This window comes from Vicugna pacos, chromosome X (assembly GCF_048564905.1).
Source record: "Vicugna pacos chromosome X, VicPac4, whole genome shotgun sequence".
Classification (NCBI taxonomy): domain Eukaryota; kingdom Metazoa; phylum Chordata; class Mammalia; order Artiodactyla; family Camelidae; genus Vicugna; species Vicugna pacos.
Genome location: NC_133023.1, coordinates 76,802,205 through 76,858,336, shown reverse-complemented (window position 1 = coordinate 76,858,336; position 56,132 = coordinate 76,802,205). Strand labels below are relative to the sequence as shown.

Here is a 56,132-nt window from a genome sequence, read left to right as displayed (position 1 = left end):
GAGTTGAAACAGCTCTTATAAGTTTTTTTTAAACAACTTTAGTGATATAGTGTATTAACATAAAATTCAGTGGTTTATATTATATTTACAGAGCTTAGGACACTTTTATCATCTTAAAAAGAAACCTCATACCTATTAACAGTCACTTCCCATTTTAGTCCTTTGTGGCCGCTCTAACAGAATACCATAAACTGGGTAGCATATAAACAACAAAAATTCATTTCTCACAGTTCTGGAGGCTGGGGAGTCCAAGATTAGGGTGCTGGCCGATTGAGTGTCTGGTGTGGGCCCACTTCTTGGTTCACAGACAGCCATCTTCTTGCTCTAACCTTACCTGATGAAAGGGTAAGGAAGCTCTCTGGGGTCTCTTTTATAAGGGCACTAACCCATTCATAAGGGAAAGTTTGTGTCCCCCACCCAAATTCTCAAAGGCCCCCAACTCCAAATATCATCACTTGGGAATTCAGCATATGAATTTGGTGAGGGGACACAAACTTTCAGTCTATAGTACTCCCCATTATTTCCACCCTATCCCCGCCAGCCCTAGACAAACACTTAACTACTTTCTGTCTTCATAGATTTGCCTGTTGTGAATATTTTCAAATAAATGGAACCACTCAATATGTGCTCTTTTGTGGCTGACTTATCTCACTTTGTATAGTGTTTTTGACTTTCATCCTACTATAATGTTTGGCTTCTTCATTCCTTTTTTTTTTTTTGCTAAACAGTATTCCATTATATGCATAAAACATACTAAATAGCATGCTTTGCTTCTTCATTCATCAGTAGGACATTTGGGTTGATTCCACTTTAGGGCTATTACGAATAATGCTGCTATGAACATTTGTGTACAAGTTTTTGTGAGGACGTTTTCATTTCTGTTGAGTATATGCTCAGGAGTGGAACTGCTCAGTCATACGGTATCTCTGTTTAAAATTTTGAGGAATTGCCAAAATGTATTCCAAAGTGACTACACCATTTATAGTCCAGTCAGCAATGAATGAGTTTCAATTTCTCTACATCCTCACTTATTGTGTCTTTTTTTATTATAGTCATCCTAATGAGTGTGAAGTGGTACCTCATTATGATTTTGATTTGAATTTATCTAACGATTAATGATGTTGAGTATCTTTTCATGTTCTTACTATCCATTCATATACCCTTCTGAGAAGTATAGCACAGGGAAATATATACAAGATCTTGTGGTAGCTCACAGCGAAAAAGAATGTGACAATGAATATATGTATGTTCATGTATAACTGAAAAATTGTGCTCTACACTGGAATTTGACACAACATTGTAAAATGACTAGAACTCAATAAAAAATGTTTAAAAAAAATAAAAACAAACAAACAAATTTACTTCTCACAATTCTGAAGGTTGAAAGTCCAAGATTAGGGTGCCAGCATGGGCCCTCTTCCTGGCTTGTAGTCGGCTACCTTCTTGCTGGATCCTCACATGGTAGAGAGAAAGATCGTATCTCTCTTGTCTCTTCCTATAAAGGCACCAATTCCATTTATGAGGGCTCCACCCTCATGACCTAATTATCTCCCAAAGGCTCCACCTCCAAACACCATCACATTGGGCGTTAGGGCTTCAATATATGAATTTTGAGGGAAACAAACATTCAGTCCATAGCATCCACCTTTATTAGAAACGGAATTTTTTACATGACAAAATAGAGGCGCTATACATTTAAAAACCTAATAATTTAAATGAAGTGAAACATAGTATCAATTAAGAAAAGATTTTAAAAATATAATACCAATTTCAGACAATAATTCTTCTATCTAGTAAACTATTTTGTGATATAAAATGTATATGTCATAAAAAGAATTTCTACCATGTTAATAAAAGTTACGTGAGGCACCATTGACTTATCTACTTTTCTTTCCAGATTGTCTCCAAGACCAGAGGGAAGAGAAGTTATGATAAAAAGGAAAATAAAATGTTAGACATCTAATAGCAATGTTAGCATTGAATATTAAGTCAGTATTTATGACATCAACAGTTCTACACAAATACTGGGTAAACAAAGTATTCTTTTTGTACAACTGAGATAATAAAGCACATTTTCAATTTATTTCCTTTTCTCTTGCACTGATGCAAAATTGCTATTCTTATATAAATCTTGTTTTTCCTTGCCAATGAAGATTCTTCAAAAAGAATTTCAAATAACTAGATTTGGCATATTTACATAGATATATATTTAATCTTAACTGAGTTAAACAACTGATCAACAGAAAAATATAGCCAAAAAGGTACCCAGGGAATCATTATTTAACAAAAAGATAAACTAAGTGGAAATTTTTTTTTTCTCCTGGAACATAAACTTAAGTTTAGAAAAGTTACTTCCATGATATGAAGATTGCCATTTTCTCTTTTCTAGCTGCACTAAGTGACCTCATCTAATATCATGGCTATTCAGTAACGACTTGCAAATCAATTTCATCAGTACCAAATTGTTCCCTGAACCCAACTTGGATATCCAACTGCCTACTCAACATCTCCAAACTAACATGACCAAAAAAGAATTCCTGATTCCACACTCCTCCAAGTCTGTTCCTCATCTCTACATTCCAGAATTCACCCAGTTGCTCAAAAATCTAGGTATCATCCTTTACTCCTCCCTTTCTCTGTCCTCATATCCAAGCTATCAGATGATCCTATCTTCTTCATCTTTAAAATAGAACCTGAATCCAGTATCTAACCACCTCCCCAGCATCTACCACAGGAGTTTAAGACTCTTGGCCTGGAACACTGTAATAACCTAACTGGTCTTCTGCTTTCACCCTTAATCCTCTTCAGTTTATCCTCCACACCACAGCCCCATACAAGTAAGTAAAATTATGTCACTCCTCTGCTCTCAACCCTTCTAATGGCTTCCCATTACATACCCACACCAGGTTATAAGGATCTTCATGAACTACTCTCTGGCTTTCTTCCCTATTTCATTTCTTACCATTCTGCTCCCTTAATTACTATGTCATAACCTTACTGGCTTCTGCTATTCCTCAAACATGCCAGGTAAGTTAACATTTTTAAGCCTTTCTACTTGCCTTTACCTTTCCCCAGAATGCCCTTTCCCCAGATGTTCACATGGTTCATACACTTAGGGCCTCTGCATGTCACCTTTTCAAATAGGCCTTCTCTAAACATCTTATCTAAAGTAGCAACTCTCTCAAAGATGTATCTTTTTTATGTATAATTTGGTGGAAGGCAGGGCCTGGTAATGAAGTCATTTTTCACTAGTGGGCTAAAGAATCTAGATCCTGAAAAGTAAAGCTAGCCACATTGAGGCTCTCCTGAGCCATGGATTTCTATCCATGAGCCAGTCTTAGCACTCCCTGAAGATGGCAGTCTGCTGGTGAAACAAGTATGGAAACTCAAGTTGAGCCACTTGGTCTCTCTACCACCGAGGAAGGAATTTAGTCCAGTATGCTCAGTTTGTTTCTGTCCCTATTTCTTGCTTTTTCTTCATAGCACCTGATACTATGTATTTGTTTACATGTGTATTATCTGTCTTCTCTAATGAAATGTAGTAAATTGCACAAAAGGAAGTACTGTATAAACAGCCCATGAAAGAATATCTGGCACACAGTAAGCTTAATAAATATGTATTAAATCAAAAATAAATGAATAAATAGGATTTCTAGTCTCAATACCATCCAATAATACAGTTTTGGGTTCTGTTTTGTTTTAAATGGAAAAAAAAAGAACCACAAGAATGTGCCCTTAAAAACAAATATATTCAGCTTGATTTCTCTCAAATGGTATGAATTTTATTAAAAGGAGGAGAGTTATTCAGTAGCACTGAAGCAAAATTTTACAGTCAATTTTCAGCAAGATATTCTAGCTATTATAAAATTTTTAAAAAGCTTCAGAATTATTCCTGAAAATAAAGCTGCAGTTAGTTTATTTGGACCTAAACACTTAAATATGGGATATATACATATACATATATGCATGCACACAAAATAGAGCAGTTTTATGAAATCAAACTGGTATAAACAGGAATGTCTTGATTATCCTACAATCCTTTCCCCTTCCTTCTCTCATCAAATTGTTACCAGTGAAGGCCCAGGAATTGACCAACTACTCAGAGCTAGCTTTTAGTCAGATATGTATCCTGTTAACTTGGTGTTGGTGTAGCTGTTCACAATAATAAAAATGGCAATATCCACAGAGGTTTCATGGAAGCAACAGAGTATTTTGCGTGAATAAGTCTGTGGCTTAACTGCCACTGTATAGTATTACCTGCTCTCTTCCATCAGTGCAGCTCATAGTCCACAAGAATATGAAAAATCTCACCACGTAACAGATATATCTCTTTATATATAATTTGGTGGAAGGCAAAGCCTGATGATAAAGTCATTTTTCACAAGCAGGCTAAAGAATCTAGATCCTGAAAAATAAAGTTAGCCACATTGAGGCTCTCCTGAGCCATGGATAGAAGGCCAGTTCAACCACTCTGAGGATGGCAGTGTGTTGGTGAAAAGAATAAGGAAACTCAATTGGAGCCACTTGGCCTCTCCAGCAACAAGGAAGGAATTTAGTCCCATATGCTCAGTTTGTTTCTGTCAACATTCATTTAATGTTGATCATGTGGTTTATGCTCTCTGCTCAGGGGACAGAAGAATGATGAATACTACTTTGTATGAAAAGTTTCAAGCCTTGGAACCCCTCTGAAAATAAATAGTCCAAATACCAGTTCCATTTCTTTCCCTGCAGGCACAAACAAGGGAAAATTACTTATCAAATACTTAATTAGCTTATTCCCTACCTCTTCTTCTTTGCCTAGGAAAAGTTTCTAGCATCTTGGATGCACATACCAAGAGCTAGCTTCAGTGGCCAGGTTCGTAACTGAAACTCAGTCACTAAATAACATTCAAACCAGGAAGTACCCAAAGTTTAAGGGCCAAATATTCCGTTTATTATATTGGCAAAAAAAATTAGCTGTTCAATTGAACAAGTCCTGTGAAATAGAAATGGGTCATCATTCCCATGCTCCAGGAATTTAACATCTAAAATAGACAACACAGGAGCAGATGTTATTATATCACTGCCTATATTAAATATGTGCACAGCAGAATTTCTACACTGAGACAACTGCATTTGGTTTTTTAGAGTGGACACACTATAGTCAGTCACACTTTGACTACAAGAAACTGTATTATAAAATAAGATGATGTACAGATACAAGAGCAAAAGTCCAACTCTGAACAGTTTCATCTATGTAGAGGGTAGGTACCAATAAAGTCACATCAAAGTCACTGGAATTAATTTAGAAGGCAAACACTTCACTTTGTCTAGGCAGCAGACTTAAGATTTAGGGAAAACTAAAAGTATAAATTCTTCTGATGAGATGAAGCTCTATGAAACCCCTGAACATGATGAAAATAAATTTACTTACCCGAATAGAGCTCATGTTTACTGTCCTTTCTTCTGGCCATTCCTTTAAAAACAAAAACAAAAAACAAAAAAAAAGGAAATGTAGAGAAATGGGGATGAAAACATTTGGTTAGCAAAAATTACCAGAAAATTAAGATGGCTCTTCACTGTCTGGTTTATTTGCTGCGTTCTATTCCTACCACCACTCTTGGCTTCCTTTTGAATAAACACTCACTATAATCTTCCATATTTCTCCCTAGAAGCACAATCAGAAGGAAAATAACATCATTGTGGATAAAGTGAGCACCATTTTGCTAATCTATGGCCTCATTTTTTTTATTCTGTATTCAGCCACCAGGGTGGAGATGGAAGGTGTTAGAGAAGGCTTTTTCTGAGGAATATGATTAGCCAAACTGAGTTTTGAAGGATGAGGAGGAAGTCTGGTGAGGCAGTCTGTGTACACAGTAGATTCTATGGAACTCTGTAATTCTTTATGAAAACTCAAAGGTAGGTGATCCCATTTATTCCCTGGCTTTAACTATCATCTACCGTACTTCACTGAAAAATCATCAATTCTAACAACATTTTTGATATATCATTGAGAAAAAAAAAACTCTGCTTATTAAACTACATATGATGCAATGAATTTTTAACACTTAGAATTTTTTATTTTATAATGATTGAAAGACTTTTAGATGTAGACAGATTTTGAGCATGTATCATTTTTATAAACATGAAATGGTAAATCTAAACAAAATTAAGTGGTTAAAATATTTTCTAAAATTTCACATTCAGAATCCAACTGTTCTAAATTACTTTTCTACTCAAGAGTTGTAGATATCTATGTTTTTTCACACAACATCATCCTCCATGCCACCGTGTTGATTATGCAGGCATTTCAAACTTAAGTAGATCAAAACTTCATTCTCAACTTGCCCTCCCGAAACACCAAAATAATCTCTCTAGTTCTTCCACCAGTATTCCTCTTGTTAATAAATGGAACCACCAGCAACACCCAGTTGCTCAATTCAAAAAACTCAAAAGTCGTTTCCTTTTTCTCATTCCAACTCCTCATCAAGCCATCAGGTTCTCTCTGTTCTAGCTCTGCAAGGTATCTCAAATCAGTCCACTTCTGTCCACCTTCACTACCACCACTTGTATACAAATCACTATCTATCTTATCTAGACCAAGAGTCTCCTAATTGGTAACCCTGCTTCCCCTCGGGCCTCCTCTTATAACTCTATCCTCCACTAGAAAGCCAAAGTGATCTCTATTAAACACCAACTCAGACCACACTACAACCCTGCTTAAAAATCTTTCAATTGTTTCCCACTGCACTCCTAACAGATCTGTAAGAGTGTCCCTGCATCTCTCCAACCTTATTTCATTCCATTCTCCCTCTTGTTCCTTTAGCTGTAAGCCATGCTGGCCTTCCTTTTTGCCTTGAACTGCTTGAGTATTCTTCCCACTGCCTGGAATACTCTTCTTCCAGCTATTCCTACACTGGCTTATTCTCATCTTTTAGAAGAAATCTCAGATCAACTGTCACCTTATCAAAAAGGCCTTCCTTGAACACCCATCCCTCACAACTCCCCAGTCACTCTCTCTCACCTCACCCCATTTATGCCCTTCATATCATTCCTCAAAGATTTAAGTCATCATGTCTACTTATTTCATTACTTGTTTTATTGTTTGTCCTCATTAGAATATAAAATCCATTTGGACAGAGATGGTATCTACCTTCTTAAGCACTGTATTTGCAGCATCGAAAGCACAGTGCACACCAAAATATTTGTTGAATGAATAAATAAAGAAACAACTAGTTATTAATTCAAAGGTAGTTTATGATAAGAAAACCTAGAGCTTCAGAATTTCCTGAAATGTAAGCTCTACAAATATCCAAACTCATTAAGTGACCTAAACTCTTTTGATACTGAGAACTGACTGGCCAAATTAAATTTACGAAATTATCTCAAAAAAATATGGCTAATTTGAAATATTTGCAATGTGATAATTCAGCAAAATAAAACTGTCAGAATTAAATCATGCTACCATGGTATCAGAGGTTATTTTTACCACCTCAAAGGTTTAATACTTAGTGAGCAGTTGGTGATGAGAGCTCAAAAGGCATTTTTTTTTAAAAGAAAAGACTGACATTAAAGTCTAGTATTTTAAGAATCATACAAAAACATCATCAATTACAAAATGGTAGTTTCACATTTTGCCAAATGTGTTCTGTGCTAGAATTAAACCTTCAAGAATCAACCTTCTTAAAATATTTTTAAATATCCTATTGAAAGAATATATCAATTCCTGATCCTCTAAAACAAGTTTGCTTACCTATGTCCAAGTTAATAATATTTATTACTTTAGAGACTGAGTCTTATAATTAAGACACATACACACACACCCTAGGAAAAAAAGAAGAATTGACCTATGAAAATCAGTTCTACTCTATGATTCACTACCTACTTTTTCAAGTAAGAATTTAATGCAATTATATTGACAGGGTATGGAAATTGGACACCTATTCATTGTTAATGTAAATTGGTATAACCTCCACTGGAAGCAATTTGACAATATCTAACAAAATTAAAAAGATATACCCTTTGAAAGCAAGTCTACCTGGAGCAATTTTATCCAACAGATACACTTGCATATGTGTGAAATGATATATATATATATATATATAGTTCAAACACATTCATTAGAGTATAATTTAATAATAAGATTAGAAATAACTCAGATGCTCAACTTATATGCTTAACTTGTACTACATCCATAAAATGTAACATTAAATAGACAACCAAAAGAATGAGACAGCCCTTTACGTTCAAACATGAAATAAAAGCCAAGATATTAGGTCAAAACAATCAAAAGGTAAAAAAGTATGTATAATGTATAGTGTTTAAAATATACAGTATGTCTCTGGAAGGACATTCAAGAAACAGAGAGTGGCTGCTCTATGATAAAAAGTGTCCACATGGAGCTCCACTTCCAGGATGAGACCACAAGGAGTTTTGTGGAACCACTCTCCAGCAAAATGGGCAAAAGTTGGCAAAAAATATTTTTACAAACCCAGCATTTAAAGTCTCTAGAAATTGTCCTAAAGGCATGTAGAAAATATAAAAATATTAATTAAAATATTAGAAGAGAAAAAGAGGAAGGAACATCAGAAAATCATGAATCAGAAAATGACTGCCTCTGAAATTCTATGTACTTTAAAAATGTAATTTTTACTCAGTTATTGAACTCAATCAGTATGTTTGTGAAGGCCTCCATACTAGTTTTTTCACCATCTGGTCCTTGAGTACATTTCAAAACATCATCTCCTACCACGCTATTTAAAAAAAATTTTAATGGAGTTACTGGGTATTGAACCCAAGACCCCGTGCATGCTAAGCATACACTCTACCACTGAGCTATATCTCCCCTCTGCCCCATAAAGTCTTGAGAAGACCCTCTTGTCTGCTTACTGATATCAACCCACTAAATCAGCAGTATTTGGCTTAAGACTCCAACTCTAATTATAATATTATCCAGCCTACATTCTCCATCTTGTTTAGAAGGATTCTAGAAGGCTTCCACTTCTCTGCACCCTTTTCTTACCTGGCACCACCTCTACACAAGTAGAACTGAACAAATAATCACTCCCCCATCTTTCTCACAACTGCACCTCTTCTCACTTTGCTTAACCGTATTGTAGTAGCATTCACAAGTCTGTCTCTACCACAAGTCCAAGCTCTTGGAGGGTAGAAACTTACTTAACTTTGAGCCCCCAGAGCCTAGCACAATGCCCCAAAGTTAGCTGATACTCAAAAAGAAATAACTAAACACGTCTTGCAATTCATATACACTAAATTTATGGCATTTCCTATTTCTGCCATCATAGTAGTCCTACAGAAAATCTAAAAATTGTTTAAATACTCTTACCTGTAGCAGAAAGGAAACAGTGTAACTCATAAAAGCAGGGTGATGGACTAAATTTAAACTGTTTTTATACTCTGCTACTGCAGCTTTTTCTAAGGCTTTAGCGTCAATATACAATCCTTTCTGGAAGGGTTTGGATGTCCACAGGCAACCAACCATGGCTGTCAAATAGTGATTAAATTCTTGATAGGTCTTGCTGCTGAAGCTGAACTCTGATTTTGTCTATTGGGAAAGAAAAAAAAATTGTCATTATCGCCTATTCTCCCTTTCCTATTTATTCCCAACAGATCATATATCTCTACACTCAATTTTTAAACAATGGTGATTTAACACAGATTCATCATCCATACCTTTGGTACCAACTCATTTTCCTTTGCAGCAGTCAAATTTTTACGATACCTAAAAGGGAGAACAGATAGAATAAACTTTTACCATTACATGCCTTTGATATGTAAATATAAACAAAAGCATACATTTCAAATGTAAATATATGCAGATATGCACATACACAGTTATCTAGCTGGTTAGTTAAGAGTTTTTTCCCCCTTTTATGGTACATTTTCCTCAAAGAATAAAAATTAACAGAGACTCAAATATTGAGTTGTACATTCAAGATATGCACTTGACTCTGTAAATTATATTTCAGTAAGAAAGAAAAAATAAAGGAAATGATTTTAATGTTTCACCATCAAAAAATTAATAGAGGCTCAGGGGGGTAGAGGGTGGGAAGGGATAGACTGGGATTTCAAAACTGTAGAATAGATAAACAAGATTACACTGTATAGCACAGGGAAATATACACAAAATGTTATGATAAATCACAGAGAAAAAAATGTGACAATGAGTGTGTATATGTCCATGAATGACTGAAAAATTGTGCTGAACACTGGAATTTGACACAACATTGTAAAATGATTATAAATCAATAAAAAATGTTAAAAAAAAATTAACAGAGGCTCAAAAGCAGTCACTGATACAGAATATATTTTCTTAATGTGGAAGAAAACGTGCAGTAGGAAGGATAAAGGAAAAAGTTAGAAATGTAATTTTTTCTTATCTGAGAACTATTCTAATTAGCTTTTAAACATTTCAACCCCGGTACAGTTCTACAAGTTATACCAAATCTACACTTATAGACTAAAAAGAGCAATTTCAGTCCATTAAATGAAAAAATTAGGAGGGATCAGGAAATAATGCTTACAATTTCATATAATTGACACTAGCTCCCCTTATCTCTCAGAAAACGTTTTTACCACAGAAGCTACGTAGACTTAAACCAATTGTCAGTAAATAACTAATTTTTCTTTGAAACATAGCAACAAGAATTAACAATGCTGAATGCAGCAGTACCATTGCACAAAAGATCCTTAACTATGATTTCTTTTAACCCATATACCCCACAATGACATTTAAAAAACAACACAGAACAGTCCCATATTGGAAGAAAGCCATGTTTCCTACTTCCATAGGCCTGTGCAGAAAATGGATAACAATTTTATTGTATTTAATATTTCACTATATTATATATAATACACTTATCATAGTATATTTATAAATTATAAATTATTGTAGAGCTGGAAAATAAAGATGGAATTATGATATACTAATTCATAAAATGGTAAAAAGGCTTTGTACCTGTCCAGAATGTAACAGAGCTGATTCAGGATACTGGGATCCAGGCTGAGGAGTGCAGGATAGAAGACCCCAGGAGGAAACAACACCACTAATGGAAGGTTATAATTTATATATGTGTCACACACCTTTTGGGAAGAATGATAACATCAGTATATAGATTATTCCTCAGAACCCCTCAATCAACTTCACCCAAAGAATCATCACTAGAAAATAAGCAATAATACAACATCAGGTTTAGGCCTGCCTGATTCATAAACAGAATAGGTAGCCACAGCCTGCTTAAAAATGCACCTCACTAAACAGCAACCTTACCACAGAGGATTATTCCTAGAAGGTCATTAGTAAAATCTTTTAATTTTTTCTGGGGAGAGACCTTAGAGTAGGGAGAAAGGGGAAGGGAGCATTTCTTTCTTCTTTAAGTCCCATTAATACTGATTTGTCACATTAGTTGGCTGTCAACCTGGAGAACAAAGGTGCATGCTTCTGGGCAAATGTAACACAAGACAACTAGGTACCAGTGAAGGGAGAAAGCCAGGAAAACTGAGATTAGTGGGGACTTCCTAGATAATAGTTCTATCTCGGTTGAATACTATAAAACAATAGAAGAGGACCAGAATCATAGGTACTGGGAATAATAAGGAAGTTGAAAGGTGGGGGTGGAGAGCTGAAGAAAAAGAAGGTATTTTTGGTTTTTACCAGGGGCTGGAGATGTACCACGGATGAGCAAAAAGTGATACTAGAGACAGACTTCTGTCTAGCGCCAGCATTATCCAGAGGAATGTCTATTAAAGTGGTACCTAGACTTTAAAAAAATCATGTTTTTTTCCCTTTGTTTTATGAATGTTGTTCAGGCAAGAATACACTCATTAACTTCATATATGTAGCTTATTTTAACTATGCTAATAAGGTCACAGCCCAATGTAATAGCTGTGCATAATAAAATTTAAACAGTAGTCCAGTAAAGTGAACAGCCATCACAAAAATCTGAATAGGAAAAATGGGATGCATACTACCTTCTCATAGAAATCCAAGATAAAGTGCAACAAGAAAGTACTGTTGCTTTCCAAGCGCATTGCAGTAGTGGACAGCCATCCTACATAGTGAATCAGTTCAGACACAGAGTTCATGGATCCACCTAAAGTTGTCTCCCTGAAATAAGAAATCATGGCATTCAGATCCGTATTAGTAAAAGTCCTCGCAGTTTCCAAGCTAAAACTGGATAATATATAGCAAAAAGTTGCTGGGAATTTCAGAAAATGGTAAGTGCTGCAATGTATAATTTACTTTTTTTTTAGAGCACAGTAATTTATCATAAAACTAACCCATCCCTCTAGGGAACCATTAAGATCAATTCATAGAACATCCTCAGCAACCACTGTACTAGTAAATACCTGAGAAATAAAGGATTAAACTTTCGACAGACTTTTGATAATATTAGCAATGTCCAGGGACCACAGCAGTCAGCAAATTAGTTTCTAAGTACACAAATCCAAACCCAGTTTTGTCTAAATTCCTGAACTAAACTGCTGTTAATATTTTCACTTTAATTTAACTGGAATTCAATTCAATTCTAGAACAGAATTAGTAACATTTTAGGCACCTTTCTTTCTTCCAGCAAAAACCAGATTTGGGTATTTTATATTCTTCCCAAATCAATGAACCATGTCTCTTTAAATCACACATGGGTATAATTGATTCAATCCATCCATCTACCCACCCCTGTCCTTTAATCCACTGTTTAGTGAATTAGGAAAAGACTTGGGAATTGTGATTTCATAGCTTTACCCTCTGATCAAGGGGGCCAACAGTGGTTATGCACAATGAAAAAGGAACAGTATATAGTCTCCGAGCTTGAAATGATGACTGTACCATTACCAGAGCAAGCACGGAAAGATTAAGAGACCATTCAAACAGGCAGGCATCCATACAGTCAGCCCGTCACTTGCAAACTTATACTTTATGATTTTTGACAGGACTTATATGCATCTGAAATAATTTGTACAATGGTAACTGTTCAGACAGCATCCTTTAGAAGTGTTTCTCCACAGGACACTGCTGGCATTTTGGATGAAACAATTCACTGTTCAGGCTGCCTCCTATTCCCCACCCACCATAGCACACTTAGCACCCCTGGCTCCTACCTACTAAAAGATGGTAGCACCCTCTTCCAATGCTCCCTGGAGAACTACTGCTGAGAATGGGTCCCCATCCTTCTCTCCTTGTGATCTACAACTACAATATACTCCCTCTTTGACAGTCATATGGTATATGTTCATATGATGGAAACTCATCTTTAAAATAGAAGGAAGTATTGAGAACTTAAGAGCCATCTTATACAATGATAAATAGTATTATGATGAGCAAAGTTACCTACAATTATGTCCATTTATTTAAGGATTTTAGAAAGCAGAACCCCTTTTTAAATGCCTCCCAAATTTATGACACTAATTAAAAAGTATCCTAAAAGAAAATACAGAAACTTTAAAAAGAAAATACAGAAACTGTAAAGCAACTGTATCAGGGTACCTAAAACTTACATGGCAAATTGGCCAAAGATTATAGATGCAAACATACTGTTCTTAACAGAATTGAAGTGTTTGAAGAGGTTGAGCATTCAACGGCATTTCTTTATGATAGCGGTCCTCAGACTTTAGCTTGCACCAAAATCATGGAAGTGCGTGTTAAAATACAGATTATTGGGCTCTACCTCCAGAGTTTATTTCAGTAGGTCTAGGGTATGGCCTGAGAATTTGTATCTCAGCAAGTTAGTTCTCCAGTGATGCTAACGCTGCTGGTTCAGGTATCACACTCTGAAGAGCAATACTTTACAAGATACTTTCACTACTCACTAATGTTCCATTTCCTTCTAAAAGTGATCAGATACACGATATATAGAAGCACTGAAATAATGAATAAGAAGAATTAAAAATTTCTCTGGCAACATCCAAGAAGCTTCTTCTGTTCTCCTACCAAAATAGGAAATCACTATAGGGATAAGAACATACAGAAAAATAGGTCTGGGCTAATCTAACCAAGCCAACCACTAGATATTTGCATCTGAAGATAAGGGATCCTTATCTTATAAAGTAAGATTGTAACTGATAATATGGGGAATTTGAACATTGATTAGATACTTGAAGATATTAAGAACTATTAATTTTTCAGGTGTTATACTAGTATCATTTTCAACAGCTGAAATGATGTCTGGGTTTTGCTTTAAAAATATCTAGTACAAAGGAAGAGGAAAGTGAGGGATATTATAGATGAAAAAAGTTAACCATGGGCAGCAACTGTTGAAGCTGGATGATGTGTACATAAGGGTAATAATCATACTATTTTCTCTACTTTTGATTATGTTTGCAATTTTCTATAGTATAAAGCTTTTTTAAATTAATGTTAAAAAAGAATATAGGAGAAGCCAAAGATTCGAGGTAGAAAGAGTCAAAACAACCTGATTAGGCAGTTCCTTGAAATTCAGTCTTTTAGTTTCACATTGAAGGCAAAGCACACATTTAACAATAATGAACATAATGGAAATTCAGGGCACTTTTTTTAAATCTCAAAGTGAAAATAAATTAATGTATACAAGCAAAATACATCAGAGAGACATAAAAAAAATCTGTACAGCAAAATTATAGGTTTTCCTAGTCATCATCAAAACTGACTTTACATACAAACAAGAATACATTTTATAAAGTAAACTAAACTGAATAGGAGCGAAAGTTGCCATTTCTAACATCAGCTCGCCAATGTTTTGCTATATTAACTCTAGCAAATTACTTAGAGGCTTAGCGGTTGCTTTCTGATTTATGTAAGAGAACTTGAAGAATAACCTTCCTCAGAGGATTGTGGAGAAAAAGAGCGAAGAGTAACAAAATCTTTTTAGAAAAGTATGACTAAGCATTTATATGAAGCAATTAGGTTTCATGACACACTATTAAACTCCATATGCAAACAGTTTTGTACAGATCAACTCTTGTGGAGGGTTATAAGATAACTCACAGAGGACTGTTCGTCACAGATTTCAAGTGGATGTCCATAGAAAGCCACAACAGCCAATTTTGCAGTAGTTCTTTCAGACACTGAAGAACACTACACTAAGAAAGCAAAACAAAAAATCATTCAGACACACCATAGCGTTGAGAATAGACTAAACCAGAGGTTTGGAGGTGGAAGGGCTGTGAAGATGACCTCATCCAATTCAGAACCTAATAGCTGCTGCTCCAAGAGACAGATTAATGCAAATACAAGTTTATTTTGCCATTTTCTCTACAAGACTGCTCTTAGCTCATCAGCAAGGAACAGACTCGTTTCTCTAAATTGTATTCATTTATAACATACATCATCAAATACAGCATCACCTACCCCTTACTGTCTCCCCTCAGAGATCCTTTTAACTTGCTACAGATATGAGCTTCCTACTCTTTTCACCTTGTCAAAATCTGCAATTTACTCCTTTTTTTTTTGTAAATCATATTTCTTCTTTTTTTAATTGAAGTAGTCAGTTTACAATGTTGTTTAATTTCTGGTGTACAGCATAGTGATTCAGTTATACATACATATATATATATATATATTTATGTATTTGTTTTCATATTCTTTTTCATTATAGGCTATTACAAGGTATGAATATAGTTCAACATAGGAACTTGTTGTTTTATCTATTTTACATATAGTAGTTAGTATCTGCAAATCCCGAACTCCCACTTTCCCCTCCACAACCCCAGTTTTCCCCTTGGTAACCATAAGTTTCTTTTCTATGTCTGTGAGTCTGTTTCTGTTTTGTAAATAAGTTCATTTGTGTCATTTTTTTTAGATTCCACATACAAGTGATATCATATAGTGTTTTTCTTTCTCTATCTGGCTTACTTCACTTTGTATGACAATATTAAGTCACACTAAGTCAGAATGGCTATCATTAAAAAGTTCACAAATGATAAATGCTAGAGAGGGTGTGGAGAAAAGGTAACCCTCTTACATGGTAGGAATGTAGTTTGGTGCAGCCATTATGGAAAACAGTATGGAGATTCCTCAAAAAACTAAAAACAGACTTACCCTATGATCCAGCAATCACACTCCTGGGTGTATAACCAGTGGAAACTCTAATTTGAAAAGATACATGCACTCTAATGTTTGTAGCTGCACTATTTACAATAGCCAAGACATGAAAGCAACCTAAATGTCCATCAACAGATCACTGGATAAAGAAGTTGTGGTGTATTTATACAATGGAATACTACTTAGCCATAAAAATGAATAAAATAATGTCATTCACAGCAACATGGATGGACCTGGAGATTGTTATACTAAGTGAAGTAAAAAACTGCAAAATGAAGTCCCTGAAAATGTGTTATGTGGGAGAAGTTGTGTGTACTGTCATGTGAGTTTTCCTATAAATGTGGCCAATGGTAAGTGACTTAAGGTGGGAAAAAAAAGTTATAAAAGAACATTACTTATATTGTCACTCTTTTGGAATAGGAATAACCATTCTACAAGAAAGTGGCTCTGAAACTTAGTCAGATAGAACTCCTCGGAAGCCACAGTGGTCTTTTTGGAGAACACCCCAAAACAGTAACACATTTTAATTTTATTATATAAAGTTAGAACACTTTTATTAGCAGAAAAATGACTATATTATAAATATATAGTATGAATGACACATGGAGTTTTGTTTGTTCTGGTCATTACTATATTCCCAGTGTCAAGACAGGCATCAAGCACATACTGGGTGCTCAATACATATTTGAGAAATGAGTAAGTGTACCTACAAAATTATCAACCACAACAGTGGTATACTTATTTCCCAGTTTGTTTTTTACTAACACTCATTTGCCATCTGTTCATTCACTTTGTCATCTACTCCAATTGGGAACAGTTCAGGAAAACTACATGTGACAAAATCTTAAAAACAAAATTCTACACATTAACTTTGACTTGAATGATGCAGTACCTCAAGTCCAGGTCCAAGCAAATCCTGTTAGAAAACTATTGCTGTAACATGGGTTTGAAATTGTGTGCCACTGGCCACAGACTAATACTTCCTATTGAATCTAAGCAAGACAATTGTTTTTTTACCTTGAAGTATATAGTTGATGTGAAGAAGAGCCGGGACAGATGGTCAAAAAGAAGTGGTTTCACCTCTAAAAGTTAAAAAAAAAGATTATTGAAAGTCCTTTTAATTAATATTACATTGAATTAAATGACTCCATATTTTCGTGATACATACCAGAGAAGCTACTAAAAGGAATCCAGCTCACAAGTTGAAGGAACTGTGACCGACAACAGAGGCCATCCCAGAGAGGAAGACTCTTATACAGGAATGCTTCACAGGAATAAAACCCCTCCTGTAACACAGGTGGATATTAAAACCTTGCGTGGAACTCTTCAGGCATAATTACTCTTGAAATAACCAGTTTATTTTGGGCTACAGTTGTTTCACTCTTAGACTAATTTTTTGTCATAATATAATTAAAAGCCTTGGGTTAGGTGCCAGACTTTCTCATAAAAGGGATCAAATGATTAATATTTGGATACATTAAAAACTTTATCAACATAGTTTTCAAGCACCATAAAACTTCACTGATTGGAAAGAAGGTAAAAAGTCAAGTTATGGAATATTTTTAAAGATGAGTGAAATTGTATTGTTTTGGAATACATACAGTCACTTGAACAGTCAATAAAGCGTATATAATGTTATTAATAAGGCTGGAATTTCATTAGGGGCCACAGACTAAATCCAAATTCTGGGCAGCTCCATCTGGAGAAGCCTGGGAGTCTAGGCTATTTATGTTTCTACCAAAGAGAGGATCCAGGGCTTTCCTTTTTTCCTTTATTGTCCTGAGCCTTAAATAGTGGCATGCACTGAGACTCTATTCTGGACCTTCTTTTCGTGACATGAATTCTCTGGACAATCTCATCTACAACATAGCTAAAACCACCACCTATATCATGAGGAGTCCTAAATTTCTGCATCTCTAATCCAAATCTCATTTCTGAGCTCTAGACTTTTTATCTAACTGCCTACTACTGGACCTCTAAGATATCCCACAAGCATCTTTTAAATCAAATATATCTTTCTTTCCTAGCCTGCTTTTCTTATATTTCCATCATCATTCTCTCAAGCAGGAAATCTAAAAAGTCAACCTAAATTCATCCTTTTATCTTCACCAACATTATCCACACCCAACTTCTAATTCAATGGTTTCACACCAAATGCTTAAGATTTATTCAACTAACATTTTTTGAGCATCTCTTTTGTACTAGGTACCAAGTTGAATCCCTGTACATGAAGAAAAGATGGACATGGTTTTCACCTGTCAGGAGCCCATAATGTGTGGAAAAACAGATGCTGAAAGTACCACGATACAGGTAAACAGAGAGCAAAAGGAGTACATAGAACAAACATCTAACCCAGTCTGAGCAAAGGCTTTTTCATGATGCTGATACCTGAGTTGCAGTGTAAAGAACAACTCTGGGTTACCCAGGCCAAATAATTAATTGGCTGGAACATATTAGACAATCAAAAAACATTTGTTGATTATAAGAACACAAGTAGTGACCCTATGAGATTTACCTTACCGGCTAATTCAATTAACTGAATGCATTAATCTTCAGTTTGTTCTCTTAAATTATAGAACTTTCTTTCTTATTTGCATAATTTGACAAATTCTTTCTTCAAATTCAACAGCACAAAGATCAACATCAATTCAACTTGGCTGTATTTATAATGAATTTTGAATTGAGCAAATACTGTTAACAAAAGATGTCAAGCACCAAAGAGAAGGTTTTCACTGGATATCTAAATAAATTAAGAAGTGGTGGAGTGTGTAGGGAGCAAGCAAAATCTTACTTGTAAGAAGCACTCTGCCCTGATGACAATGTCCAGGAAGTTGGTAAATTCTTTTCCATGTTCATAATTATTCACCTTGTACCAAATACATTCTGGAGCAAAAATATTAAACACAAGCCTCTGGTTGCACAACAATAAAAACTACACAAAACATAATCACCACAACTCTAAAGTGAAAAATTAATGACAAATATAAACAAGCCATCAGTTTCATCCATCCTAGCCAACTCACACTGTAGACTGTAACATATATATGGAGGTGACAGTGAGATGTTCCTCAAGAACTTGGTAATATAGGGGGAAAGCTTACAGTGAAAAAATAAACTGGTCAAAGTCACATATGATGAATGCGATTAGCATTATGCCACACAGTAATCCAAGAGACTATAAATGTATGCATTAAAAGTTTAAAAATGTCTAAAGGTAAATTAGGGTGAGCTGGGGGTAATCTAAGGGTGGTAGAACTTTAGTGAGTAGAAATCTAACAAACTGTACCTTATCCTATCTAAAGACTCTGAGTAGGAAAGGGAGAGTTAGTCTGGAACAGACTAAGACTGACCTTAAATACTTGAAAAGTCAAGATTTGTTTATCCAGGGAAGAAACAATCTGGTGAACGCAATACTATCTTTAGAGACATCCACCCCCTTGGAGGAATGAAATGATCAGACTTAACTGTGGCCTAGATGAAAAACTCCCTCACTGCCATTTCCTTCAGTTTCATAATTAAGAAACCTTCTAATGACTAATTTGGCTCCCATATATACTGATCGCAGAGAGGAGCTATTCTAGTTGGCAAATGGGAACATTTTGGTCACCAGAAAGAATTACTTCTATTATGAAATAAGTTGACATTCTGGCTTACACGATAGTCTCTGAGTTTGGTTCGCATTAATCTGATGATTCTAGGAGGTTAACAGCAAGTTTTTGAACATACAAAGATGAAGAGGCCTTGGACTGTGACAGTCATCAAAGTGGAGCCACCTAGTGAGTTTTCGTGGTCATCCAGCAGTGTTTCCTTAACAACTCACCTCCTTTATTAATCCCTCTTAAAATTACAACAATGGCAGCATTCAGGCTCTGAATACATGATTATCAGAAACATAATTACAGCATTTGAAGGCTCCTCCTGTCTAGAAGTTTGGCACCCTTTTAAAAGAAACCCATTGGTAAACTGTCTCGTTCCTTCTTCATTCATCCAACACTTTTAAGTATCAACTTTTACCTTCTTGTAATGTTTGACTCAACCAATGATAGAGCCTCAGTAAGACTGACTCATCTCTGACACAGTTAATATAGTGAAGTAGCAGAGAGTTGTTCAGCACTGCGCCCATCTGAGAAGGCAGCTGCGAAGACAGAACAATCGGTCAACTCTAGGTATATGAAAAGTAAGCCAGAGCAACAAGGCAATCATCAGATAGGAAATATATAACAAAAATAAAGTCCATGAAGATCAAACGGAAAATGTAAATAAGCCCATGGTCCAGTCACATACCTCTAAGCAATGGATGTTCTGTAAGAGCTGAGGGAAGCTTTTAAGTTGTTCCAGTGGAAATGATCCATTGCTACTGAAAAAATCAGAAAGATTCATCCCTTTTTTTCCACTTTCTTTACTGTAGTTACAGGAATTTAGCACTGGTATAACTGAGTGAGAATTCCATTTCTAAAAAAGAAAGGTAAAACAATCTTTCAATGGAGTAAACAGATTACAAACTATAAAGGTAAAAGCATCGTTAAGGTGGTTCAGTGAATGGAATCTGAATGTGGTGTGCAATAGAATCCTGGGTAATTAAAATGTATCTAAATATCTATAATCTCTTCCAATATCTGAATAGTTATTGCTTGAATTTAATGAAAGAAGGCTGTGCAAGTCATGTGGGGTTTTAGATACTTACTCTTTTTACAGGACAGACATTCCCTAACATCAGCTTTAGAGGTTCTGGAGCAAGTCCCTGATTCCTTTGCCTCATAGCAAGTAGAGCTGTCTTCCACAGATTCTCTGAATTCTTAAAATAAATCTATAAATTTGAATGTAAAGTACATGAGAGGAGGTATGCATAAGTCGGAGCAAAGCAAAATCTAAACCTCTTCAATAATTGAAAGTATATTAATTATGAAATATTTTGCACCCATGCAAATCCATTTAAAGTTTTTTTCTAATCAGGAATTTATTAAACACATCAAATGGAATCAAAACAAAGTGCCAATCCCTAAAACAAAACTTCCCAGAAACAGCACCACAATACTAGATCTTAAAACAGTATGCTATAAGCATTTCAGTTCAAATCTGTAAGTTAACTTACCCAAAATAACATATTTCAATCGCAATATGACTTATCACTCCTTAATCCCTTACCTTCTTCCTCACAGGCAAAGATACAGAAATCAAAGTAGGAACGAAGAATTTATACAGTGACAATAAAGCCTGGAGATGAGGCTGCATTCCCTGAAATAAAATAAGAGTTTTCAATTTTCAGTTCTGTGGCCAGTAAGAAAAAAGTAACAGTAAAATAAAAAGATTAAACATATATTCAGACCCTAATTTTATTATGTGAATTTTATTATTTATTAGCTAGAGGAAGATGCTATAGAAAATCAAGGAATAAAAACCCATTTAAATCAGCTATCATAAAGCAATCCTTGCCAACCTGTAACCTTCTCTTTTATGATCTTTTTCCCTAATTTACTTCTTCGTTGTATTTTCTCTGCCCTGCCTTAGGCATACCAGTCATATCTGCTAGCATGGCTTACTCCCACTGGTAGAACCCTCAGGACTCAAAGTTTATTCATTCCTGATTTAAACAGGAGGACAAAAAGAGAAGCCAAGAAGTCAGCAAAGGAAATATTAGTAATTTATCATCATAATTCCTCAAAAATTAACTAGGATATCTATCAGTTGGTAAGCAGAAGTCAAACAGCTTGATATAACTGAAACAAGTCTTCACATGACTTCAATGATAGAAGTCATTACTGCTAGATACCTGTGTTTGATCTATCTAGCTATCCAGAGAAAGCATACCACTAAAATTCCATGGAAGTAACCCAATTGTTTTATTATACCACAATTCTGTTGAATTAAATACTGTACAAAATAAGGAAGGTAGAAAATGGGGCTTAGAAATACAGTATTCTTATCTTATAATAGTTTCTTGAAATTAAATTTATTATAACAAAACCAAAATGACCCAGGCTATCTATGCTGAAATATCTTCTGATCTCTGTACTCACTATCAATTAGTATCAGAGTGTTTGCTTTGAGTTAGAATGTTTTTGACAGAGCAAATATTTAGGAGTGGTAAGACCTTTAGAACTTAATTGTCTAGTTAACTAAACCTATTTTGATTGTTAAAAATTTAACAGTCTCTTAAAAAAAAGAGAGAGAGACTTCCAGTTAAACATGGCATATTGAACACACATGTTTAATTCTGGGTCCTCCAAAAGCCCCCTCTAAAAAGTAAAGGAATGAAAAAAGGCATAAAGCAAGAGTTCAAAGAGAACCAGAGAGTAGACAATAGCAGATGTGAGGTCTCAACAAGATTTTGAAACCTGGAATGAAGATGGCAAACAGTAACCAACTTAGCAGAACAGAGAAAACGAAACCTAAGGCAGCAACAGAAAAAGCCTCAAAAGCAACAGATTCATACTTCAGAACTCCCAGAAAGGCTCAAGAATTTGAGGGATCAGATACCTCTCAAAAGTGGAGGTGCAAGAGGGCTAAAAACAGCACAATTGGTTGAAAGCCTATGTAAAAAGCAGTTAGAACCCAAATTCCTTCACTATTGGCAAACACCAGGGTTTTACTCTGAAGATGAAGCTGGACTCAGACAGCAGGCAGAACTGAGGGAGTGTACCAGAATTTTTCCGCAGCCCTTTCTACTGCTTCAGTCCAGAGCTTATAGTCCTGTGACAGTTAATTTTATGTGTTAACTTTGCTGGGCAGGGTGCCCAGATCAAGCATACAGAGTATTTCTGAGGGTGCTTTAGATGAGATTAACATGTAAATAGGTGAACTCTGAGTAAAGCAGACTGCCTGCCACAATGTGGGTAGGCCTCATTCAATCAGTTGAAGGCTCACAGAGAACAAAAAGACCAGTTTCCCCCAAGCAAGAGAGAATTCTTCACCAGACTGCTGACTGCCATTAGACTCAAAGTAGAACATCAGCTCACCTGGGTTTCCAGCCTGTAGGCCCACCCTGTAGATTCTGGACTTGCAAGTCTCTAAAATCATATGAGCCAATTCTTTATAAAAATCTCTTTACATACACACACACACAAACACACACACACACTTTCTAGTAGTTCTGTTCTCTGGAGAAGCCTGACTAATACAACCCCTAGGCAGGTAACAGGAGAATTCTTCTTTGGGAAAAGTGACACAGTCATCTGGGGTATTCCCCAGTGAAACAGCAAGCTCTTACAGTGAACCAGTCCTACTCATGTACACAAGTTTCTAATCACCATTTTAGTGTTTTACTATTAAATATGGGCAAACAAGGCTTACCAGGTATTTGAGAAAAGCCTCTACCATGAAATACCAAACAAACTAAATAAATGAACTCTGAGGAAACATAGACAAAGCGAGTAACAGGAAAAAAAGAAAAAGAAAAATCACAGCCCGAATCACACAGGTTCATGCCTGATAGTGGGAAAATCTCAGAAACTATCCTCACCAATCCTCAAAATGAGATCTAACTCCCCCGTACTTTTCCAAAGATTGCTCTCAATACAGCCTGGTGCATATAAGATAAAAATATGCCTGCTCCACTTCCCACCTTTCTGTGTTCTATGTCCTTCATGATCAGGAATTGTGGGGCATGCATGGGGACAGAAGGGATAAATGCCCTGTAAGTATCAGAAATTCATATATCCAATACATCTCACATGGGCTGATTACATACCTGTTACCATTTTACATGTTCGGTTACATGTGAGCATGGCTATGTCTTCTAGGTTTGATATTGTTGGATGTGAACAAATTCACCCAAATCCAGCTTATCAAAGTAATTTTATGAATGTATCTTTATAAATGGGCATTGACAATGGAATAATTTAGTAATGTACTATATAGAATGTTAATAATGGTGCCATATATTTAATGTCTGGGTTTAAAATTTTTAGACAATATACTAAGTCATTTTTTAACTTGAACATATACTTGTTTCAGTTAATACAAATCAACAAGATCCAATATTTATAGTAAAATTTTCTTATCCCAATGTTTTTCTAATTCCAATGTTGAAATGTTTTGCTGTTAACATGGAAAAATGTACATCTTTTTCAGAATTTCTATTAATGTGAAATAAAATTCAGTTTGGACAAAAACGTTATCATTAATATTCTCAGAGAGCTAAAAGAAGATACTGCATCCAAAGAGCCAAAACATGAAGCTCTTAAGAAAAATCACTGGACTGTACTAACAGGAAACCTCACATAGAGAAGCACAAATGTGCACATGTGTTTCTGTTTTTCATGAAATTTGAATGCCTCTACGTAGGTCATGCAGGCTTCAATAAATAGGCATAGTCACTACAACTTCCTATTGTTTTATACCCAAAGCTTCACAGATTTCTATTACCTGGCAGGTATAGTGGAAACAACAATGCAAGAGAGCTATAAGGCCAAGAGATAATTGTTTAAGAATGCTGGAATATGCTGGAGTTTAAGTATCCAGAAAAGAATGCTTTCCTAGATCACAGCCACAGAATAAATAAACTAGTCATCTTTCTTTAATAAAATAAAGTAGTCATTTGACTACTCCCTAATACTTATTTTCTAGCCATATCAGCCCAGTTCCATAAACAGTTTCTGCTATTTGATATCTATATGTCTTTGCTCATGCTGTTCCCTCTGCCAGGAGTGCCCTTCTCTTCCTTCTTGGCCTAGTTAAATTCTATTCATCATCACCAATCTGATTCTGATTTTTATTTTGCTCCCCAGATTATCTATTGAAGACAATGACTCATTCGATTTTATATCCCCAAAGCCCAGGTCAGTATCCAGCACATAGCACGCTGTCCAGTTTTAGGTCTTTTCAGTACTCACCATTTTGGCCTGAAGATCAAGCAGTTTTCTCACACGAAACGGTTTGACTAGAAAAGGTGAAGAAAAGAAGTACTAAGTCTGTGTGGTTCAGAATAAAACGAAACCTTGTTCATGTAGCTTCTTCTCACATCAAGAATATACGTACTCTGTTCAGTTAAGCCATTAAGCAGATGCTCTTAGATAAAAGTACTAAAAAGCAATTCCCACAAAACTCTGTCACAGAACTAATGCTAATGGTTAACTTTATAAAGGCCAATACAAATGCTAATTCCACAGAGTGAATGTAATACAACTGGAACGAAAATACTCACCATTCTCTTTTTTGGTAAGTAAATATAACAAGTGGCAGACATAAGGGCACTGTCAAAATATAAAAATTAAAAAAAAAATAAATGACACTACATCTTGAACAGAGCAACAATACATTTTCCTCAAATGTCAATCTTATACTGATTAAGAAAAAGGCTTCAAGACTCCACTGAACAATAGTTTTACAAAGCTTCTCTTTTTCATACTACACAATAGTGATAAAAAAATAGTTTCAACTGACATCCCATTATGCCATTTTTATATTTTTGGAATACAACAACACAGACAATTTGAAAAACAGAAAAAGATTCTTCTACCTAACAAAAATTCACGTACTCTTTCCAGTAGTCCGTGTTTATTAGGATACAAAATTAAAACTTTTATCCTGACTTCCCACTTAAAAGCATTTTTCCCATGTTATTTGGTCTTCAAAATGATCATCTTCAATGACTGATTTTAATATTCCAGTGAGTCGATATACCGTAATTTAATCAATCATTTAGCCCCCAGTTTGGCAAACAGCACACACTCAATAAATTCGTTACTGAAACTCCTCAATGATTGGTTTCCTTATATCACTTCATTTTGAGTACCCACTTGTTGAGGTTTTATCCTAGACTAGGGGTCAGCAAACTACAGTCCACCTGTTTTTGTAAATCAAGTTTTACTGAAACACAGCCACACTCACATTTATGTGTTGGTCATGGCCGCTTTCTCACTGCAACAGCAGAGCTGAGCAGTCGTGACAGAGACTGCATGGTCCACAAAGCCTAAAACATTTACTGTCTGGCCCTTTACAGGAAGTTTGCTGACACCTATTCTAGAAGAAAACAGGAGAATATCTTCATGACCAGAAGGTGACAGTTCTTTCTTTCATAAATAAAATGATAGCCATAAAACAAAATTTAAACACCCAGTAAGTTGGAACTCATGATATTAATAATATCTGTTTATCAGACAAGAAAATATTGCAGGGGTGGGTAAACAACAACCTACAGGTCAAATCCAGCTCACCACTGGTTATCATAAATAAAATTTTATTGGAACACAGCCATTCATTTATGTATTTGTTGTCTATAGCTGTTTTTGTACTACACCAGTAGAGTGAGTACTTTTGACAGAGACAGCATGGCACTCAAGCCTAAAAATTTACTACTTGGTCCTTTAAGAAAAAATTTCTTTAGACATTAGGAAATTGGAAAGGTAAATTATTTAATAGGACGAGAGAAAGCAACAAATGCAAAGATTTTCTTTAAACAAACTTGTTATTTTGGTAGTCACAACTCTAAGCTTTAAAATACAGCATTCCACATTGCCTCTCCTCTACCGAGAAATGGGTTGACAGGACCTACTGTATAGCACAGGGAACTATACTAAATATCTTGTAATAACCTATAATGAAAAAGAATATGAAAAAGATTATATGTGTGTGTGTGTGTATGTGTATAAAACTGAATCACTTTGCTGTATACCTGAAACTAAAATAAATTATAAATCATATTATACTTCAATAAAAATTAATTTTTAAAAAAGAAATGGTTGATAAAGACTAAACATTCTTGTAAGAAGCATGAATCTAGATGTAGGATCTTTTTTGTTTTTAAGGGAAGAATACATATTATGACCAAGTCTGCCATCTTCTACAAAATATAGTAACTTTCAGTTAAAAAAAACTTCAGTGCCTCACATCCCTAAGATAGGAACTATTAATAACACTATTTATCATGTTGAGTATGAAATGAGTGTCACACAATCCTTGCCCTAGGCCGCAGCATTATATCTGACATTCTCCTTTAATTATACCTAGAAAGGAAAAATTCATGTGCATCTAAGACTTTATAATTGCCTCTCTGGCAAATAGTTAACCACCACATCTCAGTTACTACAGTCAGCACCCACCAAACCTTATGAAAATGGTTTTAAAGGTTAAGCTCCCTGTTTCTTGATCTGGGTAATATTTATACAGATGTGTTCAGTTTATAAACATTAAGTGAGCTGATCACTTATAACACAGGCAATTTTCTGTACGTATACTTCAATAAATATTTTTAAAAAGAAAAAAAGAAAAGAAAAAGAAGTGGTCCTCCTTCCCCTTTGCCATGCTGAGCAAGAAACTCTCTAGTCACCATCATGAAAACTACTCAAGTATATTATAATTATTTGACAAACATTTATGAAGAGTTCCTATTCATTCACTCACTCAGAAACAAGTATTTATTAAGCAGTGGATAAAACAGACAAAAAGGTCTATTCTTACGAAGTTTACAATACTAAATACTTGGGTTTTAAAAGGCTCAGCCCCTGCCTGGAAGAAACCCTAAGTATATATATCCAAAAGAAGTGTAAGCAGGGCCTTGAACAGGCACTTGCATGCCAATGTTCATTGCACCATCACTCATGTTAGCTGAAAGGCAGAAACAACCCAAGAGTTCATCAACAGATGAATGGATAAACAAAATGTGGTATATACATACAATGGAATATTATTCAGCCATAAAAATGAGGTTCTGATACATGCTATAACATGGATGAACCTTGAAGAAATGCTAAGGGAAAGCAGCCAGACACAGAAGGACAAATACTGGATGATTCCACTTATACGAGGTACCTAGAATAGGCAAATTCATAGATTCAGAAAGTAGATTAGAAGTTCCCAGGTGCTGACAGGGAAGGAGGAATGGGGAGTTATTGCTTAGTGGGTAGAGAGTTTCTGTTTAGGGTAATTAAAAAGTTTTGAAAATAAATAGTAGTGATAGTTGTACAATACTGAATGCAATTAACGACAATGAATTGTATGCTGAAAATAGTTAAAATGGTAAATTTTCTGTTATGGAAAAAATACAACAGGTTAAAAAAATGAAGTACTGATACATGTACAACATGATGAATCTTAAAAACATGCTGAGTAAAAGAAGTCAGTCAAAAAAGACCCCATAGTGTATGATTCCATTTATGTGAAATGTCCAGAATAAGCAAATCTCTAAAGACAGAAAACAGATTAGGAGTTGCTTAGGAACCCCTAAATGGGAAAATGGGAGGTGATAGCTAAAGGGTATGAGGTTTCTGAGGTGATGAAAATGTTCTAAAATTGACTCTGCTTCATGGTTGCACAAATCTTTGAACATAATAAAAAATTGTGGATTATATACTTTAAGTGAGTACAGTATGTGAGTTCCATCTCAACAAGTCTATTTATAAAACATAACCAGAGAAAAGAAATGACAGATTACAATTAGACTAATTCAACGACAATGGAAAGGAGATGCCAGTGGAATAATATTGTCAATGTCCTGAGAGAATTTAACTGTCATCCTAGAGTTCCACAAACAGCAGAACCAATTTTTAAGAACAAGGGAATAGTAAAGACATTCTCAGGGAAAGACAAAGTTTACCATCAAGATTCTACTGAAAGAATATTCTGAAGGATAATACTTTTAGACAGAGGAAAATGATCTTGATTGAAGGTCTGAGATGCAAAAACAAATGATGAGCTAAGACACTGGCAAATATGTGGGCATATCTAAATAAACATCAACTATGAAGATAAGAGTAATGTCTACTGTATGTGTATGAGGAGGAAGATGGAGAAGAATGAGCCAGAACTAAAACCAGATAATAGCATATAATCTAGGAGGGGTGCAGTCAGCATTAAAGATTTCTAAGTTCCTTGTATCATTCAAGATGAAGGTAAAGATATTGGTTACCTTTAGACTTTAAGAAAAAACTTTAAAAATTAAATCAGAAAATTTTAAAGTTACTAATTCATTAAAAAAATAATAAACCCATTACATGATAAATGATATATTTTGTGAAAAATAACTATACTTTCCAAACAAAAGAAAAACAGTAAGAAGAATGACATTATTTTACATTTTACACTATATATGCATGTTAAAATAGGTACAATAACACCTAAAACAACACACACAAAATGTGTAATTTCCAACCAAGGATGGGTGAAAACCACAATCAATCCAAAATAAGAGAGATAAGAGAAGGAATCAGAAAAATGCAGATCATTTAGAAAGTTCAAAATAAGACATCTGCATTTTCTTCTACTGCATCAACAATCACTACAAAGGTAAATAAACTAATTTTCCAGGTAAAAGCAAAAAATCATCAAACAGGATTTTAAAATAAAATCTAGTCATATGCTATTTAAAACAGGCATCTAAGACATGAGGACAAAAGAAGATTTTTTAAAAAAACCAAAAGATGCAAACATACCAAGCAATATACTGCTAGCCAAAAGAAAGCCAGAGCTAGCAATGTCAATATCAAACAAAATGACTGAAACGAAAAGCATTTCTAAGAAAGGGTTTTACTCCATGATAAAGGTTTGATTCAGCAGGACAATATGAAAACTGTAATTGTGCAAACATACAGCCAAAATCGACAGAACTTTAAGGAAAAACTGACAAATCTGCCCTCATAGTGGGAGATTTTCAATGTACCTCACTCAGTAATTGATAGATGGGCAGTGACAACAACAACAAATCCATAAGGGTACAGAAAATTTCAATTCCAATAACCTTCATGCCCTCACTCTACTTCAACAACTCACTCCACTGTCACCCTGAATCTTATCATCACATTGAAGCATCCCCTCTTGAAATCGTAAACTCCAATGCTACAACTTCCTATCATTCCAGTTTTTAATCCCAATACATGTTTAGTTATGTAGTTGGAAAAGAAAGGAGTATCTTAATAGACTTTTCAGAAAATTGTGGATACTAGTCTTTGATACTTCACCAAAACTTGATACGTGGTAGTTTCTTAAGGGTTAGCTGCAATGTGGAATCTGAAATCTTATCAATGAACTCTTTGTACTCTACTCTGTTCCATTAAAATTCATTGATGTATCTTGCACTTTGAATGACTCTTTCACTGATGCATAATTTCATAGTTATCATACTTGGCCATTTGGAAATTAGTTGTACTGAGCCTCCAAACACTGACACATTTCATTACATAGTATCTAAAAATCACATTCATTAATATTGCTACCATTCTCATCAGGAAAGACATTAAGTAGTGGGCAGCTGTGAAGTTCACAGGGGCAGATACACATTTTCCAAATTTGTAATTTTCACTCAAAAGCTCAAATTTTATCACTGGTAACAAATAACGTCAGTTGTTTTCTTTGAAATGAATGTCTTGCTTTGTTCATTTTCAAGAAAACATCTGCCAAATACCCAAGTCTGAATCACTGTAGTTTATGTCAGTCATTCTTTGAAGTAAAAATGGTATTCCATGAAAAAAGCAGCTAGTTTAGCTCGCAACTCAATCACACAAGTGCTTTTCCTCAGGACAACTAATGTACTTTAGTAGGCATGAAGGGATTTATTTGTACTTCCCATTTCATCAAACAGAATATTCAAGACATATCTCAAAGGTTGAAGTTTAATAAAATTGGTGAATTAATTTTTACTGCTTCATTTGGGACATTATTAACTGAAGTTCGCATTGTCATTTTTTACTGCAGTGAAGAATACAACAATCACTAGGACAGTATGGCCCCACTGCCCTGATTTGTGCAAAGGCGCCAACAGTTTTATCCACCATCAGTGCAAATGTCAACACAGTATAAATAACTGATAATATCTTGATATTGCTATAAAAATCATTTCAACCTCTCAGATCTCCTGAAAGGTTCTCAGGGAGCCTCAAGGGGTCCACAAAGCATATTTGAGAATTGCTAGTCTAGGATGTCATCATATTATACCTGGATTAGCATGTTAGTCTCCTAACTAGTGTTCCTGACCCTAGCTTCCATCTTAATTCATAATGTTTGGCACTACTAGATACAACTCCCAACAGTGTTGCTTTCAAAATGTTCTGCCCAAAATTTTTCAGTGATTTCCCCACTGGATAAAAGTTCAAATTCCTTAGCAATCACATGTAAAGACCACGACAGTTTTTGCTCACCCAACTTTTTCAGCCTTACCACCTACCACTGCCTGACACCAATTTGCAGTTAAGTCAGTCTGATCTATTTAATGTCTCTTGAAATACAATTTATGCATTTCACAACTGTGCTTGAAATATTCCTGTCATATCAAGCATCAAATCACAAATCCTATTCAACCTTCAAGGCCCAGTTCAATGCCCACATACTTTATGATGCTTTTTCTAATCACTCTGGTTTACAGTGCTCTCTTCCTTCCTGGAAATATCACAGCAATTATTATCCTCACATTATCATATACCGTCTTTGATAATTTAACTTATGCAGTTATTTAACTGTGTGTTTCCTCCGACTGAATTATAAACCCCTTGGAATATGGAAACTCTCTGCTAAACTTTGAATCTTCTACATTGCCTAGTACAATGCAATGAACACAGTTAATCTTTAAAAATGAAATCAATGAATTCCCTTCTCAAAGGCAAGAGGAACTCAGATGAATGGTCCACATGGTCTATGAACTACTGATGGTCCTTGAAAGTCTTCCAGGTGGACAGTAGATTGATTTCTTAGAGTTATTAATGTTTTCAATGGGAATAATTTTGCTATTTAATCAAAATCAGTCCATTGGCATCTCATGAAAAGTAATCCTCTCCTTCTCATTAATTCTGATGAGGTTTTTGCAACGTTAATCAAGAAAATGTATAATAAGTGACCCAAAGGACCCTGTTGAAGTGGTTTAAAAGGGAAAAGATGGCAATCATTGCTCTAGATCAGCCAAGAGACTTCAATGTGGACTCAAATCTATCTGTAACATTTTACTTCCTTAAAAAAAGATATAAAGCAAATGTGGTAAAAAAATTTTTGTTAATCTGAGAGACAGGTGCAGGGGTGTTTGTTACGTTATTCTTTACACTTCTCTATATGTTTCATATAAATGTTCCATTTATATGGTAAGGAAAGTTGTGTGGCACTTTGAAGCGCATATGGTGCATCGATATACAAGTATGTACCATTTGATCGATTCATGATGCTGTCCAATTTTTACTCACCAATGCATCATCTTGCAATGAAGCAAAAAAGAAGCCATAGAGCAAGTTAATTTGCTCCTTGTGATCAATGAAGTCAAACATTGCAACCAGCCAACGATAAAAAAGTACCTATTGAGAGACAGAATGCTTATCTTTAGAGAAATATAGCAGCACAGAAGAGCTTAATTCCCCCATCAGAGCTGTTTTAGAAGCCTCTAGCACAAAGTAGGATAATAGATTTTATTTCTCAGTAAAAATTTCTATTTGAACAGAGTCCTTGCATCAAGCTATATTGTTCCAAAACTACAGGCTTTGCACAAAAGGCCACTGCCATTACTCTCTAAGTGGTTCTTCCTTGCCAGCCCTTAAGTGGTTCTGAAAGACTTATCATCAAAGTGTTTAAAAAGATTACCTTGGTGCTACCAGAACACTTGCCGACACAAAGCCAGGAGACCGCCTTAACCACAGAATCTTCTGATATTAGAGTTGCTGGAATCATACACTTGAATATCCGAGTGTTTACAGCACTCCCTAGAAAGCAGACAAACTCTAAATTAAATTACATTTTAGTACCTTGATCATTCCCTTACTATATTATTCACTCTCGGTCCCAAAAATTTGACTTCACACTGAAGGCAATAAAGTAATATTTGATCTCTCTTATCATCATTGTAAAACATAGTTTGAAACAAAAATGTACCTTTAACTTCTAATATAAACTATAAAGCAAATTCTTTGGCACTAATATTTTTTATTTAACAAGGGAGGATGAGTACAGGATTTCTTCCTAGGATAATGAAAATGTTTAGAAATTAGATAGTTGGTAATGGTTGCACAATTCTATGAATATGCTAAAAAAAATACCCTGAATTGTATACTTCAAAAAGGTGAATTTTATAGTATGTAAATTACACCTCAAAAAAGGCTTATTACTCCTAGGAAAATTTCAAGGACTTTTTTTTTAATGGCAGAATAGATTCTGATTTATTTAAAGTTACTGACAGACATCTTGCATGAGCTGCCTACATTTAAGAATAAATAGATATATTGGTATTCCCCATCCCCCTAAAAAAGTGCAAAGTATAGCAGAATGAAATAGCTATCCTTGCAAATGGCTAGTAGTAATATTATTCTCTACTGGTCCAATCTTTCTATCATATTCTCTGGCTTCCATGGTATTCTCCCACCTGTTAATAGAAGTGATGTTGCAAGTAGCTTTGTGTATACCCTATATCAATTTCTGCTTATTAAGGTTTCAAGAATTATGTGTATATACACACACACACATATATACAACCAATTTCTTTTTGTATTTAAACATTGTTTTATTTGCCTTAAACTGTGGTGATCATAACCATTCACTGAAAAAACACTGTTCTCAACCTCTCATGCAAGGAGAAGCCTCAAAAACATCTTGGATACATGTCTTTAACCACTGTTTTATATGTATTACAGCATGGTCATCACATCCATTCACTAAAACACTGTTCTCAAATTCCCCCACAAGTAGCATTTTAGAAACATCTTATACAGGTCTTTAAACACTGTCTTACACACATTACAACATGGTGATCACATCCATTTACCGAAACAACACTATTCGTAACTTCACGTGCAAATAGCATTCTCAGAAACATCTTATACACGTCTCTTCTTTTCCTAAAGGTATAGGCCTCTTGTTTTTGGTTTTGTTTCCTTGGTGACAAGAATCTATTTTACTTGTAAAGATATGTGATAACTAGTCATTTTCAGCACATGCACATAGAAACTTTGGTTCATAAGGTAGTCGGAATACAAGAAAGGCCCATTTTATAATCTTAGCAGATTGGTTTTATGAAGAGAATAGGAAAAATACACAGTTTTTTAACTGCAACTAATTCCAATCAACAATCTAATTCAAAGTCTGAAAGTCAAAACTAATAGCAAACTGATAAAAAATGTGTCCCCTTGACATACCAAATCTGCCGCTGAGTGCCACATTTAACAGAATGTCGATTCCTTCTGGAGCTAACCCATTCTTCCATGCCACATTTTCCACAGTTTTCAAGTGTCCTTCCAAGGTTTTATCTTTCCTCTGTGAAGTTTTAATGGGACCTAGGAAAAGGAACAATATTAAATAGTGAGACCTTGAAAATTCTTTCACTCCTCAGCCTCAACAGTTACAACTTGGGATACTCCAAAGCAATAGCTTTATGTAAAAAGAGGTCTTCCTAAAAACTCTTCAAAGCCTTTAAAACTCTAGAATTTTTCACCACAACAGCACCTTCGGTGAGGAAAACTGAATCATGCTCCGGCATCTCTGCTCTGAACAAACTAAAATCACTAAACTTAGACTGTAAGTTGTTTCGATAACTAGGGCAGTGGTTCCCTGCACATTGGAATCACCTAGGGAGCCTGTAAAAATATCCCGACACCCAGGATGCATCCCATACCAATACAATCAGAAAGTCTAAGACTGGATGCCAGGTACTAGTGGTTTTTAAAGATTCTCAAGTAATCCCAATGTGCAGAAGTTGGGAAACCACTCTGCCAAGACTATGCTTTGCTGTTGTATCCTTAGTACCTAGCATACTGATATGTAGTTACGTGCTCAATAAATGTCCATTAAATAAACAAAATCATGAAAGAGCAAAAATATGCTTTCCTTTAAAAATCCTTAAGGAAAAAAGTGTAAAATATTTTTACAGGAACAGGAGTTAGAGAAGGAAAACAATCCATCTTACCTTTCTCAAAGTATCGCACTGCAATCTGCAGAGCATCTTCAACTTGATTATCACCATGTTCAAAATCTTCCACCGCACTGTTTTTTCTGTGTTTAGGTACGCTCTTTGAGTCATTCAGGTCCTCTCTTACTTTCCAGGCCGAGAGTCTAGTCTGATAACTATTACTACATTGTGAAATCCTCCTTTGTACCTGAGCGTTCTTAACTTTCCTTTCAGGCGCCATTACTGCACACGTTCTACACAGAAGCAAGCGTCGAGTTACCATCAACCAGTCAAACCATCCCTTTTTACTCCACAAAGACAGGGATCACATCTGCCTGTAGTCCCCATATTTGGTACAGAGCACCTAGCATACAAGTACACAATAAAAAAACTGACAGTAATCCAGGCAACAAAACCCATAGGTTAACTTTCTCAGAAAGCCCTTGACCTAAATAGGAACAGAGAGAAACAACCCTCCAAGGTAACATTCATCAAATGAACTGGCTTTCTTGTTGGGGTCGGAGTCGGGGCACAGGGACAGAAAGAGTACAGGCAACATAACAAGTTCTCTTAAAATGGCTATATCACATAAGTGAGTCCAAAATTAATTCATCTCATGAACTCAATGTTACTTTCTCCACTTACTCGTATTTTTCTCCACCCTGCCTTGATTGTGCTTTTAATCTTTTATGCTGCCTGCCTTGTCAGTGCTAAGTTAAAACCACACAGTTCAAAAGACACACTGGTTGCCAACCTAAGGATTCTCAGAACAGAAACATCCCCAGCTAAATCACTTGTTCAATAAATAAATATTGAGCAGCATCCATATGCCAAGCACAGTTCTACTTACCAGGGATAAAATAATAAAACAGTCAAGGTCTCTGCTCGAATGAAACTTATGGGGGGTGCGGTGGAGAGGAACATGAAAGTCAATAAATTAGTAAATAACTAATACTGAACATAATATACAGTGATGTGATAGAAAAGGGATGGGGGTGAGAAGCTACTTTGGAGTAAGTGTTCAGAAAAAGCCTCTCTGATGTGACCTTTAAGCTGAGATTTCAATGCCAAAAAGAAACCAAGCATGTTAAGAGCTGGCGGAAGAGTATTTCATGGAGAGGAAAGATCAAGACATACTAAGATCTTAAAGCAAGAGCTCTGTATATTAAAGAAACAGCAACAACACCAGCAAGATGTGAGGAGGGGTAGTGGCATGAAAGAGGTAGAGAGCAGTGGAAGATTAAGTCAGAAAGGCAGCCAAGGACTACCATACTGGGAGCCAGAGGAGTTTGGATTTTAAATGTCACGGGCAACTACGGGGGAAGGGAGGAGTGTTAGAGAGGGCAGTGATACCATCCGATTTATGTTTTAAGACGGTTTTAGCTGTAGCGCGGAGAATAGAGTCTTAGGAGTCCAAGAGTGGAAACAGACAACAGAGCCTTGTAGAAGCCCAGAAAAGATATAACTGTAGTTTGAATTCAGCCTAAGATGTAAATGATGGGAGAGGTAAAAAATAACTGTAACTGTATTCGTGAAATGTTTTGGAGGTAGACTGGGCAAGGTCATAATAAAAGAACTGGATGTAGGGAAACGGAAAGAGAGGAAACCAGAATGGCTTCTAAGTTTTTTTACTTCAAACGGGAAAGCTAAGAGAATGATCGTAATTGACACTCAATCCCACCTCGCTAAAACAGATGCGGCCACAGCAGGAGAGCAATATGTATGTCAAACCCACTGGGTGGTTCCAGGTTCCGAGTTGTTTCCTTGGGGCCTAAAAAAGCAGGGCAGGCGAGCATCTTCTGACCCTTTCCGGTTGAACCGTCCCATCGCTCCCCAAGAAACCCCCTTTCACAGTCTCCCCCAGCAGTCAGCGAACTTGGCCGCGACGAGTGACTGACCCACTGGGCAGATTCCTGGTCTGAGGGGAAACCCTACACCTTCCAGGATAGTCTTGCTCAGAAGTCAGGACATTCCCTTCGGTCTCGGGGCCCCCATTTTACGCGGTGTTTAAAAGTACCTCACCTAAAACACTCCTCGGTCCCAAAGCCTCCGAAGTCCAAACATCGCCTCCAGGATTCAAACGCGCGGGCCCCGCCCCGCGCATGCGCTTCTGCGGCAACGCAGACGGCGGCGGGGAGGAGCGGCGCGCTCTGCTAAAGCCTGATTGGTTGGGTCACAACTCAATGGCGCGAGGCGGGTGCGCGCGCGCCGACGGTGACGCAAACCCTATTCCGCAGAGCCGCCGGCCCCACCCCCCCGGCCGGGTGACGCGCGGCGAGGGTGCAGTTGCTGTTGAAACCAGCTGATTGGCTGACGTCCCCACTGTTCTAATAATGTTGGCATTAGTCACTGTGCGTAAAACTGAACAATTAGCGACGCTATTCTTGAATTTAACAAGATCAATTACAATGATCCTTTTGCTCAGATTGTCCCCAAATGCCGCGACACTGAATCTGTACGGAAATATGAAACTGAAAAGTTCAGTAAAGTCGGCTTCTCCCATGTTGGGCGAGAATTAAGTTAAAGGTCTGAGATCTCTTGAAGCTGTCGCCACGAGGTGGGAGGAAAGGACGGCTGAATCTTCCCTCTTTACCGAGGATGGGCACGTATACCTTCCAGGTTTTGTTGGAAACGTGTGTCCGGAGCTAGATGTGACGTAGCTGGCCAGTCAGCACGTAGATTCCTAACTTTGAGGAATCTATGGACCTTAAAGAAACTGGCTAAAACAGCAACAAGGGCTTAGTCTGAGATCTGAACTTAGTCACTAGTTTGATCTCTTACTAGAGTAAGTACTGGAGAGGAAAGATAAAAATTTAAGGACTCTCACTGATTTTTTGAGGTTAAAGCATACCCATAAACTGTAGGCAAAACTTTGCAATCTTGGGGAGAGATGAAGAATCAGACTAAGTTAACGTATTTGGGAAAGACTGTAGCAGAAATGATTATTTACCACATCCCACATGGTTTTCAAAGTACTTTCAAGAACTCTTATTTAATCATGCATGAGAACTGAGTGTTCAATATTTTCTATGAGAGCTGCTCTTCCTTATTTAGTAAAACTGAAAATTTCTCGAGTCATTTTTTCATAGTTTTAATCCTTTCATAGGCTCAAATGTAAATTGGAAAGTATTTTAAGCTTTCAATCCCCTTCTTTTTTGTAAATGAATTGGGGCCCTGAGTGCTAAAATTAACTTGCTTAATGTGACAAGTCCGTGGTGCTAGAATTTGTACCATTTTGTGGATACATATACAGTGAGAGACGCTGGGTCATCTTTATTTAATATACCTGCAATTTTTTCTGAAGTCACTCTTCCACCTTCCCCTGGCATCACCTAAGGAAGCAGAACTCCTCAAGTCTGGAAATTGTATTGAGATCCTAATTCTGTGACTTTCTGTCTTAACGTGCTGACATCTCAGAAGTGTCCGGGAACTTAGATTGGAAAGTTGGTAACCTTATTAGTATATTAAGGTATTATACTTCCCCTTCTCTTTCTTCTCCTCCCTTATCCACTCAAAAATAAAGCAGTCTGACTCCCATGATAGGACCCTTTCTTTCCAGATTTTCATTATTTGTCCAGACCATTTCCTCCAAACTTCAAAAATTTTTATTTTGAAAGAATGAGAGAAATAAGACAGAGAGGTATCAATTAACAAGAACAATGACATTGAAGAAAACACAATAGTTTGTACTCCCCACACACACAACACCCCCACCCCTTTCCCCATCCCTGGCACAATAATATTAAAACCATCAAAGCACATCTAACAAGGAGAAGCAGCAGTATGTAATGAAGAAAGCAGAGTTTCATACTGCTCAATCCAACCAACCCGTATCAAATGTCCTTCCCCCAGCTAAACTCCACCTGCTGGAATGATAAAGAGGTGCTGAGGAGGCAACCTTGGGGGTAACTTGGATCTCAGCTTACACTAGCAAAGCTCAGTGAATATTCAATTGGTATAGTGAATCTGTTTGGCAAGGAAACACTGGATACAGCTCCTCTGTCAAATTTCAGATAATCTAAGAGAACGGCTCGAGTTTGAGATTCACAGACTTCTAACAGGACTAATCCCTGCTCCCTCAACTGCAACAATGGAGCAGCTGCCAAATCCTGGTTAGCTACTGAGAAGAGTAGAAGTGAGGCAGCTTTTGGCTTAAGAAAATCCCAAAAAGATATCTGGTAACAAGTTTACTGTTTCAGTTTCCAACTGGGAGTAAAGGAGTTTAGTAGGTTGGGCTCAGACAAAATCAAGGTGAAACTTCCAATTTTATCACTTGAAGAATTAGATTACCTATTGACTGCATATTTCCCTTATTTTAATTAAACTCAATATGGAATATGTAACATTTAAACAACTGTTAAAAGTAGAGACTAATTAATTCTCCATATAATTCAGTGTCTCAAATTGAAGGAACTTTTTTCCTAAAGTGGTAGGTTTAAGTTTTCAGCTTAATCTAGTGAGGGATTCCCCCATCCCATGGGAACACATAGTTTGCTTTATACCAGAAGTAGGATTCTCTTTATAGGAGGTATATTTTATTCTGCCTTCACTAGAATCAGTCTATAAAGGGAAGGATACCTATACAAGATTAGTTCAAGATTAGAGCCTTCTCCTTCGCACATACGTGCGTGCACAAACACACACACACACACACACAGTAAATAACATTTTCCCACACATAATCTCACAGTCACATGCTTGCTGGAGTCCATCTCACAAAGACACTTCAATAATTAGCCATATACAGGTACATGCAGCAAGATGTGAGAGTTGACCCAGAGTGATTAAAGGTGGTGCACATATGTCTATGTGGGGAGGTCACTTTAGGGTATAGATGTACACAAGCCAATTGGGCTATTAACTTGCAGATTATATTTGTCCCTTTCCCCAAGATAAAGAAATCAAATGAAAAACACACACTGACATCTTCCTGGGTGTCATGGAGGCAACTGCCTGGAAGGTCCACTTTTTGCATTTCCGCTTTCCTATGACAACTTCATTTTGCCCTGGGGGGCCTTCTCATATAAGGAGGGCTGCTCCTCGGGATTCCCCGCATTGCCAGTGTTCCCAGCATTCCCTGGAGGCGAGGATTTCTTCTCAGAGGACCGGTCTTCAGGCTTTCGGGCAATCAGCAAGCGGCAGGTGAGCAGGATTCCGAACACCAGGGCATGGGCGTAGCGTTTGAGAGGATCACCAACTAGCTGGTGGAAGAAGAGCACAGCCAACACCAGCAAGAGGAGGAAGAAGTTGGCCACATCTTTGGGACGCCCAGGCACAAGGGTCATGACAATGCCACAGGCCACCTCAAGAGCACCAATGCTTTTGCGGAGGAGAATGGAATTGATCCCCATTTTCTTCAGCAGAGGGAGGGCTCGGACATAGCTCTTGTAAGCACGTTTCTAGAGTGGAATACCATAAGGAAATCATTGCATTAACCATGATTTTAACATAGAAAACACAAGCAAGGTCCTTCTTCCCCACCATTCCCTTTCCACACCAGCCAAGGGTGTCCTATTTTTCTCCCATGTCCTCTAAATAAAAGCCTTGTAATTAAGGAAAAAAGCAAATTTAGCAATCTGCTGAGATTTAAACCTTAGTGATGGCACCAAAGGTAAGAGAATTTAGCTTTGTAGTTTAATTTTTTTCTGATAATAAATCATAAACATTAAGAATTTAAAAGAAAATTTACTGGACCCATAAAAACTGGTACGGATTAGCCACATCCACATTTTCTAGTGCCTATCTTGTTCGAACCCAGATGCATATGAATCCCAACAAAAACAAAACAAGGTGGTAAAGCCTTACTAATTTGGACTTCTCTAATTTGGAATTTGTAATATTTTGTAATAATTCAAAAATGAGCTGAGCTTGAGTTTATATTTGTGGAATCTGTAAAAATAAAAAAGTATGTGCAAAGCAAATAGAAAAATTGAAATGTATGCAAATATTAGCCCCTTGTATAGCTTTAAAATATAGTAAGGCAAAACTCATTCTCATGGCCATTGAGATAAATCCCTAGGCTTTGACAAAACACTACTTTGATTAAGTTCATTAATTAAGTTCAAGTTCATTAATTTTAATTCAATAAACTTTCATTGAACATTTATTATGGAGTTTGTGATGGAGATATAGAGATGAATAAGACGGGGTCAAGAAGCTCTTGATCTAGTGGGGTGGAACAGATGCGTAAACAATATTATAAAGCAGCGTGGCTGGTGGTATATAAAAGGATACTGTACAAGGTCTAATTGTAGCCCAAAGGCAGATATCACAGAACAGAGGAGGGAGGCACTGGATCTACTACAAACTAATAGAATTATATTGACCTTAGAGTAATAGATAATCATATTTTTCACTATTCGGATTGGCCCAATCCTCATTTTGTATTAAATTGATGAGATTTTTATCAAGTGTCTTACTCGGTTTGCCCAGTATTTTGTTTTCATTAAGTATCCATTAATTCATTCAATACTTATGAAGTGCCTCCTTCTGCTAGGCATTATACTAGGTACTCTGGATACAAATATCAATCATTCAAAGGCCCTGCTTCCTGAAGCTTGAGTTTATAAGAAGAAAAGTTATGGAAATACATTAAGTGCAGTAAGGTGTTATGGGCACTGTGTTAAATTATGTAATAGGTACAGTGGAGGCATACCCGAGTGGTCAAATCTCCTCAGATAGGGACTAAGAAAAGTGAGAGTGGACTCTTAAAAAAAGAGTAGGTGCTTGCAAGATCAATAAGGGAAGGGCATTGCAGGCAGAGGAAGCTGGATAAGGAGAAGCCGTGAAGCGCAAAATAGACTGGTGTATTTCAAACACTGCCCTGGTTCAGCACAGGTTGGGGAGGGAAGGGAGAGATGTGAGACAGAGGAGATAGATATGAATCAGATCATGGCACGTTGCATTGTGGAGCTGGACTTTATCCTATAAGCCAGCGGAGCAACATAAATTGCTTTTAAGGGAGGTTCCCTCCGGAAATAGTATGGAGGATGGACTGGGAGAGGTATGCCTGGAAACAAGGAGACCACGTGAGAGACCTGGACTAGAGTAATGACAGTAAGGATAGAGGGACAGGGACAGAGTCAAGGACACTTTGAATGCAAAATCAACAGAATTTGATGTCTTATTGGATATGGACACTGAGGGAAAGGGAGACGTCAAGAGTGCATCCGGAGGAAGAGGGGAGGGGAGGGAAGGAATGAGCAACTCAATTTGGGTTGAAGTATCTATAAGACATCTAAGTGGAGATGTCTGGTAGGCAGCTCAGTAATAGAGATCTGGGGTAAAGATACAGACTGGATAGTTATTAGTATGCACAGGTAGAATGTATACAGTGAGAAAAACTGTGTGACAGATTTAAAAAATGGCAGGAGGAAGAGAGTCAGAAAAATAGAAGCAAGTGCAGTCAGAAAAGTAGGAGGAAAACCAGGAGAGAGGGCATCATGAGGGCAAAGAATTTTAAGAAGAGTCAAAAACACCAGATGCAAGACAAGTATTATAGGAATCAGGCAGGAAGCCAACTTGACCCCTCAGGAGCATCTGGCGCTTAGAAAAGTGTTCACACACTCTAGGTTTAGAACAAATGTTAAGTCATTTCTCCAGTGAATGCACCTTTATTTCATGGACTAATTATCATGAGTGGGACAAGATAATCCTCTATGAGGACTGTTACACAAGGCTGTTGGTTTAGTGAAAAAAGCATGAGTTTGGATTCAAAGAGACTTGGCTTCAAATCCCCTCTCTGTCACTTTCTAGTTGGATGTCCACGGACAAATTATTTGCCCGCTCTGAGCCTCATTTTCCTGAGCAGGGCTGGGACTAAGGTGAGGTGAGTAAGGCTATCTCCCCTGAGTGCAAAACTTAAGAAAGCACCAAACCATTCATTGATTAAGGTAACTAATATCCACAACAAACAAAATATCACAACTTTAACAGAGCCAGGGTCCGACTCTGCACTTGCACGACCCTGCCTCACACCTCTTCCTAATCTTGGCCCTGTCACAGCCTGTCTTTATTTAAAATTTCACCTCTAGTCCCTGCCCTGTTCCTGAGCAAATAAGGAAATACAAAGCATTAGTTGTTCTTCCTCCCTCTTTCCATTTTAGGTTAAATCAGGGCTTTTCAGAGAAAAATTAGGAGAGAAGTTGTCCAGTAGGCAGAGTAAAACACTGGGCTGAACTGAGCAAGACCCACGTGGAGCAGAGCTGAGCTGAGGGTTAGGGCATCTGGGGGTTTCCCCTCACTATTAACATAGATGCTACCTGTCCACTCTCTCTCTCTGCACTCTGGTGATGGTAGCAGGGGGACATTAGGGAAAGAAATCTAGACCCAAGGGGTTTCCTTAACACTTTTAAGTTAGTATCATTTCTAATTAGCAACACAAAGCTCCCTAAGAGGCAGTTCCTATATCCTAAGTGTAACCTTCCTATATAATGAACACAGGAGGCAGGATGAGTTTCTTACAGTCACCTCAGGGCTAAGACTTCCAGACTTCCAGATGCTGCCTGAGAGGTTCTGAAAACATTACTTTTTTGGCACGGGCTAACCACCTATCATTCAAGAATAGATTCTTATCTATATTATGGTGGAATCTGTTGGCCAAATTCCAGGTCTTTAAATCAAGTTCCTACGACTTCAGTGATCATTTTTCTCTCCGTTTGGTGTAACTCCATACAACTTTTTCAGTTGTTCATCTAACCTCTTAAACTGCAGCTGTGAATATTTTTATGCAGCTGTTGCCTCTTTCTTTCCTTCTTTTCTCAAGAGGAAACTGCATGTGGATACGCCATTTCATCAAACCTTCAGCTCAAAGCGGAGTAGGTACAGATAGCATCTATTCTCCAGGACTCCAGACAGGGAATGTTTAATTTGTTAGAGACGGGACTAAGCTTAGATGGGGTCTTGACATTATAGGAAACCCTTCATTTTTCCTCCTGTGGAGTAGAATGGAGACATCAAAGTATCCTACTGTTGCCAGCCCCATCAATGCTTGGTCTGGGCCGCCTCAATTCTAACAATAGATGGGTCACATGTCTTGAATCTATAGTAATTAGATCTCTAAAGACTTTAATTGTTCTGACAGTAAGAATAAAGAGAGTTGACCTACTCACCCTCCCAAAAGGCCCTCAAAGTCACTTTGTTAGGCCTGTTTCCTTTTCATTGCCATGACCCAGACCCTGTAACCATAGTATCCTTATAGGGGAAGGAAGCAGGAGAAAGAAGGGTTTAGTCAAATTTTCAAATCCCTTTAATCAAAGGCTGTTATCTAGCAATATCCTTGGGCTAAGCTAAATTCCAAGTTTAGTTTTGCCCCTAAATTGCTTGAAGAAAATTATTAAGTATCTTATTACCTCAGTTTCCGCTTTTGTAAATTAAATGAGCATTTTGGAGATTTATTCAAAGAATCACAGCATCATAGCATCAATCAAGGGCCCTGCACACATATTTTATCATTAATGAGCCACACAATTAGAAATCCATATGTTTACCAGCCACAGTAACTATTTTAATGATAATAGCAATGAATCAAGCAGGTCCATTCTTATGCTATGAGAAATGATTCAGCCATGAGTCAAAAGCATATGGAGACTTTCTTTAGTCATACCTTTTTTTCTTTTTATCATTTACTCTTCACAACACCCCAAGGTCCATGATCTCATATGAATTACATTAAACTTGAACAGCTCACAACTGTCTAATAATATTCATCTTCTATTACAATTAATAATTGATCCAAGCCAGCTAATAGGACAAAATGGGAACAGAGGGCAAGTGGTGTGATCCACTTTAGTTCACTTATGCCAATTAGGTAAAATAAAAAATAATTTGGCCAATATACTGTATAATTCCATTTATATAAAGTTCAAAAACAGGCAAAACTAACCTATATTGTTGGAAGTCAGGATTTACCTTTAGGGAGGTATTAATGAGAAGGGGCCATGCGGGATGTTTCTAGGGTGCTGATCATATTCTGTTTTTTGATATGGGTGCTGGTTACATAGGAGGATTCTGAAAATTCCTGGAGCTACACACTTAGGTGCACATGTAAGTATGTATATTATACTTTAATTCAATTTACAGGGGGGAAAAAACTATACTAAAGCAGAAGAGGGCACTGACAAAAATATATTTTGGCTAAAAATCTCAGCCTGGTTATTATCTTAGACCATAAAGGCTACACAAGTGCTGCAAAAGTTACTGACTCAAGTATGATTTTCCTGAATCTCTGTAGGGAAAAAAAAAGCCACATGTGAATCATAAATCATTTCTTAAATGCAATAAAAAGCCATCACATGTTTAATTGCCAAAAATCCATGTGAATGAAAAATACTTTTTAAGCAGTTATACTTTCCACTGTCATATAATGCCCACCTAAAAAGGAAGCTGGCAAGCCTAGTCCTAATAACCAACCTGGATCCCTCTCAGATTGCATCTAAGGGCAGAAGTATTTGACTTCCAATGTCAGTCAAAAGTCACTCTGAAACAAGCGCAGCTGTTGGCCATTGAGGGGCTACAAGCTCCCTGGCATAAATTCCAGTGTAGTTTAGCTTGGGATGGCTTGCTGTGTGAATAAAGCAAAGTCACTTCACATTTCAGGGTCAGTTGTGCTTCTGAGGGAATAAACGTACTGTACCACCTCAGATAGCAGTCTAAGTCTAATGCTGTCTTATTATCTAGTTGGAAAGTAATTAATGGAAGTGATTGGAAGCATAAAAGATTACCTATGGACCTTAAATAAACTACACCAACCTATCTGTAGCATTTCCCCAGAGTTACACAAATGTGAGGGCATTTAGCTATAGATAAGCAAATCATTCAAATCAACAAACCTTCCTTGTGAGGGGATACAAAACAAAGAAGCAGCAGAGACTTGCCCTGTCTTCCTCAGGGCCAAAATCCCTTGGCTTCGATGTGACCGGATTTTTTGGTGTTTTCTTGCTATTCCATCTGTGGCCCTTTGTGCTTACAGGATGGAACCAGTACTACAAAGAGCTGAATACCAAATTTAGAGCAAGTCAACCATTCGCATGTGAAACTGCCTAGTAGCATTTGTAAGTGTTGTCTCCCAATTTCAAGTGAATTCATGAAGGCATTTAGTCAAGGGAGTGGTCAGTCATGTTGAATTCACGTGGGATTTAGAGTACTCTATAATGACACTTGCTAAATCGGGAGGAGGTATGGGGTGACACATACCAAATGAGCTATTCAAGAGAGGCATCTGGAAATTCTGCATGGGATCCACTATGCATTACCCAGCAGCAAGTGTGGAGTTTTCTCTATTAGCTGACTGCATAAAGGTCTGTTCACCAGGGGACAAGGAAATAGAATCTTGCTCTTCTAAATACCTGATTTCAATCCTTTAAACTGGCCATTCAAGTGAGTCAGGAAATCACTGCATAAAATAGAACCAATTATCATCACCACCCTGACCCAGAGCATTTCTTAAACACCTACCATATTCGAACACTGAACTAGATGTTTCCATATGTAATCTCAGTTAATAGTTACAACAACCTTCTGAGGTAGGTGTTATTATCCTCATTTTCCAGATTAGCAAACTGAGACACTAAGATCATCAGGACTTGAACCCAAACCTACATGATTCAAAGCCTGTACTCTTTCCACTAACCTTTCCTGGCTTCCCCAGTAGAGACAGGAAAGAAGTTCATAGTCATTTATCTGTTTGGTTTTTAGCAGCGATTCTCCATGGAGGGGATAACACCTAAGCATAACACTCATGGCTTTAGAACAAGAGAAACATAGCTGACAGAAAAGCCAAAAAAAAAATCTAAATTTGAAAAATTGGCTTCAAAGTAAAACTAAACCCCAAAATATAGGATTGGGGCAGTTGAACTGGTACCAAAAAAGAAGAATGAATGTGCCAGATATTTTCATGAATCAGTTGTAAGTCCCGACACCCAAAAAAGCAGCTATACCTATTAGTGACTCCTCTACCGGGGATTTTGACTCATGGCCTTGGTTTCTAATCTCTGCTCCAATAGCACCTTATCCTAGGATCTTGGATAAGTCACTAAACTTGCTCTGTTTCACTTTATTGATCAGTAAAATAAGAATAACTTTAAAAAAATAAATCTACCTCACAGAGATGCTTTAAAAAAATAATCATAAACAAGAGCAACAACAACACCTTGAGATTTTATATAAAAAGCCACTGCAGTCAATACATGACTAACTCCATCAATGCAGAGGAATCATTCCTCAATGGAAAACACAAAATCCCAGGTGATCATCCCAGTTGATCCATGGTTGGGGTCCTGAGGCGCTACAACCCCCTTCTAAGAGGCAAGAAATAGCTTCTGAACTGTACAAGCAAAAGCCAACCAGAGAAATCTGAAGGGTGGTGACCAGCCAAGACAATGCTGCAATGACTCAGTCATTCACTCAGTCATTCAACAAATATAAACTGAGCACCTTCTTTGTACTAGAGCTGAATTGTCCCCACTACCTATGGGTTCAAGAATCAAGCTGGGCTGGCCCAGGCACTATGCAGTGGGCCCTATGCCAGACAGCCATCTCTAGCCTGGGGCCCAATGCTCAACGCAGGAGGGGGACCCTGGAAAAGCGCAGTCTGAAAAATCCTCCTCAAGCTTCATACTACTGTGAAGTTTACCTCCCAGCTAGATACGATAGTTCTTCCATTCCCTCCAGATGCCCCTGAGCACAGAAGCACAGAATTGTGAGTACACACACACATACACACAATGGTTGTGTGCTGCCGTATTATATTATACCTATTTAAATATGTTCCTTAGTATGATATGGAATCATCATATTTGGTTTTTTTTCTGCCTTTCATTAGACTGTAATAGACAGCTCCACTCCCTGGGAAGAAACCTACTGTAAACCCATTCGTGGCTGGTCCTCCTCGTGCGCTCCTGCCAAGCTGATAGGAAGCTTCCCGGTGACTCCATCTTAGTTGGATTGCCTGCAGAACCTAACACTGTACTTAGGGTGCAGCTTGGGCAGCCTCTAAAGCAGCTGAGCAGGGTCTGGGAGACAGGGAGTATGTTGAAGAAGGGTACTATGTCCCTAAGGAAAGGAAAAGCTTAAATATACCTAAGGGGCACACACAGAAACATATGAATGTATGTATATATGAAAAGGAAAGAAAAGCAAGAGCATATGCATTTATTTATAATATAAGACCAAACTACTACTGCCAAGACAAAAATATAGTGGCATTTCCCCTCCACCCTGTCCCTCTGCTTGTGGTGGCTTCTGTTACCTCACCTCCCCTCCCCTTCCCAATGCAGGCTGCCTTGGATCCTCATTTTGACCTGATTTCAATTCCATCTGGTCAAATACGCTGGGAGGAGGGAAAGGGAGAAGGAGACACACATTAGGATTTGCCACTGGGGCTATAGACCTTGGCCCTTGAGTCCTGGCCACCCTCCCTGACCCCAGAGTGATCCTGTGGTGAGGGAGACGGGGAAAACACCAGCTCCAACCCTGAGACAGAAGCCAGAGCTGCTTGCAAACATTTATGAGCATCTACAATTTGCAAGACTCCATCCATTTGCAGCTCACGTTGAGGGGCTCTGGAAGGCTCCGCGGTGGGCTCCAGGAGAGCTATTTATTCCTGTCAACTGTTAGTAAGTGGGGCTCTTCCTCCTCGCCTCAGCCCTAATGGGGAGTCCCCCTTGCCTTTTTTCTCTCTCCCTCCCGTTCCTCCCCTAAGCTCCTTTCCCTCTTGACCTTGAGAGCCCAGTAATGGGCTCCCTCCCATCACTGGCAGTCTGGCAAAGGCAGTGAGAAGCAGGTTCTCTTCAGCTCGGGCGGGGAAATGAAGAGGCAAAGTGACAGGGAGAGAGAGATGAGAGACCGAAAGTGCTGGAAACATCCCCTGCCATCTCCTCATACTCCACAGCACAGGAACAAGTCCTCTTCACGCCCAGCTGGGGAGAGCAGCCCAGCCCCCAGGTTGCGGAGGAGATGTTTTGGCCAGTCACCTTCAGGTGATTCTAACTCTGCAGAGGGGAAAACCTGCAGAGGGCCTGGCCCTGGGCAGCCACAGGAGGCCAGGAGGAGATTACGGACTATTTGGCAGGAGAGAAAAAGCAGACTGCAGATTTTGCAGACTAGCCCACAAACAAAACAAAATAAAACAAAACATCCAGCTCTCCCTTGAGAGAAGAAGCAGGCTGTCAGTGACCTTTATTTGGACCAAGACTGCTTTGTCTCACGGATACAGACACACGCCCAGCGGGCTAGGGGAAGACCATCAGCTCTCCGCCTGGGATGAGGAATACCTTTCCCGCCCCTAAAAACTGCTTGTTTTAGTAGCCCATTCTCCCTCAGCTCTTTCCTGCTTCCCTTTTGTTCTTCCCCAAGATAAATAAACTCTCCAGCTTGCTAAACTCTTAGCTCTAAGGGAAGGAATCGGACTCGCAGACTGGTTGCCCGGACTTTGGGTGTGCTGGAAGGAGGGAAGGGCTCCTGCCGGTGACAGGTGTTACGCAGGTTTCAGCCTTCTGGTTTACTTGGGGGTGGGGGGTACTCGCTGGGCAACCCCTCCCCCAACTGGCATTCGGTGGCACCAGAACAGTTGCTCCCGGCAGAGCCCACAAATGAAATCGGCTCTTGTCCAGCTGCTCCTTCCGAGCTGCAAAGTTGTTGGGGTGGGGTAGGGGTAGGGGTTAGGGGTTGGGACCATGGACCGGGAAGGAAAGAAGGGGAGAGGTATTCGCAACCCCTCGCGGGGTGCGCTCCTCATCACCCGTCTGCTTCACTTACCATCTCACTGTAGGCATCCTTGCTGAGCCTGGGGGTTAACTTGATAGTCCCCATGAAAACAAAGAAGAGTCCCAGGGCCACTGAGAGGGCCACGACAGTTACGGTTCTAGGGGATGCCATGGGATCACCAAGGCAGGTCCCTACTAATCCTGCTTTGCGCACCCTGTCTAAGGCGCAGGCACTTAGGACAGAGAGAGCTAGAGAGACGCTGCGGAGGCAGCAGGCAGCTAGAATGACAAAGGGAGAGGAGGGAGCTCGAGGGAAAAATTGAGAGATCGAGATTCAAGCTCTCTCACTACAACAATCGCTGGGTCCTAATGCCCCACGTCTGCTCCTCCCTGGCCAAAAGCACTGTCTCGAAATTAAACGAAGTCCTAAACTGAGGTGGAAACTTGAAGTCTTAAACGGGGGAAAAGGCAGATTGCGCTTCGAGTTCAGTCCCTGGGCTGCCTCTGCAATGAGGAATTAAGGAAAACCTTTCTACCACTTCCCACCAGGAGCATTTTTTAATCTCTATAATCGTTTAATTATTCACTCTCTTTTTTTCAGCCTCTCTCCTCTCCCCTTTGCCTTTCCTTCAGTCAAAACATTAGTCCTTGGAGTTGCTGGTTTCTACAGTTGGTAACTGCTCAGGAGAAATCTGCAAAGTTGTCAGGCTTGATTGCTGCCAAAGAAGGCTTTATCTGTCTCTCACTCAAAACTTTTCATGTCCTCCATTGCCCAGTGGTTAACTCCAGAGTCTTAAATTTGGCATTTAAGGCCCTCCACATTTTGACCTCTGCCACTCTTTGGAGGTTTATCTTCCAATAACTTTTATCTATTCATTGTCCCATACAACCTGAGATTGCCTACCTCCCTACATTCCTTTTTCCTACTCTGTCACTATTCATTAGCATTCAGCCATTTCTTCAATGTCACCTCCCCCACAAAGCCTTCCCTGATCCATCCCCAGCTGGATATGATTTCTCCCTCCTCTGATTTCCTGTGATAATAACCAACATTCATTGACCCTTAACTGAGTGCAAGACACTGTCCTTTACTTGTATTAACTAATTTCATTTTTACAATAACACTTTGAGCTAGATATGAACTGCCATTTTATGAATGGGACGTTGAGACACAAGGAAGTTAAGTAACTTGCCCAAGAAAATATGCTAGCAGGTGGAGAGACAGAATTCAAACCTGGGTAGTCATTTCCAGAACCCAGGTTCTTAACCGCTGCTCTACTACCTCTTCTTATCATATTTTGCATCATAAGTATGGCACTTACATGATACTGCTAAGCACTGGAATTACACACGCACGTGCACACACATACACACACACACCTTTTTGAGAGGGAGTGTTTATTAAGGGAGAGAGAACAGTCTGGAGTCAGACCCAGAAGGTCTAGGGTTTAAATCCCAGCTCTGCCACTAACTCTGTGAACTTGGAAAAGTCACTTATCTGAGCCTCCATTTCCGCAATTATAAAATGTGAACGAAAAGTCTGCCTCAAAGGTTTGTTGTAAGAATTCCATGTAAGTAAATTGCCCAGTACAGTGTCTAACATATAATGATACCTCAGTGGATGTAGTTCTCTGCTTGCTGCTTCTGACTTCCAAATCCACTCAGCAATTAATTTAGATTATAAGCGTTTAAAAGGTAGGATCAACTTCCATATATCCCCCACAGTACCTAGAAAAACACCTGTTGTCCACCAGATCTTAATATATCTTTGTTGGGAAAAATTTGATGAATTTAAATGCAAATATCCTGGGGAGTGGTAACACTTTTAGATTTAGCAATTATTTATATCTTATGGTGGAAGCACTTCAGACTCTCTTCTGATTATGATTCAACTTATAAATTACTGAGTGACTACAATGTGCATACGTGAGAATTAGGCACTGCAGGAATACACAGATGAGGCATAGACCCTGCTCCCAGTGGGCTTGTTGCATAGTAGAGAGCAGTTTGTCAGAGAGGAGACAATTTCTTCAGACCTAAAAGAATAAATCAAAATGAAATGTTTGTCTATATAATTTGTTTTCCAAATGTCCTACATTGAATTTAGCAGTAAAATGAGTACTTAGGGAAGCCCATTCATGTAGCTAAGCAACTGATCAAAAAATATATATACTATTTTCCTTTCAAATTACATGGTTATGGGAATAACACTATTAACTATAAATATGTATTAAATAATAAAAAATAATATAAGGAAAAAATAACTCATGATCCCAATGTGCAGTGATAAACATTGTTAATATTTTGATGGGTCAAGATTTTAATTGACCTTTTTTAAAATACATCTCTATGTATAAAATATATATAAATTAGTTTTTCAAAATTTGGTCCTACTATAGAGTCAATTTTATGTCCTGCTTTTTTTCACTTGTTTGCATTTTTCTCTATCATTAGACCATCTTCAAAAACATAATCTTTTAAAAATGATTGTATATGCTTCAGCATCACTTGAATGTACTGTAATTCATTTAACTAGTCTCCTATTGCTATATATTAATGTTGTTTACATGGTTTTTCCTTCTGCAAATAAAGCTAACATTTACTTATCACTTAGAGAATGCCAGGCACTATGCTAAATGACTTGCATATATTGTGAGATTAGGTCTATTAATCTGTCCATTTTGTGAATGAGGAAACTGAGCCAGATGTGAAGAAGCTCTCAAAGTCTAGAGCAGCACTCCTGTCTGTTGGGTACTCAACTGAAACCTGTGTTGTTCCTCAGTTTACTGTTGCTGCTCCTTTAATTCATTTAAAAGATATGAATGTTTAAAAGACTCTTGATATATATCACTAAAGTGCTTTCCAGAAAAAAAAAATTTACTGTCTGATCAGCAGCATAGAAATCTATATGTGTCACTACAACAGATCTGTATTGAGAATATCAGTGTGTTTTTCATCTTCACCAACTTCATTCATTTAAAAATTTGCATTTCATGGATTATTAGCGTGTTAGAACATTTTTTCATGTATTTGTTGAGCATATGTATATCTTCTGTTTATGTCTTTTTCCATTTTTATTTGTGTTGGTGGTTTTTGATTGATTCATAAGAGCTCTTTATGACATCAGTAATGTTTCAAATATCTTTTTCCAGTTTGTATTTGTCAATAAATTTGATGGAGTCAAATACAGCTACATTTGTATGATTTTTTCATTGCTTTTATGCTTAGAAAATTCATCCCAATCTCAAGATTAAACATTTGTCTATATTTTCTTAAAACATTTCTATTTTTTCATCTTTTTTTTTCATTTAATATGGTTGACTAAATCTGTCCTCATTGGTTTGTGATGCTTCTTTTATGTCTATCAGGTTCTTGTCTTTTTCTAGGTCAGTCTCAAGGCTTTGTTCAGTCTTACTGATTTGTTTGTTGATTCTTGTGACAGTATTATGTTTTAAATATTATAACTTATGTATATGTATAAGTTATAATATTTATAAGACATAAGCCAAGTCTCCCATCATTATTATTCTTTTTCTAAAAGTTCTTTGTCATTCTCCCCTATTTATTCAGTGAACTTTAGAATCATGTTATCAAGGTAAAACCACTGAATTTTGACTGGATTGACTTAAACATATAATTAATTTTTAAAAGTTGATGTCTTAAAAAATTTAGCTTTCCCATCCAGAAATGTGACATCAATTTCCATTTATTCAAATCCCAGTTGCTAAGAGATATACAAATATCCTTGTTTTCTTTGTGTAGAGCCTCTGCATTTAAAAAAAGTTATTCCTATGGATTTTATGCTATTTTTTGGTCATCATGAATGGATTTTTTTCTCCATTATATCTTCTAACTGGTTGTTGCCAACTTACAGGAAAACTATTGATTGGTATTCAGCCACTCTGCTGAACTCTTCTGAACTCTCCTATTAAATCTATGAGTGTTTCAATTGATTCCCTTGGGTGTTCGCTGGATAGACAACTGAATCAGCTGCAGATAATAATGATTTTTGTTTCCTTTCCAATAGTTATGCCTCGTTCCTTTTTCACATCTTACTGCATTAGCTACAGGCCAGCTTCTAACATTTTCCTGGCCTGGGGCAAAAGTACAAATGGAAGCCCACTTACCACATGTCAAGGAACCATGAATTGGAACACAAAAAAGAAGCTTGAAAACCGATGCTTGTTACTACTGGGAAACAATCATTGTTATGAAAGAATCTATTGCTGTTGAGAGATGAAGGACTTGACAAGTTAATTTATCTTTTCTCTTTCTGAGCACTTCTGCTGCTCAGATTCTCCCTGTACACCAAAGCAGTGTCTGACATCAGCAGGAGCATAACTCACAAACTTTCATGGCATTCGGCTGTATTTTCCTTTTGTTTCAAGTTAGTAGAGAGCTATCATTTATTGAGAGCTTACCAAGAGTCAAGTGCCACTCCAAGTGCTTTACGTACATAATCCCATTCATTCCTTACAGTAACCCTAAAAAGTGAGAACTATCATTATTAGGCTTTGGTTGATTAAGTAACTTGCTCAGAGTCACATGCCTGTATGTCACTGAACTAGGATTTCAAACCCAGGTAGGTCTAAAACCAAAAGTCCATTTTTATTAACTACTACATTATACAAATTTCTATTTTATCATTTATCATGATGTTGGCTATTGGTTTGAGATGGATATTCTTTTCCTTTATTTGACTCTGGAAGCAAAATAGAATACTGTCTTTTTCAACTTGAACTTGAAACTGAGCTGAGATCCAATACCCGGATCCTACAAAGAGGTAAATCCCTCTTTGTTGTCTCTTAGGGCCTGAGAAATTCTGTTCTTCGTTCATCTCATTCCTTACATCCTACCACTTAAATATTTGTAGGTTTTTGCTTCAATTGTAGAGGTCTCTGGATGGGGACTGCCCAAGGAGTCACAAACTCACGTGCTTACAGAAGGTGAAAAATTAACATAAATGTGAAATTGGTGAGACATTAGGCACAGATACTAAGTTTTTTTGTATTGTGACCCCTGAATACTCTGCAAATTTGGGGATAACTGCTAATGAGGCCATCAGTTATAGCACAGATCATCACACATTCTTTTGGTGGTTCTCAAAGTGTGGTCTGAAACCCCAAGTGGTCTATTATTTCTTTCAGGTATGTTGTGGGCTGGTCTCTTAGAGCAGTAATATTACTTTATTTCTGGTTTACTCTTACTTGGTGTCTTATCCAAAGAAGCAACATTTCCCTCATTTGTTATGGGAGAGGTTTGCTGTGATATATAGTAGATGTTCTGCAAAGTCATTTGCATTGCAGTAATGGTTCTGATTTAAAGACTGTGAGATCCACAGCAAAGTGGGTACAACGCTCACACCTCCCAAAGGATCAGGACTTCATGACTTGTTCCGTAGGCTGAAGTGGGATGCCTTAATTTTATCACTGGCTACCATCTAGAGAGTGATGACCCTGATACAGGAAAATGTGGGGCGAGAGGATGGCCATGTCCCAGGTCTTGGCTGAGTCCCTGGGATGTGCCCCGCCAAGTGTGGATTCTTGGCTTCATGCAGGAAAGAATTCAAGAGAGCCACAGGTGAGTAACAGTAGATTTATTCAGAGAAATGCATACTCCATAGACCAAGTATAGGCCATCTCAGAAGGCCAGAGAGGCCACAAGGCATAGGGATGGGTGTTTAGTTTAAAGTAAGAATAGTTACAAACTCCATTGACAGAGTGCATTCCATTTCACTCAGAAGGGAGAGGGGCCACAAGGTGTGGGGATTGTTTGTTTTTATGGGCTCGGTAACTTCATATGCCATCAAGTGGGAAGATTATTCCAACTACTTTTGGAGAAGGGGCTGGGAGTCCCAGGAATTGGGCCACCACCCACTTTTTCTATGATTAGCCTTGGAACTGTCATGGAGCCTGTGGAAGTGTCATTTACCATGCTAATACATTACAATAAGTGTATAATGAAACTCAAGATCTACTGGAAATCTAATCTCCCACTATCTTGGGCCTCAAGGCCTACTGGGAGTTGAATCTCCTACCATCTTGGTGCCAGTTGCTGTGTCATTCCTTCAGTGGCTGTGCCCTGCCCCCTTCCCTCCTGTCTCAACGCTGTGCTAGGCACTGTATCACTACAGTGCATTACATACAACAGCCCATTCAGTCCTCAAGACAGCCCTATGAAACAAGTCCAATGGGTTCAGCTATTATGCCAATTTTTACAGATGGGGAAACTGAGGCTCAGAGAGGTAGGGCCATTTGCCCAACGCCATCTTCTCATAAGTGGCAGAGCTAAAAATGGAGTCCGCCCCACAGCAGAGCCTATTTTTTGGGATCATTATTGGTTCTTAACCTCAGCTAGCATGAGAATCACCTGGAAATTCATTTTTAATGCATATTAGCAGGGCCCATCTGCAGAGATTCTGATTTAATTGGTCTGGGGTGGGGTCCCTAGAACTGGTATTTTCAAAAAGCTTTGCAAGTTATTCCAATGTGCAGCTACACTAATGAATACTACTCTGCTTTGCTGCCTGGAAACTCAGTGCCTTCAGCAGTATCTCAGGAAAATACAAGGCATATGGTGGAAAAAGAGTGAAAGGTGAAACAAGGTTATGGGGGGTGAGTGTTATGTTCAACGT

At 37.6% G+C, this 56,132-nt stretch overlaps 2 protein-coding genes across 2 annotated transcripts; both read right to left on the bottom strand.

Moving 5' to 3' along the window:
* Positions 1-1,626: 1,626 nt before the first annotated feature.
* CENPI (centromere protein I) lies at positions 1,627-36,928 on the bottom strand. Its single transcript, XM_006210264.4, has 21 exons — positions 36,819-36,928; positions 34,815-35,050; positions 34,048-34,185; positions 32,504-32,622; positions 32,113-32,220; positions 25,158-25,206; positions 24,847-24,893; positions 21,161-21,250; positions 20,700-20,822; positions 20,300-20,467; positions 20,030-20,150; positions 18,807-18,898; positions 17,184-17,301; positions 17,033-17,097; positions 14,960-15,054; positions 11,971-12,106; positions 10,958-11,082; positions 9,673-9,721; positions 9,326-9,544; positions 5,414-5,455; positions 1,627-4,725 (listed from the first exon to the last, which is right to left on the bottom strand). The coding sequence occupies exons 2-21, from the start codon at positions 35,035-35,037 to the stop codon at positions 4,624-4,626; spliced, it is 2,229 nt and encodes a 742-aa protein (XP_006210326.3). The 5' UTR covers positions 35,038-35,050; positions 36,819-36,928; the 3' UTR covers positions 1,627-4,623.
* Positions 36,929-38,378: 1,450 nt separating this feature from the next.
* TMEM35A (transmembrane protein 35A) lies at positions 38,379-49,781 on the bottom strand. The gene is made up of 2 exons (XM_006210263.4): positions 49,551-49,781; positions 38,379-40,195 (listed from the first exon to the last, which is right to left on the bottom strand). The coding sequence occupies exons 1-2, from the start codon at positions 49,668-49,670 to the stop codon at positions 39,782-39,784; spliced, it is 534 nt and encodes a 177-aa protein (XP_006210325.1). The 5' UTR covers positions 49,671-49,781; the 3' UTR covers positions 38,379-39,781.
* Between the last annotated feature and the right edge of the window lie 6,351 nt (positions 49,782-56,132).

Excerpts from the sequence above, each read along its gene's own strand:
- CENPI (XM_006210264.4), bottom strand. The coding sequence starts at position 35,037 with ATGGCGCCTGAAAGGAAAGTTAAGAACGCTCAGGTACAAAGGAGGATT. Across the intron at positions 15,055-17,032 it reads CATCAACTATATACTTCAAG|TGTAGTGTTCTTCAGTGTCT; the intron begins GTAAAAAAACAA and ends TTGCTTTCTTAG. Across the intron at positions 11,083-11,970 it reads TCTTGGATTTCTATGAGAAG|GTGTGTGACACATATATAAA; the intron begins GTAGTATGCATC and ends TCTTCCCAAAAG.
- TMEM35A (XM_006210263.4), bottom strand. The coding sequence starts at position 49,670 with ATGGCATCCCCTAGAACCGTAACTGTCGTGGCCCTCTCAGTGGCCCTG. Across the intron at positions 40,196-49,550 it reads AGGATGCCTACAGTGAGATG|AAACGTGCTTACAAGAGCTA; the intron begins GTAAGTGAAGCA and ends ATTCCACTCTAG.